The 72,089-nt window shown below is 36.5% G+C and overlaps 3 pseudogenes; all 3 read left to right on the top strand.

Moving 5' to 3' along the window:
• Positions 1 to 10,535: 10,535 nt before the first annotated feature.
• LOC149250371 (abscisic acid receptor PYL9 pseudogene) lies at positions 10,536 to 11,165 on the top strand (annotated as a pseudogene).
• Positions 11,166 to 30,042: 18,877 nt separating this feature from the next.
• LOC149250370 (abscisic acid receptor PYR1 pseudogene) lies at positions 30,043 to 30,651 on the top strand (annotated as a pseudogene).
• A 256-nt stretch (positions 30,652 to 30,907) lies between these two features.
• Positions 30,908 to 55,295, top strand: LOC149250369 (putative E3 ubiquitin ligase SUD1; annotated as a pseudogene).
• The last annotated feature ends 16,794 nt before the right edge of the window (positions 55,296 to 72,089 follow it).

Below are 72,089 nucleotides of genomic sequence, written 5' to 3'. Positions count from 1 at the left end.
TGTATCTCAGTGGAAGATGAGCAAACTGGCTAGGGGTAGGCCCTAGGTTCAATCCCCAACCTTTCCAGTATCAAAGATATGTGGCTAAGAGAGTCCTAACCCAAAGTGTGGTTTAAGGGTGACTCTTAGTGGTAGAATGAATTTCTAGCGGGGGGTAAGTCCTATGTGTATCTTAGTGGTAGAGAATTCTAATGTCCATGGGTAGGTCCTTAATTCAGATCCCAACTTGTCTAGTTTTCAACATTGTATCATAGGAATTTTGTGGGTTGGGGGAGAGTGTAGGATGTATCAATTTGAACTTATATAATGAATTTCTAAGTGTGTTTACCATGAAAGCGATAGAGAATCCCAATGGTAAGGGTCAAGTCATTGGTTTGATTTCTAGATGGCCTAGTTTTTAGCATCACATCAGAGCTAAATGGCTTAGATACATTAGCTATAGTGTCTTAAGAAAAGTGTTCGATATGGAAATTCACACTTCTATGATGAATTGTTAATTCTTCCCACTGTAAAATGGACACATAATTTAGTAGTAGAGTACCCTACTGGCTAGCAGAGCATCTCATTATTTCAAAATGTGTAACTACATTAAGTTTGAATCCTAGTTCGCCTAGTTTTGAACATGGCATGAGAGCTTGTTGGCTAGGGCTCTTTGGATTATGTTTTGCTTGAGGTGTAGTGTTGGAGTTGGAAAACCACACTTATAGAGAAACTCAGTAAGGGTGCTTAACATGAAAGTAGAATGGAGCTTAGCGGTGGAGAAACCTTGTAATATGGCGTAGCTTTGAGTCTGATGCCTCTATTTTCCAATTTTTAACTTAGTATTAGATCTGGGTGGCTAGGAAGCCTCATATATATGCTTTAAGGAGTGCTTGATGTAGCATGTCAAAAATGACTACATCAAACCATTAAAGGTGCCCTTCATGAAAGTGGTATGTAGCTTAGTGGTAGAGAGGCTCGTTGTCTTTGGGTAGGTACTTAGTTGAATTTGTAATGTTACCTTTTAACAAAATTTAGCTCTAATACATATAAAAAATGATAAATATTTGTAAATTATCTATGATTATTTTAAAACAAGAAACATAATATGGTGAGGTCCCATAGAATTAAAAAAGAAAAGGTTGCATAGAAAAAGTATGCAGCGAATACACTATGACCATGTGATAGAGTGGAAGGAAACAAGGTATAACTAAAAAAATATATGAAATGGAAATTCAAATTTCTATATTTGTTAATTTTGGTTCATTATAAATATGTTAGTTCAATGAGTCAGTAGTAATAGGCTAATAATTAACAACTCTATCATCTCTCTCCTTGAGAGACAAAACTTATGGTAGGAGAAAATTTGGAGTGCATTGGGATGTTAAAGGTTTTTAAAGTGTTCAAAGTGATCCTGATGTTGGATGCACAACATGCTCTTTTGCTAGGAATATGTAATTTAATTAAATAATATTCAGAGTTCAAAAAAAAAATTATAATGCGTGTGTTGAACCTTGGAACAATATTCCTTCAAGGATATAAATTAGAATTTTATCAATAAAGTTGAGGCCTAAGAATTTGTTTTTATTATTTTTCTTTTATTTTACAAGGGTAGGTTATAGTCAAGGTTGAGGTAGTTTGTTGATTTTCATTTCGTTTGATGAGGAAAATTATTCGTTTGGGTACTAGTAGTCTCTAGCTTCTCTTACAGTGTTTGTTACCAACCTTTTGACATTATCATGAGTTCATCCTTGATAACTGGCATATTTTGTTTAATTTTTTAGAAAGTTTTAGAGTCTTATTTGTATAGTACCTTTTGGAAAATAGGTCAATAGTGAAATAGGTTTTACATTCTCCTTTAATATTGCAGCTATATTTTAATGCTGAATTGAACCACTTTTTGTTGTTGGGTATTGGCATAAACGTTTGGTTGAGTGTAATACTTTTATGTTGTATTCTTGTATCATTATAATGTTATTTTGTTCTGATCTATTTTTTGGATATTTATGTGTAGGTTTGCAACCACCGGTTCCTTTGTTTCTCCTATTTATGCTGAAAATGTGCCAACAATATTACCTTTCAAAGAGGTTTTATTTCATACAACATCAAAAGCATGGCATGACTTGCACTTCATTTTGTGGCTTTCCTTTGTACTTTCTATATGGATCATTTGTATACCATTCATAAATATCTACATCTGGAAAATGTCATTTATGAGGATCCTTGGGGAGGCTGAGAAACTATTTCTAACTCATATCTCCAAGAAAGATATTTCTCCAGCTCTTTTGTTTATAGATTGTTTGCATGGATTCCCTATGTTAGCTTTAATTGTTTTTATATCTTTGTGTGCAACCTATCTACGTGAGTTCTTTAGACATCTTCATGAAATTGAGAGGAAAAACCCTGAGTGGGAAGATAATGGAATCAACTCGAAAAATGGGGAAAAAGTAGGAAGACGTCTACCTGTACCAGATGGAGCTCATATTCTTGGGGGAAATGGTGAGGGTGGTGGAGATGGCTAGGAAAACATTGGTTTTGGGAAATTGATTAGGAGAAATGCAAAAAATGTAGTGGCTCTTGTGGAAGTGCAAGTTTCATGGCTTGAGGAACATGCTGAGAAAATGTTTAATGCTGGAGATGTTGCATATGGTATTGAGGATGTGCTATTGGTTGAAATTGTTGGGATGCAAGGTATTGTGTTTCATTTGATTGAAAATGGAATAATAGTCAGTCCATTTCCCTTATCAGAAGGTTGTTAAATTTAATTCTTTTGGGAAAGTTTACATGTCCCATTAAATTTCATATATTTCCCTATATGATTTAGATCTTTTTTAAATGACAATTTTCTTTGCTTAGCATTTTTGGTTAAATAATTTTATTGAGATGTTTACCTTGCAACAGTTCGTTAGTAACATGATATTTCTTGGTGTTGTAATATTTCTACCTTTTCAACTAGGACGGAAAGTTATTGCCATTACATCTCAACTTGTCGTCACTACATCTAATGCATTACTTACACCAGGAATGTCTAGTGCTTTAGGGTTAGATTTGGCTCTTTTCAACATCAATTTTAAGAATATTCTTGATTTAGTTGAACATATGTCAACAAGTGTCTTCACCAAGGAGTTTCTTCAAAGTAATATGATCACTGGTGTCCTTCAATCTGACAGTGGTTCAAATTTTACTAAAATTGGGGGATCAGTGGAAGTATTGATAAAAGTCTTTCTTTCTTCTTTACAAGTTTCTTATCTGCAACTCTTTCTATTAATTACATGGTTATTTTTCTTTATGTTTTATGTTATCTTGGCATAAAAACCTTGATATGCTACAATAAAAGTGAGTCTTTGATAGTGAATAGGATCTATTGTATAGCTTTGGTGGCACAGGTTTCTACTCCTCTTACAAGGTTGTTGCTATATAGAGGAAAATACTTTTTCACTATGGTGAATGTTTCTTTTCTTTCATTAGTGGAGATTGGATTATTACCTTTATTATGTGGTTGTTGGTTGGATGTGTCCACCATTAGAATGCCTGGAACAACATTGTCTCATAGGGTGAGATTTTCCTGGGAGTCACATTTAGGAAGTTCATTCCTTCACTGGCTTGTTTGGATTTTGTATATGTTACAAATAAACATCTTTTTCAACCTTCTTTGAGAGGTTTTCTCATTCTCTCTAAGGAAATTGTGTTCTTCATGTTGTAATTTTGTAGCAAAAGTTAAATTTATTTACTTTTAATTTTTATGTAGATGTCTTTGCATCGTGCAAAAAGACTAATGCATTGTGATTAACACTATATTACATATTTCAAGTATCAAATAACATTCTTGTTTGATTTATTAATCAACAAGTACTTCATCCTAGTGTCATATACTTTCTCATAAATCCTACTGATCGAAACTATAATCCATTCCAAGATCTCATTAATGATATAATACATAAACATGCAGGAAGGATCTTGTTGTTTATGGAAGATTGATTGTCTTTTTCACATTCCTACCAATCAAACTTGCAATGTTTTTTTCTCCTTCCCTATACCATTTGGATACATCGTACGTTGATACGTAAATTTAAAATATGTTCTGTTAGTTAGTATTATTGATTGCTGGTTAATGTGAGTTTATTTCATTAAATAGCTTTGACTTGTTAATTTTGAATTTGTTTTATGATGTTAGATCCATTTACAAATATCCCAATAGACATGTTTTTTTTTTCATATCTATATTCCATTTTCCATTGATAACTTCAAGCCACAAGAAACTTTTAAGACTGTTCTTTTCCATTGGTTTTTTTAATTGGTTGGATGCTTGGATTGTCTGACTTCCTCTTGCCAAACCCTGAGGATGAGAATGGTAAAGATGGTTTGAATGGTTAATAAAGAATATGGGTAAGGTTACAAGATGTTCATCGTCATCATTTCCAAGAATAGAATCACCATAGATTAGACTTCCCGTTGCCACAAATGTTGGGAGGATGGTACATGAAATTGAGGGTGCGACTTTTGAAGAGAATGATGGAGATGAACAAGATGATTCAAAAGAGTAGGTTTTTCCCCTCTAAACATCCTTTTAAAAATTAGTTCATTTATTTTTTGTCTAAAATATTATGAGGATCCTATTTTGTAGCAATGGGAATCCATAGTTAAAGATCATATTTTTAAGAAACTAAATATGTAGGAATTATTTTCTGACAATAATGTATTTGTAAATTCAATTCTTTCGGTAAAAATTCACATGAAATTTTTTTATTCTACATGTTTCAAACCATCCAGTGTGGTTCATCATATTTTTCCTAATGATGAACCACACTAGATGGTTCAAAACACATAGACTCATTTCATGTGATATTTTACTGAAATAATTTCAATTTACAAGTGTTGATAGTGCTAGACCCACCAACATTCAAGGGATCTCCCTGATATGAAGTCCTAATTAGACCTCAAACCATTTAGTGTACGAGTCCCATCTGGAATACGTCCCGGTTGTTGATGCAGTGGGTTTTAATGATGTGCTTTGGATATAATAATGCATAGTGTGATGTATGATGACTTTCGTGACAATACGTGTGTGACGCTACACAGATTCAAGTGCGATGCATGAAGGTCCTACCACACAGAAGGGAAAGTAGGTGAGCCCCTTAAAATCCTCTAATAGTACGCAACTTGAAAGGAACACATGAGCGTAAATGACATCAAAAGCTAATAGGAGAAATAATTCACAAGTTAATAGTGATGAATTAAAACTACAACACACATTCAACAAGATTCATAACAATGAAAATGAAATAGTTCATAAGCATAAGCATCAGTTAAATAACATACATTTAAAACATAACAAGAATAGTCCTACTATATTTACAACATATGCATGAAAATGTGTCGGCTCTGAGATTTTTATTAAGTGAAAGTTCCAGTCATACATATTCCACTGGCAGGCCACTAGTTCCAATAGTGGAACGTGAAGTCAGCATCACTTGCTCCTCGAAATAAATATACTTCCTCTATGGTACAAAGAATCTAAAGCTCTCACAAACTCCCAAGCTCCTGATTTTAAGCCTAAGCCTAGCCAAAATCTTGGCTCCCAAGATCCCTTTACATGAGTTATGAGGTTATATTTATAACAAGAGGGGGTGACTCTTTAACTCCCCTTTGTGACTCTTGCACTTCCCTCATGACTCTTCAACTTCTTTACAAAATGACTCATTACATTACACCATGACTCTTCACATTCCAATATTGAAACTTTGAATTCCACTTACAAATTATTTACAAAACAATATTACAATTTACACTCATACCCATATAAGACCAAATTCAGTAGAGTCAACTAAATAGCCTAATAAGACAAAACACTATCATTCTTGAGTTTGGGGAAACTCTAGCTCAAAAACTTCCACTTGATGTCTTTCATTCATGTATCGGTGCCAAGCTTGGTACTATGTGATGACATCCCCAAACTGTCTGATGGTGTCTGGCTGGAAGCAGACACTAGCCTCCATGACATCTATGCGCAATGATTTGGAACCAGTTTGAACTTCCTTCTGGAACATGAGCAACATTATTCTCACTTGGATATGGACACTAATTTAGTTATACATATTCTGTCTATTCACATCCAAATATTCCTTAGTGGTGATCTGTCGAAGCTTTTCCAAGTTTTCTTATATCTCTTTCCTAACCTGATTCCCGTGATCGGCTTCAGTGAGTGAGCCAATTGATGGGATCATGTGGGACTTCACGAAGAAATCCATAGCACTCTATAACCATGAATATGAGGCATTAATGTTACCAATGAATGAGGTGAGTTGTTTATTTTTCTATATTAGCATTTGAACTCTTGCTTCATTTTCTTTCCCAAGTCAAGCAGTGCCCTTTTGTATCGCATTAACCATTCATGCATGATAACGATTGTAGCTTACACATTCCTGAGAGTTTTGACAATGTATTTACAATGTTGCTACAAGCCATGCAAGTGAACAATTTCCTTATGCATGGTAACAATATCCTCATAAAGATTCAGCATTGTCTCTACATGTGTTGATACTTCACCCAGTATCAATTCCCTCATTTCCTCTAGATGGACCTCTGCGGAAGTTTCAGTCTAAGTTGTTGTGCGGAGTTGTTCAGCCTCTTACCTAGCACCCTACAATTTATTTTCCAATTTCTTGTTCTTGGCCATCAAATATTTAGTGTTCCACTTTTCTGCACTTGCGAATGCCAAGTTGGTTGCGAAAATGGCATTGGGATTCTTCCCAGTGTCTGCCACAATCACCCTTTCTCTACTGAATCCAGGATATGTGAGGTCATCCAGAAAATGCTTCTTACGCGCTTGTACAATATTCTTTTGGAGTTCATAGTATGAAAGATTATACGTGTCTATAATTGGATCATCATCAAGAGGAATAACTTCCCCTTTCTCGCTTGGAGTTGAATCTGTTGTTGGAGGTGGTGGAGACTCAACAATGACCTATTGTGTTCTTAGAATTAGGTCAACATCTTGATTATGCGGCTCTAGTTCCTCCTCCATGTCTATGATCTCTATCCACTCAACATGTTGAGCAAACTTCACGTCCTGCATGTTTCTGCTCTCCTCCTCTGCTGGTTGTCGATTTTGTTCTTTCTCTTCAACATTTTTGTATGTTGTTTCTTCTGTTATTTCTCTTCACTTTTCTTCTTCTTCTTGCTTCCCATTTTCTTGTTTTTTTTTGCTTCTACTTTTCTTCCTCCAATCTCATTTTTTCTTCCCTCTTCCTTCATTCTTCTATCTGCATCCTATGTTTCCTCTTTGCCTCTGTTACTAAAGCTACTTTCATAATAGTTGGATCTGATTTCATATTTTGACTTCATTCTCCCCCTGGAATATAAGAAACCTTTCTCTTATCCTTATCCTATGCGGTGTTTCTCCCTTCTTCTGGAACTACTTCTTTAATAGATTTTTTCTATGCAGTCACCTGTAAAGTTCCTGCAAAAGTGACTGGCTCGTGGGACTTAGAGGCATTATAAAAATTCTTCCATAGATCCTGCTTCAGCTAGTGAAATGTCCTGCTAAGCCATTGGAAGTGACTTCTCACACAATGGTCTCCGCAAATACCACGGGGATCGTACGGATTAAAGTCCAAACTACCGAATGCAAAATTCTCTATTTCCTTTCCTTCGCTATCTATGACTTTCAGGTTCTTGATCTCGTACAATCCAACTTTCATTGGAAGAGTTGGCCAAGGTGCTTACTTCTTCCTGTATAAATCTTTTAACGACCCTATGGACAGATGATATCAAACTTCTTGCATGACAAACTTGTAGTAAATTATGATCACTAAACACTCTAACAAATGTGCCATCACGTGAGGCAAACCAATCTGCGATCTCTGATATTGCTTCCATTTCCCCATGTGACATCAATGGTGGTTCTTCCTCAAAGATCGTCTTGTATAGAGGAATGAGGAAGTGGTCAGTTTACTTCTCCATAATTCCTTTGTGGCTATAAGCTGAGAGAAATTTGAATTGAATGTGCATGATAGGGTATTTAGGTGTCCAAGTCCATTTCATGCCATGAAATGCATTATGTGCTCATATTGCATCCAGTAAATATGCAAACATGTAAAATCTCTCTTTCTCGCCCTTGGGAGGATTTAGGGTATTTGCTACATGAATACTTAACTATCGAGCCAACAAGTCTAACGAGTTGAATAACCTCCCCTCGTTCACAACCCGGTTCAATAAGATTTCCCACCCTTCAGGAAAGGTCTCCATGCTCCACTAACCATAGATTATGCAAGCTACGATGATAAACAATTGATAGGCCCTCCCGAGAGATTTTTTCTTGTATTTGTTGGTGGATGTTTGTCAAAAATTTGATGGCTATTTAAACCAAACTTTAACAATGTCTTTCATGCCCACATAATTTTTGGTGGCATAGAACAATGAATCCATGAGTGTTTCTGGCTGGGGAAGATGGTACATAAGTCCATAATTTTCTACCAAAAAAGTAGCAGATTTTATTTGTTGGCTTTTTTCAAAGTCATAGTTCTCACATCAATATGTGAAGCAATTTCGCTGATAACATATTCACATGGGAAGGTTGGATATCTGCATGAAACCCCATGTAGACCTGATTTCTGGATCTTAATGTATACCTAACAATCCTCTAGATCTACTTGGAGCTCTTTCCTAAAAAAGATTCATTCAATTTATTCCATGTAAGATCTGATTCCTTTACCACAAAGATTTGAGTGCCTGACTATACTGGCAAGTTTACTTGCATGCTCTCAAAATCTTCCTCGATATCTCTTTTTGTGGTACCTTTTGAAGCAGCTCTCTTGGGTTCCATGATAACATTGCTTGCTAGAGAGAAGTGCTCAACAATTGTGATACCTTTAGGAGGAAAAGGAACTCATTGCATGATTACATTAGGTTTTTCAAATCAACTTTCAAAGCAAGATCAAGTAGCAAACACACGGAATAATGAGAGAGATTACACAATTCTCATGAGGAAGGGAGGGAGATTGGCTGAGGGAACTATGAATTGCATAGTCTCAATAGCCAACGATGTAGCCCGAGGCTTGAAACTATGCAATGCACAGTTCATCCTGGGAAGTGAGAGGGAGAGATTGTGCATTGTGCAGTCTCAGTGGATAAGGTGGAAGGACTAAGCTCTGGGACTGCGGAATTCACAATTGGGATAGCCTATAATGGACATTTCACAGTCTTAGAGGCAAAGCTCTCAGCTTGAGCCTTGGACTTGTGCAATGACCAGTTGGGCAAGGCAGTGCGTGGCCAAGTGAAGTGCAGATCTGCCTGGTGAGGGTTTAGGAAATAAGAATATCTAAGTGATAATGAAATTTAAAGTGAATATATGACTAAGTATGTATAGATCAATGTGAATCAAGTGTATAAACTCAAAAAATAGAAGGAAAAAAAAAAATTCAAGGAGAGTCATCGAAATGGTGATCACTGGTGTGCAAAAAAAAGAAACCTGATGCAACACTTATGAAAGGTGAACGAAAAACTAAATCAACACTTCTAAAAGCTAATATAAGTTAAAATTATTAGAGAAATAATGAATAGAAACAAGAAAAACAACACTCATAGAAGCAAAAGACAAAAAGCGACAAAAAAAGGCAAAAGACATAAACTCCACTGAAGGCTCCTTGATCTCCTTGGGAATTCTAGAGCTCCAAGGTCAAATGTTCAAAAAATATCTAGAGGTTTCAATTAAATAGATTTGGGTGGATTAGGGTTTATGACGTGCATGTCTAAAATCAAGGAAAAAGTAACACTTGGTGGAAATTTTAATAATGATTGTGCCACCTTTAGGAAACTAATGATGAATCCCTATATTATTGATCTTATTAAGAATATTTGTTTGCAATGCTAAGATCTTCCTCATATTATAAACCAAATGCTTTCATTGTGCTTAAGGATTCATGATTTTTTGCAAGTAAAATAAATAGTTTTTTTGTTAATTTTATGAAACATTGAACATAAACCAGAAACTAAACAGTAGCATAAACGGGTATGAAACATCATAAAAAATGCATTACAACAAGAACATGATAAAGGATCTCACCACTCATGGGCTACGTCTCTTTGGTCCAACTTACAATGGCTTGGGCCTCTCTATTATGCTCAAAAGTGTAAAACTTTGTGCTTACAATGCTCAAATGCTTCTAAAACCTACTCCAATCAGTCTAGAATACTACAAAATGGCCATCTAGCCTCTTTTTGCATCCAATTTGGTGGAAAAATGAAGAATTTATGACTTCTCCTAGTTCTCCAACTATTCGTTCCACAAATTTTTCCACATCCGACAGGAAACCACCATTTTGCTCCAAAAATCCGTTAACCGAGCGATAACTTTGCCGCGCAGCGGACCATAATTTGTCGGCGCCGATTGTCCATCACAAATCAGAATCGACAAAGTCTAGTGCGTCTTATGGTCTGTGAACGCAGTGAGCAATGTGCAACTGTGATACAACAGTCCCGACAGAAAATTAAGTGCAGCCTATAAGCTTATCGCATCTAGGATATCTCAATCGGCGAAAAATTTGGGTCTTGGCGAGATGGTGGATATTCTTCCCGTTGGCGAGATTGAAATCAAAATTCTGGTTGCCCAACAAAACATATGCAGGCCCCTTAGTTTGATAAACAAGTACTACAACCACTAAGTTGGAAAGGAAGAAAAGCAGTGCTCGTTCGTAAATATTCAGAGAATCAACGCACCGACGAGTGCAGTGTGGTCGGTTATTCGAAGGTTCGATAAACCTGAAACGTACAAGCCCTTCGTCAGCAGCTGCTCCGTCAAGGGAGATGTCAAGGTGGGATGCTTTAGGGAAGTCAAACTCGTATCAGGGCTTCCAGCGAAGAACAACATTGAGCGCCTCGAGATTCTGGATGAGGAGAAGCACATTCTCAGTTTCAAGATGTTGGGAGAAGAGCACCGCCTTCGGAATTATCAATCGGTGACGACATTGAACGAGTTCGTGGAGGAGGGAGGTGTTTGGACTAATGTTGTGGAATGTTATGTGACAGATATTCCAGAGGGGAATTCTAGAGAAGATACATGCACCTTCATAGATACCATCATCAGATGCAACCTGCAGTCCTTGTCAAAGTTATTCCCACGGCCCACGTCTCAACAGTCCTTGTCAAAGTTATTCCCATGGCCCACGTCTCAACAAATTAATAAATAATTGTTTTTATATACGTCTCAACACATTAATAAATAATTGTTTTTATATTATGATTGGAAAGAACAAACTGCATTATTTTTTATTTGTTACCCGAAATCTGCACTCTCTGAAATATAATGGTTATGGTGAAAAATATTTTAGCTGAAATTAGCAAAATTTTAACTTTAATAACTGGGAGATATTTTCCACATTACACTGGGCTGTAAAATGAACCTCTAATCTCAATCTCAAAAATATATTAAGATATGACAAAAATATCTTTTTACTTTTTATCCAAATCTATTGCGTTTTAATTTCATAACTTTCAAATCTATCTCCATAGAAGTTTTTGTAAATTTTCAATTTATAATTCGATGGCAGTTTTAATTTCATAACTTTCAAATCTCTCTCCATAGAAGTTTTTGTAAATTTTCAATTTATAATTTCATAACTTTCAAATCTCTCTCCATAGAAGTTTTTGTAAATTTTCAATTTATAATTTCATAACTTTCAAATCTCTCTCCATAGAAGTTTTTGTAAATTTTCAATTTATAATTCAACCGCAGTGGCCTGCCACGATTGCCCAAGATCCTCCGTACAACTCCAAGTCTGCAAGCAACGCTTCCCTTCTTAATAAGCGTAGGCCCTCCTTTCTTTGGTGATTTCCAATTAAACTCACTCTTCCTGTTTCAACCCTTTTTCCCTCAACAATGGAGCTTCTATTCTCAATTCAATATGGCGCAATTCCAAAATTTGAACTGGCCCTTCTTGATTCCTTTGACATTTCATTTCACAAATTAAAACAACCTTTGGAGATTATTAGCGTAAGTCGGAGGTCGGCCATAACTTCCAAGACAGTAGTCACTAAAATCGAGAAGAGACCATGGTCATGAGACTGTTATATTTCACTATGATCATCACCGAAGATAGCAGAGGTATGTGAAGTTCTTTTTCCCACAAAAAATCCGAGAGAAACCTAAGATTATGTGTCACTGTGCTTGCCCGAGATTTCAGAGATCTTATGCAAAAATGTCACTATGCTTATCACTGAGATACTCTACCTTACTGTGCCATCGAAGTTTCAGAGTGATCCGAAGTTATGTCCTCTTGTGATTACTCCAACTGTGTATTTATGGATGCTAGTACATGTATGCAAGTTGACGTGAACTTCGTGAACCGTTGCATCCTTTTATTGAGCTGACGTGTCTCTATATATGCTTTGAAGCCGACTTGACTGTCTTTCACACTGTTTTGCTGAAAATCTTCTTCTTTGGAGGATGGTGGTTGTCTTGGAGGGCTACTTGACACTAGGTTGACGCATATTCATGCTCAAGAAGAGCTCTTTAACATGAATTTGATTCTTTGACTTTCCTAGAACTATGAAATGAGCAAGAAACTCATTCTTATAATTTACAAAAATAATATTGTTGGAAATAATACTGAGAGGGGGGGGTGAATCAGTATTATCTAGCAATTTAATAAATCTTCCTTATTTGATCTTTGAATTATTTTTGCATGTCAGTACCATAAAATAATGAGCATGAACTAAGAAAACAGATAGTCACACCAAAGAACACAAGATGTAAGGTGGAAACCCAATGTGGGTGAAAACCACCTGCTGCAATATGTCTCTATCTTCTTTCAAATTAGAAACTTCTTTTACAATTATTTTGTACTGGTGCAGTCCTTTACTAGTACGCAGGCTGCAACCTGCAGAGAGCTACAACTCTCTCTCTTTCTCGTTTTCCAGTCTACTCCTGGAAGGGAGCTACAACCCCCTACTTCTTTTCATAAAGCATCAGATGATCAACAAGTACATAACAGTTACAATCCACTACAGATATCAGATCGGCAATAACAGAACTAACCCAGAACACTTTATCAACAGAGAAATTCAATCAACAGAACATCTTAAGACAGAGACGCAGTTTTTCCCTCTGTGGTCTGCGACCAGACGCAGTTAACCTTCTGCTACCCTGCGTCCACACGCAGATATCCTTTTGCTGCGCTGTGTGCCCATGCACTATTCCTTTAACTGCTCAGCGTTCTGTTGCTTCAGGGACGCATCCAGAAACACTATCGCGCCGCGTCCTTTTGCTTCAGAGACACACCTGAACCTTGATCGCTCTACGTCCCCACGCAGATCTCTAGTCACTCAGCGGCGTCCCAGACGCACCTGAACTTCGTCTGCCCTGCGTCCCCACGCAGATCTCCAGTCACTCAGCGGCGTCCCAGACGCACCTGAACTTCGTCTGCCCTGCGTCCCCACGCAGATCTCCAGATTCTGCACTGCGTCCCAGCGCACTCTCCTTTCACTGTACCTGCGTCCCTTCGGGTATGAATGATTTCAAGACTTTAAGAGTAACCCAAACAGTCAGATCTACAGATCTGATCTTGCGCCAAAGAGATCTCAGTCCTTCAGTAGATTCGCCTTTTAGATCTAGACCAGATCTCACCCAATAAGATATTCAACCAAAGACATACCGAGCTAAATGATCTCCTTTACTTTATATAGGCAAGCTCCTCCTCAAATCATGGAACAATACCACGAGCCGACACCATAATAACACAATACCGTCGGCGGATACCAAGAATAAAACACAAGAAACCCCCACGTGGGATGTTCTCTGCCTAGAAATGTGTGCACTGGGTGGACGCACCTCCTGAATGGCTGGATTTTTCATAAATTGAGAGCCCTGTCATGGGAGTTGCCATCAAGTACAACATCTGTAACATATAGCCATACCAGAAATCATAATGCCAACAATCTCCCCCTTTGGACTTGATGGCAACCTTACAAACTTCAGCTTCATTCTCCCCCTTTGACATCAAGGGCAAAGGGTTATGCTCCCCCCGAACCAGATCTGTAACAAAGAACCATAATCCTCCATGAAAGAGATAGAGACATATTGCAGCTATTTCCAAGATCTCCTTCTGACCATCCTCCATAATGCCAACAATGCATTATATGCTCCCCCTGAACCTGTACCATCAATCAGAAAAGGTTCAACAATAAGATGATGCATCAACAACCCCCAGCTTTTTCCTGAGGTACTCAAAAGTGTCCCTGGGTAATGTTTTGGTGAGAATATCAGCAACTTGTTCCTTAGAAGGAACATACTCCAACTTGACCTTCTGTTCAAGCACTTGTTCCCGGAGAAAATGATACTTGATTGGTATGTGCTTGGTTTTTGAATGCATAACCGGATTCTTTGAGATGCTGATTGCACTTGTGTTATCACATAAGATGGGGATAGGTGGTGTACAAGTGATTTGAAAATCCTGCAAAGTCTGCATCATCCAAAGAAGTTGGGTGCAACAAGATGCAGTAGCAACATATTCCGCTTCAGCTGTAGACAAGGCAATCGAACTTTGTTTCTTGCTGAACCAAGATACCAGTCTGGAACCCATAAAGAACGCACCACCACTTGTGCTTTTCCTGTCATCCACACTTCCGGCCCAATCTGCATCTGTATAAGCATGAAGAGTAAGATCTGTATCTCTAGGATACCATAAGCCATAATTTTGAGTCCCTTGAAGATATTTGAAAATTCTCTTCACTGCCTGAAGATGAGTCTCCTTCGGATTTGCCTGAAATCTTCCAACTATTCCAACTGCATGCATGATGTCTGGTCGGGTACCTGTCAAATATAGTAAACTTCCAATCATAGATCTGTAGGTTGGTTGATGTACTGCTGCAGATTCATCATTTGCACTGAGACTACATCCTGTGACCATGGGTGTACATACTGGTTTTGCATCTTCCATGCCATATTTCTTCAAAATCTGTTTGAGATACTTGGTTTGAGATAAAAAGATTCCTCCTTCTTTTTGTTGGATTTGCAAACCAAGGAAATATGTCAGTTCTCCTAGCAAGGACATTTCAAATTCTTTCTGCATGACCGAGGCAAAGCTTTGACTCATAGCTTCTTCATTGCTGCCAAAAATAATGTCATCTACATACACAACAAGTATTAGCAATTTGTCATTTTCAACTTTTATATAAAGATTGCTATCTGCTGAACCTTTTGAAAAACCTTGTTGATGAAGATATTTGTCCAACCGGTAGTACCAAGCCCTTGGAGCTTGTTTGAGACCATAGAGAGCCTTTTTCAATCTGCATACAAGATTTGGATCATTTCCAAGAATGAACCCATCTGGCTGTTCAATGTACACTTCTTCTTCCAAGTCTCCATTCAGAAAGGCTGATTTCACGTCCATTTGAAATACTTTGAAGTTTTGAAAACTTGAGAGAGCAAGGAACATTCGGATGGCCTCAAGTCTTACAACAGGAGCAAAAGTTTCTTCAAAGTCTATTCCTTCTTGCTGCGCATACCCTTTACAAACAAGTCTGGCTTTGTTTCTAATTACTTCTCCATTTTCATTCAATTTATTTTTGAAGACCCATTTTGTTCCGATAACATTCTTATCCTTTGGTCTAGGAACCAGCTCCCAAGTGTTGTTCTTTTCGATTTGCTCAAGTTCTTCATCCATTGCTTTCACCCAACATTCATCTTTGCATGCTTCTTTCACATTTTGTGGTTCAGTAGAGGAGAGTAATGCCAAATAGCTTGAGGCTTCTGCAACTGTTCTTCTTGTTTGTACACCTGCTTCTTTCTGCCCCACAATCTGAGATTCTGGATGATTCTTCTGAACATATCTGGTTGGAGTCTTTTCTTCTATTCTTGTTTTCTCCTCTGGCTCTTCCTGAGGTTCTTCTTGAGGTTCTTCTTCTTCATCATTCTGTCTTTGAGGGTAGCCTTCATCTTCTTTGATGTCTTCATGATGGACTTGCCTAGGAATGTATCCCTTCTCATCAACCACTACATCAATGCTGTCAACAATTCTGCCAAGTCTTTTATTGTAGCACTTGTATGCTTTGCTATATGGAGAGTAACCAAGAAGAATGCCTTCATCTGCTCTAGGTTCAAGTTTGCCAAGCTGCTCATCAGTATTCTTGATATAGCATTTGCTCCCAAAGATTTTGAAGTGCTTTACCGAAGGAGTCCTGCCACTCCAAAGCTCATGAGGAGTTTGAGTGCTGTTCACCCGGACATTTGTTTTGTTGAGAATAACAACCGCAGCATGTGCAGCTTCACCCCAGAAAGTTGCGGGAGTTCCTGATTCATCAAGCATAGCACGAGCCATTTGTTGGATTGTTCTATTCATTCTTTCAACAACTCCATTTTGCTGAGGAGTTCTAGCTGTAGAGAATTCTCTCCTTATCCCATGTTCATCACAGAAATCGAAAAATTCATTTGAAGTAAATTCCCCACCTCTGTCGGATCTGAGGCACTTAATTTTGTGACCTGATTCATTTTCAACCAAGGCTTTGAAGGATTTGAATTTTTCGAATGCTTCATCTTTGTGCTTCATAAGTCCTAACCAGACAAACCTGGAGAAATCGTCAATAAATAATATCAAGTATTCCTCTCCTCTAGGTGTTCTTTTCCTGAATGGACCACATGTATCTGTATGTACTAGGTCAAGAGGCATGCTAGCTGATCCTTCTTTCTCTGGAAAGTTAGTTCTGGTTTGTTTTCCAAACTGACATGATCTGCATATGGTGTTGTCAGGAATTTTGATATCTGGAAGATCGCGAACTACCTGATATTTGCATGCTTTCCTTATTTGTGAGAAGCTTATATGTCCCAACCTTCGATGCCATAACCAGTGCTCTTCATCCTTGCTCAGATAGCATTGTTGTTGTCCTTCTTCAAATATGTACAGATTATTTGGAGTTCTTTTGCCTTTGAGTATTGTTTTACCTGTATCAAGATCACGAACAAGACATCCATTTGATCTGAAAATAACCTCGGTTCTTTGATCACACATCTGGCTGACACTTAGAAGATTATGCTTCAATCCATCAACATACAAAACATTTCCAGCTTTGACCTTTTCTTTTAACTGAGCAATGCCTTTTCCTTTTATAGTTGCAGGAGTATCATTTCCAAAAGAGACTTTCTTTCCCTTTTCTAGAGCAGAATAAGGTTCAAGTTTTTCTTTATCACCTGTCATATGCTTCGAACATCCACTGTCAATGTACCATAGATTTTCCTGTCCCTCTGCATAAAATGCTATTCCACATCTTTTTGTTTGAGGTTCCTTTATTCTCCATGTTTTGGTGCTTGAGGCTTGCTCCTTTTTCTGCTGAAACCTGCTCTTGCATTCAGATTCTTCATGACCAAAGTTATTGCAAATAGAACATTCGACTTCATTTTCAAGAACCGAAAAGTTGTTATAGGTCCTTTTTGTAATCCCTGTCATACTTCTTTGTTTTTGAGCTTCCCTAGTCATGATTGTTTTATATGCAACACATTGAGCTGCTTTGTGACCAAAGTTATGACAAGAAAAGTATTGTCCATTGAAGAAACTTCTGCGGTTATCGAATCTACCAGCCAACTGATTGTAATTTCTATTTTCATCTATTCTTGGACCAAATTGAGAAGATTTTACCTGTGGCTGGTTCACCCTTAAGATGGATTGCCCTTGATAGTTTTTGTTTGTAATTCGTCCCTGCTTTACCTGATGATCTTCATTGTTCTTTTGCTCATTTCTTCTTGCTGCATCAAGATAACTCTTTGAGGTGGATGCTTGAGAGGTTTCTCCATTGTAGCCCAGACCTGTCTTGTTTAGAGGAGACCGCTGCACATTGATAATCTTATCCAAAGTTTCAGATCCTTTGACAAACTTAAGATTAATAGCTTTTGTTTTCTCAATCTCTTTTCTAAGACCAACAATTTCTCCTTCTAGTTTTTCAAGATGTTTTTCCTTTTCATCAATTTGAAATTGTAGAGTATCAATGATCACATTCTTTTCTTCTATACATCTCTTGAGTCTAGTGATTTCATCATAAAGGTTATCCACATCTATAGCATCCATATAATCATCATCTTCAAATGCCATTAATAACTTATATTCATTACCTCGTTCATCTTCATCACTGTTTGATAGACCATCACTATCTTCATGGGTGTAGTAGCTTTTCTTATTTGCACTTTGTTTCTTGTTCCATCTAGCAGGTTCCTTTCCTTTATCCTTATAAGGACATTTTGCAGCATAATGACCTACTCTTCCACAAGCAAAGCATTTGAAAGGTAGCTTACCTTTGAACCTTCCAGAACCCCTTTGAAGATTTCTGACAAAATTTGATTCTTCTTCCTCTTCTTCTGGAACATGGCTTGCTTCATAGTAATCTTCTTTGCCTGATGCCTTGAAAGCAGCTTCCCTTCTGTCTGATGGACCTCCCTTTCTCATTTCATAAGCAGTTAGAATTCCATGTAGCTGAGACATAGTGAGAATTAAGAGATTTTCCTTTTCTTCTATTGCAGATACTTTAGATTCAAACTTGGGGGATAATGATCTTAGAATCTTTTCAACTACTATAGCCTCTTTTATTTCTTCACCCAAATTTTTCATACAATTAACAATCTCATCTACCCGAAGAAAATAATTAGCCACACTTTCATCATTATACATCTTGAGAGTCTCATACTGAATCCTGAGAGTTTGAAGTTTAGCTCGCTTTACCTGTTCATCTCCTTCATAGCTCGTGACCATTTTGTCCCATATCTCTTTTGCTGATTTGAAGTGCATTACCTTCATGAATTCCGTTTGGGATATACTTCCTAATAGAGTACTGACTGCTTTTGCATTTGTTTCATACTTCTTTTTCTCAGTTGGATCTGTAGGAGTAGCTGAAGGAAAAGCATAGCCTGTTTCTACAATGTCCCAAACTTCTGTACCAAGAGATTGAAGATATGCAGTAACTCTTACCTTCCAATAATTGAAGTTTGTCCCATCAAAAACCGGTGGCCTGATTGATGCTTCTCTCTCGTAGTTGCTCATGATGAACGATCTACCTTCAAGCGATCAAGCTTCTCTGAAGGACCTGCTCTGATACCAATTATTGGAAATAATACTGAGAGGGGGGGGGTGAATCAGTATTATCTAGCAATTTAATAAATCTTCCTTATTTGATCTTTCAATTATTTTTGCATGTCAGTACCATAAAATAATGAGCATGAACTAAGAAAACAGATAGTCACACCAAAGAACACAAGATGTAAGGTGGAAACCCAATGTGGGTGAAAACCACCTGCTGCAATATGTCTCTATCTTCTTTCAAATTAGAAACTTCTTTTACAATGATTTTGTACTGGTGCAGTCCTTTACCAGTACGCAGGCTGCAACCTGCAGAGAGCTACAACTCTCTCTCTTTCTCGTTTTCCAGTCTACTCCTGGAAGGGAGCTACAACCCCCTACTTCTTTTCATAAAGCATCAGATGATCAACAAGTACATAACAGTTACAGTTCACTACAGATATCAGATCAGCAATAACAGAACTAACCCAGAACACTTTATCAACAGAGAAATTCAATCAACAGAACATCTTAAGACAGAGACGCAGTTTTTCCCTCTGTGGTCTGCGACCAGACGCAATTAACCTTCTGCTACCCTGCGTCCACACGCAGATATCCTTCTGTTGCGCTGCGTGCCCACGCACTGTTCCTTTAACTGCCTAGCGTTCTGTTGCTTCAGGGACGCATCCAGAAACACTATCGCGCCGCGTCCTTTTGCTTCAGAGACGCACCTGAACCTTGATCGCTCTGCGTCCCCACGCAGATCTCTAGTCACTCAGCGGCGTCCCAGACGCACCTGAACTTCGTCTGCCCTGCGTCCCCACGCAGATCTCCAGTCACTCAGCGGCGTCACAGACGCACCTGAACTTCGTCTGCCCTGCGTCCCCACGCAGATCTCCAGATTCTGCACTGCGTCTCGGCGCGCTTTCCTTTCACTGTACCTGCGTCCCTTCGTGTATGAATGATTTCAAGACTTTAAGAGTAACCCAAACAGTCAGATCTACAGATCTGATCTTGCGCCAAAGAGATCTCAGTCCTTCAGTAGATTCGCCTTTTAGATCTAGACCAGATCTCACCCAATAAGATATTCAACCAAAGACATACCTAGCCAAATGATCTCCTTTGCTTTATATAGGCAAGCTCCTCCTCAAATCATGGAACAATACCGTCGGCGGATACCAAGAATAAAACACAAGAAACCCCCACGTGGGCTTTTCTCTGCCTAGAAATGTGTGCACTGGGTGGACGCACCTCCTGAAAGGCTGGCCTGCGACTCTGGACGCAGTCCCTGCATGGTGTACCTGTGGGTACGCACCTTCTGAACTGATATCCTGCGTCTTTCTTAATTTTTCATAAATTGAGAGCCCTGTCATGGGAGTTGCCATCAAGTACAACATCAGTAACATATAGCCATACCAGAAATCATAATGCCAACAAATATTTCTTTTTCTTAACAAGTACAAAGATCAAAATTACATTTGTAAATATTGAACCTAGTTACACTTTCTTCAACACTCCCTCTTAACTAGGGAGGTACTTATAATGGTACTTGGTCATTCTCAATCCAAAGAATTTCTCATAAGAAGAATTAGATTGGTAACCCATCTGTATAGCATCATACTAACCAACATTGTTTATAGCAAGGCCTTGACTAACAGCACTATCTCTCATAAGATTAGAGCACAATGCTGGCGAGTATAGACACCTTTATCATTGTCTCTCAAGGTACATACCCACCCGGGTGTTCATCGAGTATGAACTTCTAGCACTATTCTTATCTTGGGTTCCTAGCCCTCAAAGAATATCGGTCCTCTTGCCTACTGTTATCTTGGATGCCCTACATATCCTCAAAGAGCATCAGATGTCAGATCATTATCCAACCCTCCATTCTTTCTTCCAAAGTGATGAAAAGAATGTTGTGTCTATTATGTGTCTACATTTCCATTCACGCCCTTAACCTATAATTACGGTTGTTAGTCCTGGTCTAGTGCATGACACATGAAATCGAAAAACACAACCGTCACTCCTTTTTAATCAGGGGTGATCCAATGCAAGGTCCCTCTTGAGCAGGGACCTGTCAGATCTCCCTCTTAGCTTGGGCTCTTCTATATATCAGAAACTTCTTTCTTCGTGGGTCCTTCAGCTGCTTGATCAACTTCTCTCCTTGATTTCATGAAAATTAGTTGACCTTTTTCCTTGCAGGGATACAACCATTGATCACTTTCCTCCTTAGTTTATCATGTCATTCCTTTCTTCATGGAAAGTGCCCTTCTTTATATATGGAACCTTCGTTATATGACTACCTCTTTCTCATCATGCTTCTTCCATCCACCACGTGAATGCTAGTTGTACTTGTATTTACAACTCTTGTTCGAGTAGCCCTGCATTATCTAGATATTATTCAGGAAATCGAAACATCATATTAAATTAGATCATACCTTATGAGATGGATCTTCATCATGACATCATCTTGTAGGTATTATCACCCTACACAGATATTGACACATCTCCCAAAGATATCCATTTTCAAGTGTCTTCATTTTTAGACTTTCATCAGAATCTTCATATCCTTTCGGTAGGTTTCCTAGTCAAATCTTCTTGGTCTTTCGGATGTTGATTTCCTTCATCATGGCTACATATCTCATGATCTCTTCCTTCCTCACACATTTCATTCCCATTAGCTTTCAATCAGAGTTTCTTCATTGTAGTCAACCATCTCGTACTTCGTATGAGGACATATTATGTTGATTTCATTTAGTGTGACTTATGCCTTCCTGCATCCTTTCAGAGGAGGAAATCATTTTTCTTCTTGATCATGCTTCTTAAAATAGAAGGAATGATCCATGTTACCTGCAACCGTATGACATGACATTATAATATTAAACACAAGAATACATACCTTATTTTACCTTCAGGTCATCGAAGTTTCTTGCAGTAGCTTCCTTGATTGAACATATCTTCAATCCCTTGATCTACTTCATGTCAGCATATCATCATTTCATGGATTCCGTAAGTTGGATTTTTTGTTGAAACACTTACTTCTTCTCTAGATTAGTGAACCCTACAATGAGGATTCCATTAGAGAATTTTGAGGATCTTGTATATCCCCAACTGGCAAATGTTTCCCTTTTGTATGATGAGCCTTATATTACTCCTTTCCTTCCTTCAATGTCCATTGAGGTTCCCAAGAGCTATATACCCTACATGTTTGTTTTTCATGGATCTTTTCCTTCATGATTCCCATGGTGATGTCACGAGCTCTTGTTTATGATGCTTCCATGATGCCATGATGCATCTTATTATCATTTTCATATATTATAACACAAGATTTAAGAGCTTATGATAAGACCCTTTTGTAAGGGATACTATCTTACTCAAAGGAGAGATTTGTTACTCCCTCTATCATTGGTCCTTTTCTTCATCTTCCTCCATCTTTCATTGATATGAGCTTCCAAAATATTTCTATGGCATTGAAGCCAGCTATACTTATTCTGTCTTACTTGACGACCAACCTTGCCTTTCCTTTTTGTACATGGTTGAGTTATTTTAACCTTCAATATTTTTTTCATCAACTTGTCTTTCACTATCTATCATAGAGACCATAAGTTGTGGAATGAGGTAACTCATAGATATTTGTTACCTTGATTATCTGTTAGTGCCTTATAGATCAGTGATGGTTATCTTCCTTCCTCGATCTTATTGATGGGACCTTAAGAAGGTATCCTACATCCTTTGATACCTTTTCTTCCATGTAGATAAAATTTCATGTGACCTTCTTCATTGCACATTCAGAGAATGAGTCTATCTTATAGATTTTATTTTATGTCTCCAATATTTCTATATGAGGGGATCTTATAAGTATCCATTTCCATAAATTTAGAGTAGACCTTTTAGTGACTTCAGCTTCTTAGAGGACTATCACTAGCCTTCTTCTCCATGCAAGGGATCTTGATGACCCATCAACTTATAGATGTCCTTGCAATTCATGAAGTCATTTAACAAAATTTATAAATTGAAAAGATTCTTACTTGTCATGTGAAGATGAAATATTCACCTTGATCATGTTGGTGAAGGTTGAAGAATATGTGTGAGGGATTCTTCTCAGATGATCTTCTTTCAAGTGAAAAAGCCTTTCCTTAAATGGAAAAGGTTGCTCCCTTTTGATGAGGATGATTAGTTGGTTCGTCAGATGGTCTTATTCTATGGAAAGGATATGATCCTTGCTTGATTTTATATCCTTGGAGATGATAGTGCCATCAATATTATTTTCCTTATTTTGTAGATCACAATTGTTTCTAGGGTTTCAACTTTCTCCAAGTTGATGTCATCTTCATTTTCAAATCCTTTGGGTTGCCTTGTTTTGTAGACATATTCTTGGTGGCATTTTGATGAGGACTGTGGAGACACAATTTCTTCTTGTTGTAGACTGCCTCCTTGATTGTATAGACAAACTTGCTGATGTAGACTGTTGTTGTAGATTTCTAGGGTTTGATCAATATCAGGGTTTGTTTATTTAATGCAGACCTTGATGTCCTTTAGCTTGCTTTGATGCCCTGCTAGAAGATTGATCCTTGAAATGTCTCTTTCCTTCCCTTCCTTTGATTGTAACCATAGCTCTGAAACCATGTTGAAGAATCTAGGGAAAATGTAGTTTATATGATTCTTCTTCACATGATAACTATGTGTGAGTTATTTTAACATTTTTCTTATTAGAACAATCTTATCTTGATACCATTAGTATGTGTATTTATTATTTCATCAAACAATTATTGAAATACAAGAGACAAGAACACAAGATGTTGGCTTTCTGCTACGATCAAAACCTCTCCCTCTTCGAGAGGAAAACCTGTAAAAAATTATTCTTATAGCGATTCCAATTGACGAATACCAAGACATTAGAACATAAGATGGATCTAGGCTATTTATTATACCAATAATAATATATAATGAATAAACTCATAAACAAACAATCGTACATTAACTAATTTCTTCTAATCAAATAGGTAACTTTTACATTACATAGGATTAAAAATTAAGAAAAATGAAATGCTAAAGTACATAATTAATTTTAAATATAAATTATTTATTTTGTATCAAATATCATGAAAAAAATGTTAGAGGTGAGAAAAACCCTCACACAATCCATGAAAAATAAATATATAAAGAAGAAAACATTTTAATATCACTATAACAAAAGAAATGAAAATGTTTTAATATCACTATAAATGTTTATTCAATTAGTATAAATCAAGTCCACCCGGTATCAAATTTCCAAATGCACTAAGTGGTAGAAAATTTAGCATAAAAACATATTTATTTGTAACTTTCTAGTAGAGTAGTTCCAATGCAAAATTTTCAAAGGAGGCACTCCCTGCCAAGTCCTACATTGAGATCCTCACAACACTATCATATTTTGATCAACCACTGACCCCCTTGGGTTATGGGAAACTTGGGGGTGAGAGTCAATAGGCACAAAAATTAAACATCAATGTATATGGTCTATTATCCATAAATATAATATCTTGCTTTGATGTTATACATACTAATATGATTTAATTGATTCCTACTAAGAGCTACTTTTAGGCGCCTAGTGTGTATTGCTATTGTTGTGTCTAGTAGTCCCATGTTTGGCCTATTCATGGTTACTAATTGGTTTGACATTACTAAAAGTATTTTTATACTATCGTATCTTAAGTTAATACGGTGATTTTACCTAAAGGCACTATACAACCCAATATCGTAGGACTCCATGTAAACATTGATGCCCATAAATGTCATTTTTTACTAGGATATGGAGAGGTTTGCATTGAATTTTTAGGTAATAAAGTAGTTAAGATAAGTTTGAGGCAATCATTTTATGGGTTTATCGATGATGGTTTATAAGTCCATGGTATTCCATAGACCATGATATTTTCCAGTGGTGTTCGATATGATAAACCCTATTTAAAGGATTGGGGAAATATATTATAGAATGCAAGACTACCAGCTTAGATACATCTTAATTTTGGACTTGATCATTCTTGGAACTTGGTAGATTTGGATTTAAGATGGATCTAGGTTGGTTTACAAAATAATTAATGTTTATGACGTCCTTGTAATATAAATTTTCCAAATTGAATGTTTGTATAATTTCTATCTTATAATTGGTTTTCATTGTTAAAAGAAAAAAGTTAAACATAATATGAGTCTTATATAATATTTTCTCTTGTCAATTATAAAATGTTATTGACCTCCTAATATAATAAGATATGATACTCAATGCAAACAAAATTTTCGATAATACCTAGAATTAAAGTTGTTACGGTAACAGACATATTGGTATAATTCTATTATTAAATATGTTTTATTGACACTTCCAAATTGTGCCAACCTTATTATAGAATATTAAATCAACACAGACAATATGGTATTTTCTATATCAAATTATTACCAAACTAGTTCATAATACTAATATACATAATTATTATCCTTTTCACATTAAAAGATTAACAAAATTTTTAATAGGAACCGTAAATAATATTAGAAGAAATAATGTAAGGAGTCCTAGATTAAGATGCCAAAGATTTGTTTATGCTAGTTTATATAAATTTGTTTTATATAATCTATGATGAGAATTTTATTGAAAAAAATGATGAATAGATATATTCAAAGTAGCAAACTAAACATAGTCTAGTTAAAGTTTTAAATTCTATATCCACTATATAATTCCAAATTTAATGAAATATGTTTATTGTTGAAGTCGTTGTAATATAATTTTTCCAATTTTAATGAAACATGTGTTATAGGATAAAATAGGGGAGTTTCTATAATTGGCAAGAAATTGGAAAACTTTGATTTTTCTTCCTCAGACAATGACAGTGAACCGAACCCAATGAACTCGATGGACTCTGTAATAGAGTAATGACCAAGTGAACCTGATGTTTCAAGGCAAGTTACCTTTATGGCACTTCCATCTTCATGTCTATTATCTTGTGTTTTTTTTTTGGTACTTTGTATAGTCTAAAAGACAATCTAGTAGCCTATGAGATATGCAACTATAAAATTTTGATCTTATGCGACTATTATGGTATCCCAAGCTGTATAATAGTAGCTTGCACTACTTTTGTCTATAATTTTTTTTATAGTAATATCAAATACCTAATATTAAAAAAAATGCAAACAATTTTAAAACCAAAAAAATAAAAATAAAATCTTGCTAAGTTATCATTGAATTAGGCACACATAAATTCATTTAAATACTTGTGTAGGAGGGGTGCCACAGTGTCAAATATTACATCGATGGTGACATCAAGTTTAAAGGAACTGACATATTCTCACCTAGGTCATAGCGTATTGATGCAGGAGCATCTAGACCGGGCCAGCAGTGTGACAGGGTGGTCACATGTTGTGGCTAAATGCAAGACTTGAGGAAGACGTAGTTGTTGAATTTGTGTTAATTTCAATAAGGGCAAGTAGTTAAAGTGGTCTAGTTTAGTTAAATGTTGAAGTTATAACTAAATAGCTAATTCTTTCTTGTGTGGAAAGAAGTAGTTAGGTATCACTGATGTATAACTTCATTTTGGAGGTAGAGTAGAATAGGGAGAGGAGAAGGGAGGCTGGAACAGCCAAAAAGAAAAAGAGCTTGTAAGCCTCCAGGCAATTAAAAAGGCCAAGAATTTTGAATGTCTGGCCAAGACAAATTTTGTAAGCATTTTTTCATTGTTAATATGAAGCCTGTGTTTTAGAACTGCATTGGTTGATTCAGAATTTGTGTATTTAACTACTGTAACTGGGGCTTGAATGACAAATTCATGTGAATCGAATGAGGGATCAAGGAGTGATGGGTAATTGTTAATTTAAACCCCTGTTTGCATTAAAAGGGCGCATAGTTGTTTAAGCTCTGTCTATTTTAAATAGGATCGATTCATGTTTCATATTACTGAGCAGCAATATAGTTCTGGTTTGAAAGAATTCTGGGTTTTATGGTCGAGAGTTCTGGAAGTAGAGAAAAGTCTTCCACAGTGGTCAAAGGTGAAACCAGACACCGAAAATCGATGAATAACGTTGCGCTGAGATCCTGCATTATTGTTGGAAGAGAGGTGAGTAAATTGAATGGCCAGACCATTGTTTACATTGGGCTTTGGTCCTTAATTAAGTTGAACCTAGTCGAAGATTTAGATTGATAACTGAGCGATGGTTATTACGACGTTGAATGGGTTAGCTATTTAACCAATGTCAAGTTCATGTTAAAAAGGCAAGGGCACACTTAAACAATGGAAACAGAGTCGATTTCAAGGATTGGCGCAGTTCAATCGAAATGCAGAAGAACTCATTTAAAGTTCGATGCAGATTGGCATTAACCAACTGGAGAATCGAGAGCAGTTTAGTGGATTCACAAATTAAGGCAAAATGAGAGAATTTGAACCAGAGAAAATGATGAGCAGACCTTCGATGATGAAGTTGAATCGAATGAAATTGTGAAGATGAATGATGACAAAGGATGGACGCAGAGGTTGTTAATCCTCGGTGAGAACTATAGTAAAAGCGTACCAGAGATGAGGGTCGTCCAAGGAAGAGATATGTACTGGTAAGTCATACAAGTATGAGCCAAAATGGAGCTGGGCGTATTTAATTTGGAATTGGTAATTAATAGTCCACAGTTTGATTATTAACTCAAAGGCGTCGTGGTAGCAATCATTTGCAGACCCTCTGTGTATTTGTTCTGCGTGTAAGAAATTGGTACAGAATGATTACCCTAATGAAGATGCTTAAGTTTATGACTTTTAATTGAGAAGCTTCCGCAGTTGAGTGTGTACAAATTGCCAGAAGGAGTCTTATCTGGGCAAATGTTTGGAGATGCATGTTTATTTTTATGCATGATAAGAATGAAGATTCTGGGTTTGCAGGGTAGACCTGCATCATGTATTCTCTCATAACATCTGTATATGCTAAAAAAATAATAGTGAAAAGAAGTATTTTAAGGTTACATTTATTGAATATTTGTCAATTGTACAATTAAATATATAACCAATGACTTAACATCAAATAAGAACTTTACGAAGATGATTCATAAGACTTCCATGGATAGGATCCTCCATCGATCCATTACAATTATGCCTACAATGAGAGCATAAATACCGTGCTACTCGACTTGAATCATAGTCATTAGCCTACCAATGTGGAGTTGATGGTCTATAATCGATGTGTCCTAAAGAGTTGACACCTACAACTTTAAGATAATCCTTTAATGTATCTCATTTAGAGGCTACACAAGTGAACTATATTACACTATACTACATGTGAGACATGTTATCATAGTGCTTGTGTCGTCAAGAAAATCCAAATTATTAAGTGCCTATGGGGGGTTGGGAATACACCTAGGAGTAGGCGGCCCTATGAATGGATTATCCCTAACATTTGGGTGATTCTAAGGGGAGCCAAGACAAACCCATTGTAAATCACTAATGTTAAAATAGTGCAATGGAGGTTAATTGTAAACATGGCCTATTGTTTGCAAAGATAATACAATGGTACCTTTGTATTATAACAAATTGATTTAGAAAAAACATAAATGATTGACTCATTTAGTTCTCTTTCCATGTATCAAATGCGCACCAACCATTGCAATTACATCTTTTCCTAGGATCATAGGGTTGGTTGAATCTTGGTTAAACAAATAACCCCACGACTTTTTGTTTGGTGATATTCAAATTTTTAACTTATCGTTCAATGATACCAGTGAGTGTAATTCTCTCATCTTACACCTATATTCAATAATAATTTTCAATTGATGATGGGCATGGTCAACATAGGTAATAATGAGGTTAAGGGATGTAGCTAATAAAACTAGTGATGGTTCCCTCTTGTTATAAAGCTCTTCAATCAATAGTTTTAATTCATTTAAATATTCTATAATTTGTGTTTGTTGTTTGGTATTTTTCTCCAAGTTAATGTTTTCTTGTGACTATTATTGGGTTGGCTTTTTATTTGTCTTTATGTTTTCAGCTAGTACAATGATATAAATTATATTTGCAATTAAAAAAACCCTTTAAAATTTTGATTTTTTTAATAAAACAAAAAATATGACTTACCTCTAAAGCTAAATGGCCATAGAATATTTGAAGCCTTTAGAGTTGGAAACCTTTACCAGATGAGTTGATAACCTTTACGATCGACATGCTTGCATTACATCTATATTGGAAACTGGTTTTCCAATGGAAATCCTGGTCCATGAAATAATGAGACGTCATATATATTTTTTTACGTATAGAAAAGTGCCTACATGTTATTTTTAGAACCAAGTGTGCATGAGTTTAAAATAAGTGTGTTAATTTTTAAGCCACTTGGGACCTTGCATTCTCATAAATATCCTAGTGGGTCAAGAATAGTAATATTTTTAGACCATGGGAAATCCTTGTAGAGGTCACTACAAAACTATTTAAGAAATTGTGTCAAGAATATATGGTTGAACCAAAATCTCAAAAGTGCCGAAGTAGTAATAGCAAAAATACATATAAATTAAAATAATTATCTATAAATATTTTTAAAATTTTAAATTTAATTAATAAACACATAAAAAAATTTAATAATCACGACAAACTTACCATATGGCCGGCCGTTCTTTTAGGCTGCTCCCTCCCGAGGAACAAACATATAGCAGATAGCGTGATTAAAGGAACAAACATATTCTCAAGATGAGAAGCATATCCAAATGAACTGCAGATACCTAATTATATTGATGTGCAGAGTGAAAAACGGGGTGCGGATGATTGGGAGCGTACGGGAGGGGAAAGCGGGATGCAATCACCCAAATTAATGGGCACATGGGAGGGGGACTGCGGGATGCGGTTAACGACTTTGGAGCATCATGGAACATTGGTTGAGAAGCCACCATTCCTCATGTGTATATATATATGTCTGTACAGCCAACCCAATTAGAGAAGCCGCCATTCCTCATGTGTATGCATAAATGTCTCTGTGTCTGTACAGCCTAACCACAGATAAATTGGTAACTGTGAGAATATAAATCAGAGATATTATTTGTACTGTGAGAATGGAGATTGAAATCAAAATTCCGGATGGCAGCCCCTTCAGTTTGAAAAACCACGAATGCTACAACATGAAAGGTGGTGTTTTGGCGTCTCACCACATGGACCAGGAAGATAAGCAGTGCTCGTCCGTTAATATTCAGAGAATCAACGCCCCCGCGAGAGCAGTGTGGTCTGTTGTTCGAAGGTTCGATAAACCTGAAACGTACAAGCCCTTCATCAGCAGCTGCTCCGTTAACGGAGATGTCAAGGTGGGATGCGTCAGGGAAGTCAAAGTCGTATCGGGGCTTCCAGCGAACAACAGCATTGAGCGCCTCGAGATTCTGGACGAGGAGAAGCGCATTCTGAGTTTCAGGGTGTTGGGAGGAGAGCACCGCCTTCGGAATTATCAATCCGTGACGACATTGAATGAGTTCGTGGAGGAGGGAAGTGTTTGGACTAATGTTGTGGAATGTTATGTGACAGATATTCCAGAGGGGAATAGTAGAGAAGATACGTGCATCTTCATAGATACCATCGTCGGATGCAACCTGCACTCCTTGTCAACGTTATTCCCACGGCCCACGTCTCAACAGAAGCGGAGTAAACTGCCTCTGCAATTAGAATCCCTGTAATTAGCGCTCTAATTAGAATCTTCCCGGGGCTGTGTTAGAATCTCTGTAATTAGCGCTCTGCAGCCACGGATTGGTTGTGATCGCAACTAAGACGCCGAATAGCATGAAAAAGAGGGCTTCTAAGGGAAAATAGTTATTTTATTTTGTATTAATTTTTGTCGTTAAACGAACTACAGTAACTTTTACGGCAAATCTGCGCTCTCTGAGATATAATTGTTGTTGCAGAAACCTGCACCTTCATAGATACCATCGTTAGATGCAACCTGCAGTCCTTGTCAAAGTTAATCCCACGGCCCACGTCTCAACAGTACTTGTCAAAGTTATTCCCACGGCAGAAGCCATGCTTATTTGTATTCATTTGTGAAGTGGCCGAGGATTCACACATGTAAACTTGGCATTATATTTTGTTTTATAAAAGTCACTGTTTCCGGGACGATTATAACAATAGATTTGTTTGCATAACTCTTCTTCCATCAAATTGAAAGTGGGAGGCAAAGTAGAGATATAGATGCCTCCACGGAGCCTGCGAAATCTTTCGTATTGTATTTATGCTACTTTGATTTTCAATAATTCTGCTCTGTTCAGATTTTGATAAGAGCCCATTGCTTTTTGGTATCAAAGCCTGCAGGATCACTGTGTAATAATCCTATAACTTTTAAATCTTTCTCCCTCGAAGTTTCTGTAAATTCTCGATTCCTATAATATATTAGTTTTTTCTCCCCTTTCCTCGTACAAGTTTCTTAAATTCTCCCCTTTCCTCGCTCGCATGATGTTCGTTCCGCCGTTTAATTTACAGGTTATGATATATCAGTTTCTGTTCTCTCTTTGCATGCAAATTTTATTTTTGTTATTTTAGAAAGAAGTTTTTATTTATTTATAATATATTAGATTTTTCGGTTTCCTTGTTATTTTTTTTTTTACTAATTTTTTGGTTTACTATTATATTAAGATTTACAGCAACAGCAAAATATGAGTCTCAAAACTTTTTTTTATGAGTTTTACGTTTTATAAAAGAAATAATTTATACTAAGAAAGATATGGGTGTTTTTGCAATAGATTTTACATTTTATTAAAAAAATGACTCTATTAATATTGAGATAAGTTTTTGGGATTAATCACATTGTTAGTATTTTGTGGACTTTTAGAACAACTAATGTGGTTCATCCTCACCTTGTCCTGAGGATGAACCACATTAGTTGGTTTGAAACCTCCACCAAATCCTAACAATGTGTTTAATCCCAAATACTTATCTCTACATTATGGATCACAAAAGTCTTAGACCTAATATATTAATATCTTAGAATTTTCGGGTGTTCTAAAGTGTTATAGATATTTCATTCATTAGAATAATCCTTACAATATTTTGAAATTTTTTATTATTTAGTTTATTCTCTTACATTGCAAATTTATCATTAGTAACCTCAATGCTCAATGAAAATGAAATAACAACCAAAAGAACATGTGATCCCAGGAGAAAAGCTAGGGAGAAGGTGAGGCATATGCTTTTCTCTCTTTTATTTACTTATGAAAATGCAAACACAAAGTAAGAGGCACTCACTATAAAGTTTAAGACTATGGCTTAGTTTCCTACTACAAAATCTGCATCTTCTTGTGTTATGCATGATAGATATATAGGAATTAGTGATTTTGCATCTCTCAACCCTAAATTAGTGCTAGGCTTTGGAATTTCTACAATCCTTTTGAAAGACCACATGCAAGTACTCTGCATGAGTGAGTGATGGGCGCTAACAGGGCATCTACACGGTACCATGGTTATCAAATAGTTAGTTCAACTTGTTGGAGGCATAGCACATGAATATAGATTTCTACTAAAGTTGATACCACACTATTTAAAAAATTTGAGTGTGTAGAATGCTGTTAAGGGGCTAAGAGCTATGTTGAGAAAGCTTTGACCCCATAAGTGTTGTTTGATGGCTCAAAATGCCTCTAGAGGGCTTCTAACATAAACTTCTAATTGAATTACCACAAAAATGCGGCATGCAAGAAAATTCCACCAAAACTTTTCGTGACAAAGCACAAATATAGATGAAAAATTATACAACAACCCTTTTTGGATTGTTCGGAGATGGTGGACACTCTTTTACACATCAAAATTTCTAATTTTTTATTATCATAAATCATTAAAATTAGTCAAAAGATAACCTTAAAAAGAATAATAACAAGTCTCCATTTGCTATAAAATCTATCTTGGATGTGTTAATATTTTGCTATATTCCTGGTGCCACAATGGATGCTTGGGACACTTTACAAGCTATCTACCAAGTATTAGACATGCTCAAATAGTAAAGCTTTTTTGTAGCCCCTACCACAACCCTCTTCAATTCCTCTCATTGCCTTAGGTCTAGATGGAAATTAGGGGCCAACCGTTTCAAATAATTTCAGAGGACACCTGGAAAAACCTATCCAACATTTTTGTATTATGGTCATCTCTACAATGACATAAGATAACATAGGAAAACTTATGAGTTTGAATGAGGCTTTTTTAATGATCCAGTGGCACAAAGGAACTTTCCAACTCTTAGCATATTGAGGTAATCTAGCGAAAATCTTTATTTTAGCTTCCTTGCAAGTTTTAAGTGCTTTTAAACCTTTTGTAGCACAACATTGATCCTCTTCCTAGTGTTGTAGCACATCACTAACCCTTAATGTAGAGTTAAATTTTGTAATCCTAGCCAAAATTTGATGTTTTCCCTCAAATTTTACCATTTTTAGCCTCTATAGTGCTATATTGACCCTCTATGTAGTCCTATATCATAGAATGCAACCTCAAGGATGTGATATAACACTTCCCTAATCTCTTACTCAGCTCCATATCATTATCTTGGCCTTCTTCGCAACATTATGAGGTAAAAATTGCACTCAAGGCTTAACTTTAGCCTCTTCAAATCTTTGTAGTGTAGTTTCATGTAGAAATTATGATGTAAACTTGCAACTGCTCAATAATTTTTAATCAAAATCACAAGACACAAACCTAATCTACTACTTTGTGGAAATTAATTCAAAATTTAGAACATCAGTCACAAACATGCAATGAGAAATAACACACATGCACACAATAATTTTCTCGGGGAAAGTAATCTGCTAAAAATCCCAATACATGTTCGCAATAATATGATGAGTAGAGATGTATTACAATTAATTTTCTCAACTTAGCACACCCTGCAAGTGAATAACCTATCTCTCTGCTCAGTGAGAACTAGTTTAACTACACATAACTTAATATAACTTAATTAAATTGCTACAAATTAAGAATCACTCATGCTTAATTGAACTCAAGCTCTCGAACTCAAATTAACTGAGTTAACTGAGTGGCAAGTGGCATGTTACCTCAGTTAACTACATCAATGATTTCTCCTGATGTGGAAATTTTAATTTTCTCTAGTTTGACTAAGCTAATGTCAAACTGAGATTTTTTTTCTTGCACAACACTCCCTCTCACCAAGAAAGGGATTATCAACCACCCTTATCCTGCACCCGTGGAATGTAATGCATGCAACACTTCACATCGTTGTTGTTGCTAATGCAACACCAACAACTGAGAAGCATAAAAATAAACATAACCAAAAAAAATTGAATCAACTGTGTCTGCAACTATCTACTAAGAAACTTGTGCTGCCACTAACTCTGCTACTCAGCCTCCTTCTCTACTATCAACACTCCTCTGCACTCCTTAGTATCTGACTGAAATTGATCATCCTACTACCGAATATTGTGGCCCACTTTTAGAGAGGTAATGATCCATGAGGAGAATGCCTCAATGGACCCTGCCCAAATTTATGTAACTCTTGGACTGAGGATCAACATCATTCCACCTCTCTCTTGGAGTTATGGCTGCATGTTCTCCCTCTTCCCACTTGGATCAAACTCAACCCCTACCGGAGGTATTTTCTTCAGTGGATGTCTCCAGTCTGCATCCTCCCTAGCTCTCCATTTTTGGATGCTCTGCAACTCCAATAGGCTCCTTCTGAGGCTCCATTTTTAGAGATCTAACATGCTCTCTCTCAACCATCATGTCTAGTCTCTACCTTGCTCCTCAATGTTGTGCATGCATCTTCTACCTCAAGGACATACAAGTTTTTGACTTGAACCCCAATCTGCTTCACCTGTCCCGTGGCTATGTGTCTGAGGAATGCCTTTCCTTTGCTCAATATCACATCATAACCAAGGTATTCCAAAACTACTACTGAGGTGATATTTTTCACTAGGCCTGGAATAAACATGATATTATTGAGTCAAAGAGGGGATACTGACTCCCTCTGAAAGGTGACAATACCAATCTCGGTCATGTTGTATCTTCTGTTGTCCCCAGAATCAATAATCATATGGAGATCTTTCTCCTCCAGGTCACTGAAATTTTTTTACAACATGTCATGTGGAATGAGGCACCTGAATCCAAGTACCACACACTCCCCATTACATTTTTGGCCATGAATACAATAAGGCTGAAATCTAGCTCAAACTGTGAAGCCAAAGCTTCAATTGATGTTGCTACTGTAGACTCCTTCTTGCTAGAATCTTTGTGTGGACACTTTGTAGCATAGTGCCTGAATTCATGACAATTGAAGCCCTTTATTTTGGACAAGACTTTCTTCTTACCCTCTTGGATGGATTCAACCTCACATTGGGACTTCTTGTTGAAAAAGTGTAATTAGGTTTAGTCTTCATAATGACATATATTTGTGTTTTTATGTAAAGACCTGAAAAGAAGAAAAATAAAATTATTGTAATGCTTCCATCGTGGGTTTCATGAGAAAGATATTTATTTTTGAATCAAGACTCCCATTGAGAACCTTTAGGAATTTTGTGATCTAGTCATAAAATAATAAAAGAGTCATTGCCATGTTACACATTGTAAAGAGTCACACTTGTCTATGTAAAGTCATCCTTCAAGACCTTGTCAGTAGCCCTCATGATGTCGACCTACAAGAAAGAGATGTATCTAGAGGAAGAAGTCGACTTCCCTCTTAGAAGCCCTAATTTTATTTAGTGGATGTATCCGCTCTGCATCCTCTCTAGCTCTCCATTTTTGGATTCTCCACAACTTCAAGAGGCTCCTTCTGAGGCTCCAATTTTAGAGATATAACATGCTCTCTCTCAACCATCCTATCTATAGTCTCTACCTTTCTCCTCAATGTTATGCATTCATCTTCTACCTCAAGGAAATATAGGTTTTTGACTTGAACCCCAATCTGCTTCACCTATCCCGTGGCTATGTGTCTCAGGAATGCCTTTCCTTTGCTCAAGATCACATCATAACCAAGGTATTCCAAAACTACTACTGAGGTGATATTTTTCATTAGGCCCGGAACAAACATGACATTCTTGAGTCAAAGAGGGGATCTTGACTCCTTATGAAAGGTGACTATACCAATCTCGGTCGTGTTGTATCTTCCGTCGTCTCGAAACTCAATAATCATATGGAGAGATTTGTTACCCCCTCTTTCCTTGGTCCTTTTCTTCATCTTCCTCCATCTTTCATTGATATGAGCTTCCAAAATCTTTCTATGGTGTTGAATCTTAGCTATACTTATTCTATCTTGCTTGACGACCAACCTTGCCTTTCCTTTCTGTACATGGTTGAGTTATTTTAACCTTCAATATTTTTGTCATCAACTTGTCTTTCACTATCTATCATAGAGACCATAAGTTGTTGAATGAGGTAACTCATAGATATTTGTTACCTTGATTATCTGTTAGTGCATTATAGATCAGTGATGGTTATCTTCCTTCCTCGATCTTATTGATGGGACCTTATGAAGGTATCCTACATCCTTTGATACATTTGCTTCCATGTAGATAACATTTCATGTGACCTTCTTCATTGCACATTCAGAGAATGAGTCTATCTTAGAGATTTTCTTTGATGTCTCCAATATTTCTATATGAGGGGATCTTATAAGTATCCATTTCCATAAATTTAGAGCAGACCTTTTAGTGACTTCAGCTTCTTAGAGGACTATCACTATCCTTCTTCTCCATGCAAGGGATCTTGATGACCCATCAACTTATAGATGTCCTTGCAATTCATGAAGTCATTTAACAAAATTTATAAATTGAAAAGATTCTTACATGTCATGTGAAGATGAAATATTCACCTTGATCATGTTGGTGAAGGTTGAAGAATATGTATGAGGGATTCTTCTTGGATGATCTTCTTTCAAGTGAGAAAGCCTTTCCTTAAATGGAAAAGGTTGCTCCCTTTTGATGAGGATGATTAGTTGCTTCTTCAGATGGTCTTCTTCTAGGGAAAGGATACGATCCTTGCTTGATTTTATAACCTTGGAGATGATAGTGCCTTCAATATGATTTTCCTTATTTTGTAGATCACGATTGTTGCTAAGGTTTCAACTTTCTCCAAGTTGATGTGATCTTCATTTTCAAATCCTTCGAGTTGGCTTTTTTTGTAGACATATTGATGAGGGTCTTGGTGGCCTTTTGATGAGGAATATGGAGACACAAGTTCTTGTTGTTGTAGACTGCCTCCTTGATTGTATAGACAAACTTGCTGATGTAGACTGTTGTTGTAAATTTCTAGGGTTTGATCAATATCAGGGTTTGTTTCTTTAATGCAAATCTTGATGTCCTTTAGCTTGCTTTGATGTCCTGCTAGAAGATTGATCCTTGAAATGTCCCTTTTCTTCCCTTCCTTTGATTGTAACCATAGCTTTGAAACCATGTTGAAGAACCTAGCGAAATGTAGTTTATATGATTCTTATTCACATGATAGCTATGTGTGAGTTATTTTAACGTTTTTTTTATTAGCACAATCTTATCTTGATACCATTAGTATGTGTATTTCTTATTTCATCAAACAATTATCCAAATACAGGAGACAAGAACACAAGATGTTGGCTTTCTGCTACGACCAAAACCTCTCCCTCTTGGAGAGGAAAACCTGTAAAAAATTATTCTTATAGCGATTCCAATTGACGAATACCAAGACCTTACAACATAAGATGGATCTAGGCTATTTATTATACCAATAATTATATATAATGAATAAACTCATAAACAAACAATGGTATATTAACTAATTTCTTCTAATCAAATAGGTAACTTTTACATTACATAGGATTAAAAATTAAGAAAAATGAAATGCTAAAGTACATAATTAATTTCAAATATAAATTATTTATTTTGTATCAAATGTCATGAAAAAAATGTTAGAGCTGAGAAAAACCCTCACACAATCCATGAAAAATAAATATATAAATAAGAAAACATTTTAATATCACTATAACAAAAGAAATGAAAATGCTTTAATATCACTATAAATGTCTATTAAATTTGTATAAATCGAGTTCACCCGGTATCAAATTTCCAAATGCACTAAGTGGTAGAAAATCTAGCATAAAAACATATTTTACTGTAACTTTCTAGTAGAGTAGTTTCAATGCAAAATTTTCAAGGGAGGCACTCCTTGCCAAGTCGTACATTGAGATCCTCGCAACACCATCATATTTTGATCAACCATTGACCCCCTTGGATTATGGGAAACTTGGGGGTGAGAGTCAATAGGCACAAAAATCAAACATCAATGGATATGGTCTATTATCCATAAATATAATATCTTGCTTTGATGTTAGACATACTAATATGATTTAATTGATTCCTACTAAGAGCTACTTTCAGGCGCCTAGTGTGTATTGCTATTGTTGTGCCTAGTAGTCCCATGTTTGGCCTATTCATGGTTACTAATTGGTTTGACATTACTAAAAATATTTTTATACTATCGTATCTTAAGTTAATATGGTGATTTCACCCAAAGGCACTATACAACCCAATATGGTAGGATGCCATGTAAACATTGATGCCCATAAATGTCAACTTTTACTAGGATATGGAGAGGTTTGCATTGAATTTTTAGGTCATAAAATAGTTAAGATAAATTTGAGGCAATCATTTTATGGGTTTATCAATGATGGTTTACAATTCCATGGTATTCCATAGACCATGATATTTTACAGTGGCGTTCGTTATGATAAACCCTATTTAAAGGATCGGGGAAATATATTATAGAATGCAAAAGTACCAGCTTAGATACATCTTAACTTTGGACTTGATCATTCTTGGAACTTGGTAGATTTGGATTTAATATGGATCTAGGTTGGTTTACAAAATAATTAATGTTTATGAAGTCCTTGTAATATACTTTTTCCAAATTGAATGTTTCTATAATTTCTATCTTATAATTGGTTTTCATTGTTAAAAGAAAAAAGTTAAACATAATATGAGTCTTATATAATATTTTCTCTTGTCAATAATAAAATGTTATCGACCTCGTAATATAATAAGATATGATACTCAATGCAAACAAAATTTTCGATATTACCTAGAATTAAAGTTGTTACGATAACACACATATTGGTATAATTCTCTTATTAAATACGTTTTATTGACACTTCAAAATTGTGCCAACCTTATACTAGAATATTAAATCAACACAGACAATATGGTAGTTTCTATATCAAATTATAACCAAACTAGTTCATAATACTAATATACATAATTATTATCCTTTTCACATAAAAAGATTAACGAAATTTTTAATAGGAACGGTAAATAACATTAGAAGAAACAATGTAAGGTGTCCTAGATTAATATTCCAAAGATTTGTTTATGCAAGTTTATAAAAATTTGTTTTAAATAATCTATGATGAAAATTTTATTGAAAAAAATGATGAATAGATATATTCAAAGTAGCGAACTAAATGTAGTCTAGCTAAAGTTCTAAATTCTATATCCACTATATAATTCCAAATTTAATGAAATATGTTTATTGTTGAAGTCGTTGTAATATAATTTTTCCAATTTTAGTGAAACATGTGTTATAGGATAAAATACGAGAGTTTCTATAATTGGCAAAGAAATTGGAAAACTTTGATTTTTCTTCCTCAGACAATGACAGTGAACCGAACCCAATGAACTCGATGGACTCTGTATTAGAGTAATGACCAAGTGAACCTGATGTTTCAAGATAAGTTACTTTTATGGCACTTCCATCGTCATGTCTATTATCTTGTGTTTTTTTTTGGTACTTTGTATAGTCTAAAAGACAATCTAGTAGCCTATGAGATATGCAACTATAAAATTTTGAGCTTATGCGACTGGTATGGTATCCCAAGCGGTATAATAGTAGCTTGCACTACTTTTGTCTATAATTTTTTTATAGTAATATAAAAGACCTAATATTAAAAAAAACGCGAACAATTTTAAAACCAAAAAAAAAAATTAAAATCTTGCTAAGTTATCGTTGAATTAGGCACACATAAATTCATTTAAATACTTGTGTAGGAGGTGCCACAATGTCAAATATTGCATCCATGGCGACATCAAGTTTAAAGGAACTGACATATTCTCACCTAGGTCATAGTGTATTCTCTCATAACATCTGTATATGCTAAAAAAATAATAGTGAAAAGAAGTATTTTAAGGTTACATTTATTGAATATTTGTCAATTGTACAATTAAATATATAACCAATGACTTAACATCAAATAAAAACTTTGCGAAGATGATTCATAAGACTTCCATGGATAGGATCCTACATGACCCTACATGACCCTATTTTTTGGAGTTAATGGCTTCGCGGCCATTTTAATGCACCTACGTTTTTCACTGAATTTTGGCTAAATTGACGCTCTGTTAACATAATTTGGGTTGAAATTGTATGACTCGTGCTGAATTTTTTGGAATTTGTAGAGCGAATAACAACCAAGCTAGGGAAACTTAGAACTTGTTGAGTATTTGTCCAATTTGGGAGCAAGAAGAGGTTAGACAACCATTTTTGGGTCTTCTGAAGCCATTGGAATAGGTTTCAGAGGCATCTGAGCACTTAAATGTACGTATTCACACTTTTCAGCATAATTGGACAGGGTCAAGCCATTGGAAGATGGACCAAGGAGACATAGCCTAGGACGGGTGAACTCCTTGATCATGTGTTTTTGTGTTACTTTTTATGCTGATGTTTATGCTTGATATATGTTGTTGTTCATTGTTTCAATTATGTTAATTTTCTCATGAAATTTACATAAAAACACAAATATATGTCATTATGAAGACCAAACCTAGTTACACTTTTTCAACAGGAAGTCCCAAGGTGAGGTTGAATCCATACAAGAAGGGAAGAAGAAAGACTTGACCAAAATAAAACACTTCAATTGTCATGAATTCAGGCACTTGCTGCAAAGTGTCCACACAAAAAGTCTATCAAGAAGGAGTTTGCAGTAGTAGCATCAAGCGAAGCTTTGGCTTCACAGTCTGAGCTAGATTTCACCCTTATTGTATGCATGGCAAAAACTGTGATGGGGAGTGTGTGGTACTTGGATTCGGGTGCCTCATTACACATGACAGGCTATATGGATTTTTTCAGTGACTTGGAGGAGAAATATCTCCATATGATTCTTGAGTTTCGAGACGACGAAAGATACAACACCACTAAGATTAGTATAGTCACCTTTCATAGGGAGTTAGGATCCCCTCTTCGACTCAAGAATGTCATGTTTGTTCCAGGCCTAATGAAAAATATCACCTCAGTAGTAGTTCTGGAATACCTTGGTTATGATGTGATCTTGAGCAAAGGAAAGGCATTCCTGAGACACATAGCCACGGGATAGGTGAAGCAGATTGGGGTTCGAGTCAAAAACCTGTATTTCCTTGAGGTAGAAGATGCATGCACAACATTGAGGAGCAAGGTAGAGACTAGAGACATGGTGGTTGAGAGATAGCATGTTAGATCTCTAAAAATGGAGCCTCGGAAGGAGCCTCTTGAAGTTGTGGAGAATCTGAAAATGGAGAGCTAGAGAGGATGTGGAGTGGAGACATCCACTAAAGAAAATGAGGGTTTCTAAGAGGGAAGCCAACCTCTTCTTCTAGATACATCTCTTTCTTGTAGGTCGACATCATGAGGGCTACTGACAAGGTCTTGGAGGATGACTTTACATAGACAAGTGTGACTCTTTATAATGTGTAACATGACAATGACACTTTTATTATTTTATGACTAGATCACAAAATTCCTAAAGGCTCTCAATGGGAGCCTTGACTCAAAAATAAAATATCTTTCTCATGAAACCCACGACAGAAGCATTACAATAATTTTATTTTTCTTATTTTCAGCTCTTTACATAAAAACACAAATATATGTCATTATGAAGAATAAACCTAATTATTATTTTTCAACAAGAAGTCCCAATGTGAGGTTGAATCCATCCAAGAGGGTAAGAAGAATGTCTTGTCCAAAATAAAAGGCTTCAATTGTCATGAATTCAAGCACTATGCTACAAAGTGTCCACACAAAAACTATAGCAAGAAGGAGTCTGCAGTAGCAACATCAATTGAAGCTTTGGCTTCATAGTTTAAGCTAGATTTCACCCTTATTGTATGCATGGCCAAAACTGTGATGGGGAGTGTGTGGTACTTGGATTCGGGTGCCTCATTCCACATGACATGCTGTAGAGATTTTTTCAGTGACCTGGAGGAGAAATATCTCCATATGATTACTGAGTTTGGGGACGACAGAAGATACAACACGACCGAGATTGGTATAGTCACCTTTCAGAGGGAGTCAGTATCCCCTCTTTGACTCAATAATGTGATGTTTTTTCTAGGCCTAGTGAAAAATATCACCTCACTAGTAGTTTTGGAATACCTTGTTTATGATGTGATCTTGAGCAAAGGAAAGGCATTCCTGAGACACATATGCATGGGATAGGTGAAGAAAATTTGGGTTCGAGTCAAAAAACTATATGTCCTTGAGGTAGAAGATGCATCCATAGCATTGAGGAGGAAGGTAGAGACTAGAGACATGTTTGTTGAGAGAGAGCATGTTAGATCTCTACCAATGGAGCCTCAGAAGGAGCCTCTTAAAGTTGCAGAGCATCCAAAAATGGAGAGCTAGAGAGGATGCATACTGGAGACATCCATTAAAGAAAATACCTTTGGTAGGGGTGGAGTTCAATTCAAGTGGGAAGAGGGAGAACATGCAGCTATAACTCCAGGAGTGAGGTGGAATGATGTAGATCCTTACTCCAAGAGTTGCAGAAATTTGGGCAGGGTCCATTGAGGCATTGTCCTCATGTATCATTACCTCTCTACAAGGGGGGCACAATATTCAGTAGTAGGAGGATCAATTTCAGTCAGATACTAACGAGTGGAGAGGAGTGTTGACATCAGAGTTAGTAGCAGCACAAGTTTCCTAGTAGATAGTTGCAGACACAGTTGATTCAATTTTTTTTTGTTATGCTTATTTTTATGCTTCTCAATTGTTGGTGTTGCATTAGTAGCAACAATGGTGTGAAGTGTTGCATGCATTACATTCCACAGGTGCAGGATCAGGGTGGTTGATAATCCCTTTCTTGGTGAGAGGGAGTGTTTAAAACGCAGCAAGAAAATCTCAGTTTGACTTTGGCTTAGTCAAACTAGAGAAAATTAAAATTTCCACATCAGCAGAAATCATGGATATAGTTAACCGAGGTAACATGCCACTTGCCACTTAGTTAACTCAGTTAATTTGAGTTGGAGGGCTTGAGTTCAATTAAGCATGAGTGATTCCTAACTTGTAGCAATTTAATTAGGTTATATTAAGTTATGTGTAGTTAAACTAGTTCTCAGTGAGCAAAGAGATAGGTTATTCACTTGCAGGGTGTGCTCAGTTGAGAAAATTAATTGCAATACATCTCTATTCATCATATTATTGCAAACATGTATTGGGATTTTTAGCAAATTACTTTCCCCAAGAAAAATATTGTGTGCATGTGTGTTATTTCTCATTGCATGTTTGTGATTTATCTAAATTTTGAATTAATTTCCACAAATTAGTAGAGTAGGTTTGTGTCTTGTGATTTTGATTAAAAATTATTGAGCAGTTGCAAGTTTTCATCATAATTTCTACATGAAACTACACTACAAATATTTGAAGAGACTAAAATTAAGCCTTGAGTGCAATTTTGACCTCGTAATGTTGTGAAGAAGGCCATGATAGTGATATGGAGCTGAGTAAGAGATTAGGGAAGTGTTATATCACATCCTTGAGGTTGAGTTCTCTGATATAGGACTACATAGAGGGTCAATATAGCACTATAGACGCTGAAAATGGTAAAATTTGAGGGAAAACATCAAATTCTGCCTAGGATTACATATGCAACTCTACATTAAGGGTTAGTGATGTGCTACAACACTAGGAAGAGGATCAATGTTGTGTTACAAAAGGTTTAAAAGCACTTAAAACTTGCAAGGAAGCTGAAATAAAGATTTTCGCTAAGGATTACCTCAATATGCTAAGCGCTGGAAGGTTCCTTTGTGCCACTGGATCGTTCAAAAAGCCTCATTCAAACTCATAAGTTTTCCTATGTTACCTTAAGTCATTGTAGGGATGATCATGATACACAAATGTTGGATAGGCTTTTCCAAGTGTCCTATGAAATTATTTGAAACAGTTGGCCCCTAAGTTCCGTCTAGACCGGCGGCAATGAGAGGAATTGAAGAGGGTTGTGGTAGGGGCTACAAAAAATCTTTACTATTTGAGCATGTCTAATACTTGGTAGATAGCTTGCAAAGTGTCCCAAGCATCCATTGCGGCACCAGGAATACAGGAAAATATTAACACATCCAAGATAGATTTTATAGCAAATGGAGACTTGTTATTATTCTTTTTAAGGTTATCTTTTGACTAATTTCAGTGATTTATGATAATAAAAAATTAGAAATTTTGATGTGTAAAAGAGTGTCCACCATCTCCGAACAATCCAAAGAGGGTTGTTGTATAATTTTTCATCTATATTTGTGCTTTGTCACGGAAAATTTTGGTGGAATTTTCTTGCATGTCCCATATTTGTGGTAATTCAAGTAGAAGTTTATGTTAGAAGCCCTCTAGAGGCATTTTGAGCCATCAAACAACACTTATGGGGTCAAAACTTTCTCAACATAGGTCTTAGCCCCTTAACAACATTCTACACACTCAGATTTTTTAAATAGTGTGGTATCAACTTTAGTAAAAATCTATATTCATGTGCTATGCCTCCAACAAGTTGAACTAACTGTTTGATCACCATGGTACCTAGTAGATGCCCTGTTAGCACCCATCGCTCACTCATGCAGAGTACTTGCATGTGGTCTTTCAAAAGGATTGTAGAAATTCCAAAGCCTAGCACTAATTTAGGGTTGAGAGATGCAAAATCACTAATTCCTATATATCTATCATGCTATGTTAATACTAGGCTCCTAGAAGGAGAGGAGGTTCGATTATTTAGTATCATACTTGTTCCATGGTTGAACAAAGCTTTTAGGAGTTAAATTTGAGAGCATAACACAAGAAGATGAAGATTTTGTAGTAGGAAACTAAGCCATAGTCTTAAACTTTATAGTGGGTGCCTCTTACTTTGTGTTTGCATTTTCATAAGTAAATAAAAGAGAGAAAAGCATATGCCTCACCTTCTCCTTAGCTTTTCTCCTGGGATCACATGTTCTTTTGGTTGTTATTTCATTTTCATTGAGCATTGAGGTTACTAATGATAAATTTGCAATGTAAGAGAATAAACTAAATAATAAAAAAATTCAAAATATTGTAAGGATTATTCTAATAAATGAAATATCTATAACACTTTATAACACCCCAAAATTCTAACATATTAATATATTAAATCTAAGACTTTTCTGATCCATAATGTAGAGATAAGTATATGGGATTAAACACATTGTTAGAATTCGGTCGAATAACTTTGACAAGCACCGCAGGTTGCATCTGACGATGGTATCTATAAAGGTGCACGTATCTTCTCTACTATTCCCCTCTGGATTATCTGTCACATAACATTCCACAACATTAGTCCGGACACTTCCCTCCTCCACGAACTCATTCAATGTCGTCATGGATTGATAATTCCGAAGGCGGTGCTCTCCTCCCAGCACCCTGAAACTCAGAAGGCGCTCAATGCTGTTCTTCGCTGGAAGTCCCGATACGACTTTGACTTCCCTGAGGCATCCCTCCTTGACATCTCCCTTCATGGAGCAGCTGCTGAGTGAGACGCCAAAACGCCACGCTTCATGCTGTAGCATTCGTGGTTTTTCAAACTGAAGGGGCTGCCATCCGAAATTTTGATTTCAATCTCAATTCTCACAGTACAAATAATATCTCTGATTTATATTCTCACAGTTACCAATTTATCTGTGGTTAGGCTGTACAGACAGACATATATACATACACATAAGGAATGGTGGCTTCTCTAATTGGGTTGGCTGTACAGACATATATATATACACATGAGGAATGGTGGCTTCTCAACCAATGTTCCATGATGCTCCAAAGTCGTTAACCGCATCCCGCAGTCCCCCTCCCATGCGCCCATTAATTTGGGTGATTGCATCCCGCTTTCCCCTCCCGTACGCTCCCAATCATCCGCACCCCGTTTTTCACTCTGCTTCTCATCTTAGGGAGCAATTACATAGGTTCCTTTAATCGCGCTATCTGCTATATGTTTGTTCCTCGGGAGGGACCAGCCCAACATGGTTAAAAGTCGGGTCATAATATAATTAGGATACGCTTCTCATCTTGAGGGAGCAATTACATAGGTTCCCTTAATCACGCTATCTGCTATATGTTCGTTGCTCCGGAGGGACCAGCCCAACATGGTTAAAAGTCGGGTTACGCTATCTGCTATATGTTTGTTGCTCCGGAGGGACCAGCCCAACATGGTTAAAAGTCGGGTTAAACTAATGCACACTTGGTTCTAAAAATAACATGTACCCACTTTTCTATGCATAAAAAAAAATATATGACGTCTCATTATTTCACGAACCAGGATTTCCATTGGAAAACCAGTTTCCAATATAGATGTAATGCAATGCAAGCATGTCCTTAGTAATCTGGTAAAGGTTTCCAACCCTAAAGGCTTCAAATATTCTATGGCCATTTAGCTTTAGAGGTAAGTCATATTTTTTGTTCTATTAAAAAAATCAAAATTTTAAAGCGTTTTTCTTAATTGCAATTATAATTTATATAATTGTACTAGCTGAAAACATAAAGACAAATAAAAAACCAACCCAATGATAAAGTCACAAGAAAACATTAACTTGGAGAAAAATACCAAACAACAAACACAAATTATAGAATATTTAAATGAATTAAAACTATTGATTGAATAGCTTTATAACAAGAGGAAACCATCACTAGTTTTATTAGCTACATCCCTTAACCTCATTATTACCTCTATTGACCATGCCCATCATCAATTGAAAATTATTATTCAATATAGGAGTAAGATGAGAGAATTACACTCACTGGTATCACTAAACGATAAGTTAAAGATTTGAATATCACCAAACAAAAAATCGTGGGGTTATTTATTGAACCAAGATTCAACCAACCCTATGATCCTAGGAAAAGATGTATTTGCAATGGTTGGTGCACATTTGATACATGGAAAGAGAAGTAAATGAGTCAATCGTTTATGTTTTTTTAAGCCAATTTGTTATAATACAAAGGTACCATTTTATTATCTTTGCAAATAATAGGCCATGTTTACAATTAACCTCCATGTGCACTATTTTAACATTAGTGATTTACAATGGGTTTGTCTTGGCTCCCCTTAGAATCAACCAAATGTTAGGCATAATCCATTCATAGGGCCGCCTACTCCTAGGTGTATTCCCATCCCCCCATAGGCACTTAAGCATTTGGATTTTTTTTATGACACAAGCACTACGATAACATGTCTCACATGTAGTATAGTGTAATATAGTTCACTTGTGTAGCCTCCAAATGAGATACATCAAAGGATTATCTTAAAATTGTAGGTGTTGACTCTTTAAGACACATCGATTATAGACCATCAACTCCACATTGGTAGGCTAATGATTATGATTCAAGTTGAGTAGCACTGTATTTATGCTCTCATTGTAGGCATAATTGTAATGGATAAATGGAGGATCCTATCCATGGAAGTCTTATGAATCATATTCGTAAAGTTTTTATTTGATGTTAAGTCATTGGTTATATATTTAATTGTACAATTGACAGATATTCAATAAATGTAACCTTAAAATATTTCTTTTCACTATTATTTTTTTAGCATATACAAATGTTATGAGAGAATACACTATGACCTAGGTGAGAATATGTCAGTTCCTTTAAACTTGATGTCGCCATGGATGCAATATTTGACATTGTGGCACCTCTTACACAAGTATTTAAATGAATTTATGTGTGCCTAACTCAATGATAACTTAGCAAGATTTTAATTTTATTTTTTTTTGTTTTAAAATTGTTCGCGTTTTTTTTAATATTAGGTCTTTTATATTACTATAAAAAAATTATAAACAGAAGTAGTGCAAGCTACTATTATACCACTTGGGATACCATATCAGTCGCATAGGCTCAAAATTTTATAGTTGCATATCTCATAGGCTATTAGATTGTCTTTTAGACTATACAAAGCACCAAAAAAAAACACAAGATAATAGACATGATGATGGAGGTGCCATAAAAGTAACTTGTCTTGAAACATCAGGTTCACTTGGTCATTACTCTATTACAAAGTCTGTCAAGTTCATTGGGTTCGTTTCACTGTCATTGTCTGAGGAAGAAAAATCAAAGTTTCCCAATTTCTTGCCAATTAAAGAAACTCTCCTATTTTTATCCTATAACACATGTTTCATTAAAATTGGAAAAATTATATTACAACGACTTCAACAATAAACATATTTCATTAAATTTGGAATTATATAGTGGATATAGAATTTAGAACTTTAACTAGACTATGTTTAGTTTGCTACTTTGAATATATCTATTCATCATTTTTTTCAATAAAATTCTCATCATAGATTATATAAAACAAATTTATATAAACTTACAAAAACAAATCTTTGGCATCTTAATCTAGGACTCCTTACATTATTTCTTCTAATATTATTTACGGTTCCTATTAAAAATTTTGTTAATCTTTTTATATGAAAAGGATAATAATTATGTATATTAGTATTATGAACTAGTTTGGTTACAATTTGATATAGAAAATACCATATAGTCAGTGTCGATTTAATATTCTAGTATAAGGTTGGCACAATTTTGAAGTGTCAATAAAACTTATTTATTAATAGAATTATACCAATATGTCTGTTACCGTAACAACTTTAATTCTAGGAATTATCGGAAATTTTGTTTGCATTGAGTATCATATCTTATTATATTAGGAGGTCGATAACATTTTATAATTGACAAGAGAAAGTATTATATAAGACTCATATTATGTTTAACTTTTTTATTTTAACAATGAAAACCAATTATAAGATAGAAATTATAGAAACATTCAATTTGGAAAAATTATATTACAAGGACTTCATAAACATTAATTATTTTGTAAACCAACCTAGATCCATCTTAAATCCAAATCTACTAAGTTCCAAGAATGATCAAGTCCAGAGTTAAGATGTATTTAAGCTGGTACTCTTGCATTCTATAATGTATTTCCCCAATCCTTTAAATATGATTTATCATAACGAACACCACTGGAAAATATCATGGTCTATGGAATACCATGGACTTGTAAACCATCATCGATAAACCCATCAAATGATTGCCTCAAACTTATCTTAACTATTTTATTACCTGAAAATTTAATGCAAACCTCCCCATACCCTAGTAAAAATTGACATTTATGTGCATCAATGTTTACATGGGGTCCTACGATATTGGGTTGCATAGCGCCTTTGGGTGAAATCACCATAGTAACTTAAGATACGATAGTATAAAAATATTTTTAGTAATGTCAAACCAATTAGTAACCATGAATAGGCCAAACATGGGACTACTAGGCACAACAATAGCAATACACACTAGGTGCCTAAAAGTAGCTCTTAGTAGGAATCAATTAAATCATATTAGTATGTCTAACATCAAAGAAAGGTATTATATTTATGGATAATAGAACGTATACATTGATGTTCAATTTTTGTGCCTATTTACTCTCACCCCCAAGTTTCCCATAACCCAAGGGGGTTAGTGGTTGATCGAAATATGATGGTGTTACGAGGATCTCAATGTAAGAGTTGGCGGGGAGTGCCTCCCTCAAAAGTTTTGCATTGAAACTACTCTACTAGAAAGTTATAGTAAAATATGTTTTTATGCTAAATTTTCTACCACTTAGTGCATTTGGAAATTTGCTACCCCGTGGACTTTATTTATACAAATTTAATAAATATTTATAGTGATATTAAAATGTTTTCATTTCTTTTGTTATAGTGATATTAAAATGTTTTCTTATTTATATATTTATTTTTCATGGATTGTGTGAGGGTTTTCCTTAGCTCTAACATTTTTTTCATGACATTTGATACAAAATAAATAATTTATATTCAAAAATAATTATGTATTTTAGCATTTCATTTTTCAATATAATTTCTCATCGTTTTTAATAGGTTTATTTTAAATCCTATGTAATGTAAAAGCTACCAATTTGATTAGAAGAAATTAGTTAATATACTATTATTTGTTTACCAGTTTATTCATTATATATTATTATGGGTATAATAACTAGCCTAGATCCATCTTATGTTCAGATATACTAAGCACTGAGAGGGATCAAATATTATTTCACGCAAAAAGAGGTTTCCATCTTGAGATATATGATCCCTCTGAGTGCTTAGTATTTCTAGAGATAAGATGGATCTAGGATGCTCCTAGATCATGCCCAAGAAATATTGAAATAGAAAAAGGTATCAATATACTTGAAGGGAAAATAATCATATGGAATATGGCATAGAAGTTTAGGAAAACTTATGGAACTTTAAAGACCAACATGGAGATGGCATGTACTTCTCTAAAATATCTCTGAGAAAACATAATCCGTTGGTTATTTGAGCTTTGGTCAAAAGGGATGACTTACCTTATGAACTAGGAGAACAATAAAATTAAGGTTTATGCTCTACTTTCATATATTTGTGAAATTTCATTGAATATGGTCATATATACTTTTGTGTTCAAGTTGTAAGGCCATTTATCATGAAATGGGAATTTACCTCAATTGTAGATTTGTACACTAGCTGGAAGCATGACATATGTAGCTTAGTGGTAGAGAAGCTTATAGGCTTAAGGCAGATCCATGTTTTGATTCATAGCCTTTGTAGTTTCAATATGGTATTAGAGCTAGGTGAATAGGAAGTATTACCTTGACATGGAGTGTTGAATGTGGCAATCCACACTTGTACAACAAATTATTACTTATTATGAAATGTGTATGTGGCTTAGTGGCAAAATAATTTCTACATGGGGGTTGTGTGTATCTCAGTGGAAGATGAGCAAACTGGCTAGGGGTAGGCCCTAGGTTCAATCCCCAACCTTTCCAGTATCAAAGATATGTGGCTAAGAGAGTCCTAACCCAAAGTGTGGTTTAAGGGTGACTCTTAGTGGTAGAATGAATTTCTAGCGGGGGGTAAGTCCTATGTGTATCTTAGTGGTAGAGAATTCTAATGTCCACGGGTAGGTCCTTAGTTCAAATCCAAACTTGTCTAGTTTTCAACATTGTATCATAGGAATTTTGTGGGTTGGGGGAGAGTGTAGGATGTATCAATTTGAACTTATATAATTAATTTCTAAGTGTGTTTACCATGAAAGCGGTAGAGAATCCCAATGGTAAGAGTCAAGTCACTGGTTTGATTTCTAGATGGCCTAGTTTTTAGCATCACATCAAAGCTAAGTGGCTTAGATACATTAGCTATAGTGTCTTAAGAAAAGTGTTTGATATGGAAATTCACACTTCTATGATGAATTGTTAATTCTTCCCACTGTAAAATGGACATGTAATTTAGTAGTAGAGTACCCTATTGGCTAGCAGAGCATCTCATTATTTCGAAATGTGTAACTACATTAAGTTTGAATCCTAGTTCGCCTAGTTTTGAACATGGCATGAGAGCTTGTTGGCTAGGGCTCTTTGGATTATGTTTTGCTTGAGGTGTAGTGTTGGATTTGGAAAACCGCACTTATAGAGAAACTCAGTAAGGGTGCTTAACATGAAAGTAGAATGGAGCTTAGTGGTGGAGAAACCTTGTAATATGGCGTAGCTTTGAGTCTGATGCCTCTATTTTCCAATTTTTAACTTAGTATTAGATCTAGGTGGCTAGGAAGCCTCATCTATATGCTTTAAGGAGTGCTTGATGTAGCATGTCAAAAATGACTACATCAAACCATTAAAGGTGCCCTTCATGAAAGTGGTATGTAGCTTAGTGGTAGAGAGGCTCGTTGTCTTTGGGTAGGTACTTAGTTGAATTTGTAATCTTACCTTTTAACAAAATTTAGCTCTAATACATATAAAAAATGATAAATATTTGTAAATTATCTATGATTATTTTAAAACAAGAAACATAATATGGTGAGGTCCCATAGAATTAAAAAAGAAAAGGTTCTATAGAAAAAAGTGTGCAGCGAATACACTATGACCATGTGATAGAGTGGAAGGAAACAAGGTATAACTAAAAAAATATATGAAATGGAAATTCAAATTTCTATATTTGTTAATTTTGGTTCATTATAAATATGTTAGTTCAATGAGTCAGTAGCAATAGGCTAATAATTAACAACTCTATCATCTCTCGCCTTGAGAGACCAAACTTATGGTAGGAGAAAATTTGGAGTGTATTCGGATGTTAAAGGTTTTTAAAGTGTTCAAAGTGATCCTGATGTTGGATGCACAACATGCTCTTTTGCTAGGAATTTGTAATTTAATTAGATAATATTGAGAGTTCAAAAAAAAAATTATAATGTGTGTGTTGAACCTTGGAACAATATTCCTTCAAGGATATAAATTAGAATTTTATCAATAAAGTTGAGGCCTAAGAATTTGTTTTTATTATTTTTCTTTTATTTTGCAAGGGTAGGTTATAGTCAAGGTTGAGGTAGTTTGTTGAGTTTCATTTCGTTTGATGAGGAAAATTATTCGTTTGGGTACTAGTAGTCTCTAGCTTCTCTTACAGTGTTTGTTACCATCCTTTTGACATTATCATGAGTTCATCCTTGATAACTGGCATATTTTGTTTAATTTTCTAGAAAATTTTAGAGTCTTATTTGTGTAGTACCTTTTGGAAAATAGGTCAATAGTGAAATAGGTTTTACCTTCTCCGTTAATATTGCAGCTATATTTTAATGCAGAATTGAACCACTTTTTGTTGTTGGGTATTGGCATAAACGTTTGGTTGAGTGTAATACTTTTATGTTGTATTCTTATATCATTATAATGTTATTTTGTTCCGATCTATTTTTTGGATATTTATGTGTAGGTTTGCAACCACCGGTTCCTTTGTTTCTCCTATTTATGCTGAAAATGTGCCAACAATATTACCTTTCAAAGAGGTTTTATTTCATACAACATCAAAAGCATGGCATTACTTGCACTTCATTTTGTGGCTTTCCTTTGTACTTTCTATATGGATCATTTGTATACCATTCATAAATTTCTATATTTGGCAAATGTCATTTATGAGGAGCCTTGGGGAGGCTGAGAAACTATTTCTAACTCATATCTCCAAGAAAGATATTTCTCCAGCTCTTTTTTTTATAGATTGTTTGCATGGATTCCCTATGTTAGCTTTAATTGTTTTTATATCTTTGTGTGCAACCTATCTACGTGAGTTCTTTAGACATCTTCATGAAATTGAAAGGAAAAACCCTGAGTGGGAAGATAATGGAATCAACTGGAAAAATGGGGAAAAAGTAGGAAGACGTCTACCTATACCAGATGGAGCTCATATTCTTGGGGGAAATGGTGAGGGTGGTGGAGATGGCTAGGAAAACATTCGTTTTGGGAAATTGATTAGGAGAAATGCAAAAAATGTAGTGGCTCTTGTGGAAGTGCAAGTTTCATGGCTTGAGGAACATGCTGAGAAAATGTCTAATGTTGGAGATGTTGCATATGGTATTGAGGATGTGCTATTTGTTGAAATTGTTGGGATGCAAGGTATTGTGTTTCATTTGATTGAAAATGGAATAATAGACAGTCCATTTCCCTTGTGAGAAGGTTGTTAAATTTAATTCTTTTGGGAAAGTTTACATGTCCCATTAAATTTCATATATTTCCCTATATGATTTAGATCTTTTTTAAATGACAATTTCCTTTGCTTAGCATTTTTGGTTAAATAATTTTGTTGAGATGTTTACCTTGCAACAGTTGGTTAGTAACACGATATTTCTTGGTGTTGTAATATTTCTACCTTTTCAACTAGGACGGAAAGTTCTTGCTATTACATCTCAACTTGTCGTCACTACATCTAATGCATTACTTACACCAGGAATGTCTAGTGCTTCAGGGTTAGATTTGGCTCTCTTCAACATCAATTTTAAGAATATTCTCGATTCAGTTGAAAATATGTCAACAAGTGCCTTCACCAAGGAGTTTCTTCAAAGGAATATGAGCATTGGTGTCCTTCAATCTGACAGTGGTTCAAATTTTACTAAAATTGGGGGATCAGTGGAAGTATTGATAAAAGTCTTTCTTTCTTCTTTATAAGTTTCTTATTTGCAACTCTTTCTATTAATTACATGGTTATTTTTCTTTATGTTTTATGTTATCTTGGCATAATAACCTTGATATGCTACAATAAAGGTGAGCCTTTGACAGTGAATAGGATCTATTGTATCGCTTCGGTGGCACAGGTTTCTACTCCTCTTACAAGGTTGTTGCTATATAGAGGAAAATACTTTTCCACTATGGTGAATGTTTCTTTTCTTTCATTAGTGGAGATTGGATTTTTACCTTTATTATGTGGTTGTTGGTTGGATGTGTCGACCATTAGAATGCCTGGAACAACATTGTCTCATAGGGTGAGATTTTCCTGGGAGTCACATTTAGGAAGTTCATTCCTTCACTGGCTTGTTTGGATTTTGTATATGTTACAAATAAACATCTTTGTCAACCTTCTTTGAGAGGTTTTCTCATTCTCTCTAAGGAAATTGTGTTCTTCATGCTGTAATTTTGTAGCAGAAGTTAAATTTATTTACTTTTAATTTTTATGTAGATGTCTTTGCATCGTGCAAAAAGACTAATGCATTGTGATTAACACTATATTACATATTTCAAGTATCAAATAACATTCTTGTTTGATTTATTAATCAACAAGTACTTCATCCTAGTGTTGTATACTTTCTCATAAATCCTACTGATCGAAACTATAATCCATTCCAAGATCTCATTAATGATATAATACATAAACATGCAGGAAGGATCTTGTTGTTTATGGAAGATTGATTGTCTTTTTCACATTCCTACCAATCAAACTTGCAATGTTTTTTTCTCCTTCCCTATACCATTTGGATACATCGTACGTTGATAAGTAAATTTAAAATATGTTTTGTTAGTTAATATTATTGGTTGCTGGTTAATGTGAGTTTATTTCATTAAATAGCTTTGACTTGTTAGTTTTGAATTTGTTTTATGATGTCAGATCCATTTACAAATATCCCAATAGACATGTTTTTTTTTTCATATCTATATTCCATTTTCCATTGATAACTTCAAGCCACAAGAAACTTTTAAGACTGTTCTTTTCCACTGGTTTTTTTAATTGTTTGGATGCTTGGATTGTCTGACTTCCTCTTGCCAAACCCCGAGGATGAGAATGGTAGAGATGGTTTGAATGATTAATAAAGAATATGGGTAAGGTTACAAGATGTTCATCGTCATCACTTCCAAGAATAGAATCACCATAGATTAGACTTCCTGTTGCCACAAATGTTGGGAGGATGGTACATGAAATTGAGGGTGCGACTTTTGAATAGATTGATGGAGATGAACAAGATGATTCAAAAGAGTAGGTTTTTCCCCTCTAAACATCCTTTTAAAAATTAGTTCATTTATTTTTTGTCTAAAATATTATGAGGATCCTATTTTGTAGAAATTGGCATCCATAGTTAATGATCATATTTTTAAGAAACTAAATATGTAGGAATTATTTTTTGACAATAATGTATTTGTAAATTCAATTCTTTTGGTAAAAATTCACATGAAATTTTTTTATTCTACATGTTTCAAACCATCCAGTGTGGTTCATCATATTTTTCCTAATGATGAACCACACTAGATGGTTCAAAACGCATAGACTCATTTCATGTGATATTTTACTGAAATAATTTCAATTTACAAGTGTTGATAGTGCTAGACCCACCAACATTCAAGCGATCTCCCTGATATGAAGTCCCAATTAGACCTCAAACCATTTAGTGTACGAGTCCCATCTGGAATACGTCCCGGTTGTTGATGCAGTGGGTTTTAATGATGTGCTTTGGATATAATAATGCATAGTGTGATGTATGATGACTTTCGTGACAATACGTGTGTGACCCTACACAGATTCAAGTGCGATGCATGAAGGTCCTACCACACAGAAGGGAAAGTAGGTGAGCCCCTTAAAATCCTCTAATAGTACGCAACTTGAAAGGAACACATGAGTGTAAATGACATCAAAAGCTAATACGAGAAATAATTCACAAGTTAATAGTGATGAATTAAAACTACAACACACATTCAACAAGATTCATAACAATGAAAATGAAATAGTTCATAAGCATAAGCATCAGTTAAATAACATACATTTAAAACATAACAAGAATATTCCTACTATATTTACAACATATGCATGAAAATGTGTCGGCTCTGAGCTTTTTATTAAGTGAAAGTTGCAGTCATACATATTCCACTGGCAGGCCACTAGTTCCAATAGTGGAACGTGAAGTCAGCATCACTTGCTCCTCGAAATAAATATACTTCCTCTATGCTACAGAGAATCTAAAGCTCTCACAAACTCCCAAGCTCCTGATTTTAAGCCTAAGCCTAGCCAAAATCTTGGCTCCCAAAATCCCTTTACATGAGTTATGAGGTTATATTTATAACAAGAGGGGGTGACTCTTTAACTCCCCTTTGTGACGCTTGCACTTCCCTAATGACTCTTCAACTTCTTTACAAAATGACACATTACATTACATCATGACTCTTCACATTCCAATATTGAAACTTTGAATTCCACTTACAAATTATTGACAAAAGAATATTACAATTTGCACTCATACCCATATAAGACCAAATTCAGTAGAGTCAACTAAATAGCCTAATAAGACAAAACACTATCATGCTTGAGTTTGGGGAAACTCTAGCTCAAAAACTTCCACTTGATGTCTTTCATTCATGTATCGGTGCCAAGCTTGGTACTATGTGATGACATCCCCAAACTGTCTGATGGTGTCTGGCTGGAAGCAGACACTAGCCTCCATGACATCTATGCGCAATGATTTGGAACCAGTTTGAACTTCCTTCTGGAACATGAGCAACATTATTCTCACTTGGATATGGACACTAATTTAGTTATACATATTCTGTCTATTCACATCCAAATATTCCTTAGTGGTGATATGTCTAAGCTTTTCCAAGTATTCTTCTATCTCGTTCCTAACCTGATTCCCGGGGTCGGCTTCAGTGAGTGAGCCAATTGATGGGATCATGTGGGACTTCACGAAGAAATCGATAGCATTGTATAACCATGCATATGAGGCATGAATGTTACCAATGAATGAGGTGAGTTGTTTATTTTTCTATATTAGCATTTGAACTCTTGCTTTCTGTAGCTCCAACTCTTGCTTCATTTTCTTTCCCAAGTCAAGAAGTGCCTTTTTATATTTCATTAACCATTCATGCATGATAACGATTGTAGCTTACACATTCCTGAGAGCTTTGACAATGTATTTACAATGTTGCTACAAGCCATGCAAGTGAACAATTTCCTTATGCATGGTAACAATATCCTCATAAAGATTCAGCATTGTGTCTACATGTGTTGATACTTCACCCAGTATCAATTCCCTCATTTCCTCTAGATGGACCTCTGCGGAAGTTTCAGTCTAAGTTGTTGTGCAGAGTTTTTCCTCCTCTTACCTAGCACCCTACAATTTATTTTCCAATTTCTTGTTCTTGGCCATCAAATATTTAGTGTTCCACTTTTCTGCACTTGCGAATGCCAAGTTGGTTGCAAAAATGGCATTCGGATTCTTCCCAGTGTCTGCCACAATCACCCTTTCTCTACTGAATCCAGGATATGTGAGGTCATCTAGAAAATGCTTCTTACGCACTTGTACAATATTCTTTTGGAGTTCATAGTACGAAAGATTATACGTGTCTATAATTGGATCATCATCAAGAGGAATAACTTACCCTTTCTCGCTTGGAGTTGACTCTATTGTTGGAGGTGGTGGAGACTCAACAATGACCTATTGTGTTCTTAGAATTAGGTCAACATCTTGATTATGCGGCTCTAGTCCATGTCTATGATCTCTATCCACTCAACATGTTGAGCAAACTTCACGTCCTGCATTTTCTGCTCTCCTCCTCTGCTAGTTGTCGGTTTTGTTCTTTCTCTTCAACATTTTTTTATGTTGTTTCTTCTGTTATTTCTCTTCACTTTTCTTCTTCTTCTTGCTTCCCATTTTATTGTTTTTTTTTGCTTCTACTTTTCTTCCTCCACTCTCATTTTTTCTTCCCTCTTCCTTCGTTCTTCTATCTGCATCCTATGTTTCCTCTTTGCCTCTGTTACTAAAGCTACTTTCATAATAGTTGGATCCGCTTTCATATTTTGACTTCATTCTCCCCCTGGAATATAAGAAACCTTTCTCTTATCCTTATCCTATGCGGTGTTTCTCCCTTCTTCTGGAACTGCTTCTTCAATAGATTTTTTCTACGCAGTCACCTGTAAAGTTCTTGCAAAAGTGACTGGCTCGTGGGACTTAGAGGCATTATAAAAATTCTTCCATATATCCTTCTTCAGCTAGTGAAATGTCCTGCTAAGCCATTGGAAGTGACTTCTCACACAATGGTCTCTGCAAATACCACAGGGATCGTACGGATTAAAGTCCAAAGTACCGAATGCAAAATTCTCTATTTCCTTTCCTTCGCTATCTATGACTTTTAGGTTCTTGATCTCGTACAATCCAACTTTCATTGGAAGAGTTGGCCAAGGTGCTTTCTTCTTCCTGTATAAATCTTCTAACGACCCTATGGACAGATGATATCAAACTTCTTGCATGACAAACTTGTAGTAAATTATGATCACTAAACACTCTAACGAATGTGCCATCACGTGAGGCAAACCAATCTGCGATCTCTGATATTGCTTCCATTTCCCCATGTGACATCAATGGTGGTTCTTCCTCAAAGATCGTCTTGTATAAAGGAATGAGGAAGTGGTCAGTTTACTTCTCCATAATTCCTCTGTGGCTATAAGCTGAGAGCAATTTTAATTGAATGTGCATGATAGGGTCTCTAGGTGTCCAAGTCCATTTCATGCCATGAAATGCATTATGTGCTCATATTGCATCCAGTAAATATGCAAACATGTAAAATCTCTCTTTCTCGCCCTTGGGAGGATTTAGGGCATTTGCTACATGAATACTTAACTATCGAGCCAACAAGTCTAACCAGTTGAATAACCTCCCCTCGTTCACAACCCGGTTCAATAAGATTTCCCACCCTTCAGGAAAGGTCTCCATGCTCCACTAACCATAGATTATGCAAGCTACGATGATAAACAATTGATAGGCCCTCCCGAGAGATTTTGTCTTGTATTTGTTGGTGGATGTTTCTCAAAACTTTGATGGCTCTTTAAACCAAACTTTAACAATGTCTTTCATGCCCACATAATTGTTGGTGGCATAGAACAATGAATCCATGAGTGTTTCTGGCTGGGGAAAATGGTACATAAGTCCATAATTTTCTACCAAAAAAGTAGCAGATTTTATTTGTTGGCTTTTTTCAAAGTCATAGTTCTCACATCAATATGTGAAGCAATTTAGCTGATAACATATTCACATGGGAATGTTGGATATCTGCATGAAACCCCATGCAGACCTGATTTCTGGACGTTAATGTATACCTAACAATCCTCTAGATCTACTTGGAGCTCTTTCCTGAAAAAGATTCATTCAATTTATTCCATGTAATATCTGATTCCTTTACCACAAAGATTTGAGTGTCTGACTATACTGGCAAGTTTACTTGCATGCTCTCAAAATCTTCCTCGATATCTCTTTTTGTGGTACCTTTTGAAGCAGCTCTCTTGGGTTCCATGATAACAGTGCTTGCTAGAGAGAAGTGCTCAACAATTGTGATACCTTTAGGAGGAAAAGGAACTCATTGCATGATTACATTAGGTTTTTCAAATCAACTTTCAAAGCAAGATCAAGTAGCAAACACACGGAATAATGAGAGAGATTACACAATTCTCATGAGGAAGGGAGGGAGATTGGCCGAGGGAACTATGAATTGCATAGTCTCAATAGCCAACGATGCAACCTGAGGCTTGAAACTATGCAATGCACAGTTCATCCTGGGAAGTGAGAGGGAGAGATTGTGCATTGTGCAGTCTCAGTGGATAAGGTGGAAGGACTAAGCTCTGGGACTATGCAATGCACAATTGGGATAGCCTATAATGGACATTTCACAGTCTTAGAGGCCAAGCTGTCAGCTTGAGCCTTGGACTTGTGCAATGACCAATTGGGCAAGGCAGTGCATGGCCAAGTGAAGTGCAGATCTGCCTGGTGAGGGTGTAGGAAATAAGAATATCTAAGTGATAATGAAATTTAAAGTGAATATATGACTAAGTATGTATAGATCAATGTGAATCAAGTGTATAAACTCAAAAAATAGAAGGAAAAAAAATAAATTCAAGGAGAGTCATCGAAATGGTGATCACTGGTGTGCAAAAAAAAAGAAACCTGATGCAACACTTATGAAATGTGAACGAAAAACTAAATCAACACTTCTAAAAGCTAATATAAGTTAAAATTATTAGAGAAATAATGAATAGAAACAATAAAAACAACACTCATAGAAGCGAAAGACAAAAAGCGACAAAAAAAGGCAAAAGACATAAACTCCACTCAAGGCTCCTTGATCTCCTTGGGAATTCTAGAGCTCCAAGGTCAACTGTTCAAAAAATATCTAGAGGTTTCAATTAAATAGATTTGGGTGGATTGGGGTTTATGACGTGCATGTCTAAAATCAAGGAAAAAGTAACACTTGGTGGAAATTTTATTAATGATTGTGCCACCTTTAGGAAACTAAGGATGAATCCCTATATTCTTGATCTGATTAAGAATATTTGTTTGCAATGCTAAGATCTTCCTCATATTATAAACCAAATGCTTTCATTGTGCTTAAGGATTCATGAATTTTTGCAAGTAAAATAAAGAGTTTTTTTGTTAATTTTATGAAACATTGAACATAAACCAGAAACTGAACAGTAGCATAAACGGGTATGAAACATCATAAAAAATGCATTACAACAAGAACATGATAAAGGAGCTCACCCCTCATGGGCTACGTCTCCTTGTTCCAACTTACAATGGCTTGGGCCTCTCTATTATGCTCAAATGCTTCTAAAACCTACTCCAATCAGTCCAGAATACTAAAAAATGGCCATCTAGCCTCTTTTTGCATCCAATTTGGTGGAAAAATGAAGAATTTATGACTTCTCCTAGTTCTCCAACTATTCGTTCCACAAATTTTTCCACATCCGACAGGAACCCACCATTTTGCTCCAAAAATCCGTTAACCGAGCGATAACTTTGCCGCGCAGCGGACCATAATTTGTCGGCATCGATTGTCCATCACAAATTGCAATCGACAAAGTCTAGTGGGTCTTATGGTCTGTGAACGCAGTGAGCAATGTGCAACTGTGATAGAATAGTCCCGACAGAACATTAAGTGCATCCTATAAGCTTATCGCATCTAGGATATCTCAATCGGCGGAAAATTTGGGTCTTGGATATGCAGGTCTTTCGGCGTGCTGCGATTTGCGATTGCAAGATCGCATCATAACCTAGACCTGCTGGGGGCCAATTCTGTAATGCTAACCCTTCTCTGATCTACAATTGCGATCCATCACATTATGCCTTCAATAGATTCTTGAAAACCTGTCTGCCTTCCTAATCGCATCACACCCTTCCCTGCTCGAGGGCTGATTTTTAACACCAACCTACTTGCAATTTTGATTTGTGACATGCAGCGGCCTAGGGTGGCTTACCACTTGGCACCTCCTCATTCACTGAAGGACCTTTCCACATCATCCAATCCTGCCATGTGAGAAAGTCAAACTTGAACTTTGACTTACGATAACTTCTGTGTACGAGCTCGGATTTGAGTGTTGCTCACACCGTTGGAATTAGAATGCTGAGCTCTTTGAACTGAAGCTAAGTTTAACAAGATTGTGGAACTTTTATTTTTGAGCCTAATCTTGAGCACCTGATTACTCCTCCCCACTGGAAGCCTTTTGGACCCCAAAAGGATCACTTTTAATTGTTCACCTGGTGAGGGTAGAGTTCCCTCACCTTTCCAACCTCTATCCATTTTTCTTTTGAAGGAATTGTACCCTTTAGCCCCATTCAAAGATAATCAATAATTCCCCTTTTTGATGTCCTTGTTCTTATGTCAAGTATAGTGTCTTAATGAAGCACATCAAGGAATTATGGAGAAAAGTCTTCAATAGATGGAATTTGAATATTCTCTCCTTGATATTCAATCAGAGGAAGCTCATAAAACCTTATACTCTCAACATTAACAATAGCATAAATTTGCATATATGAAGGCAAATCCATCCTAAAGGCATTGTTAACATTATTTTCCAAATTTCTGAATGAACCATATCTAATTGGTTTGAGATTTTTACCTTCTCCTGGGAGCCTCTCTTTGTTAATGTGAATCTAAAATTCATCACCAACATGGAACTTGTGATCTTGATGATGCTTGTCGTGCCTTGCTTTGAAATTTCCTTGTCTTTTCTCAAGCTGTTCTTGAACCTTTTGGTGTACTAATTGTATTTTTTCAATGAACTTTCTTTCTTTGTCTATGTCTCTATGGCCTTCAATAGCAGAACCTTTTCCAAAAATAAAATTGAAATGAGATTTAGGAAAGTATCCCATGCATGCCTCAAATGGTGAAGTTTGAGTGGAAGAGTGCTTGGATCGGTTGTAAGTGTGTTGAATGTAGTGCAACTGTTCATCCCACAACTTACTAGGATGCTTGTTGCAATACCCACGCAAAAGATGTATCACTATTCTATTCACTACCTTTGTTTGACCATCTGTTTTTGGATCAAAGGTTATACTCTTTATTAATTTGGTGTCCACGAATCCCCACAAGTTTGACCAAAAATTTCCCACAAAGTGAGAATCTTGATCACTAACAATGGATGTGGGCAATCCAAAATGTACCCAAACATTCTAAAATAATAACTAAGCAATTTGTTTAGGAGTAACTCGCTTTTTACATGGCATCAAAATACACATTTTTCTGAACCTATCCACAACTTCATACAAATAATCATGACCTCTTTTTTACAATGGAAGACCTCCTACAAAATCCATAGAAACACTCTCCCACAGCCGTGAAGGAACCAGAAGTGGTATGTACAATCCTAACTTCCTATTCTAGGCTTATTGATTGCACATAATGAACATCATTTAATAAAACGAGACAAACCTTTGAGCATATGTGGCCAATAAACATACCTTTGTAGATGTGCCACCTTCTTACTTACACTGAAATGACCAACAATAAGAGAAGTATGTGCCTCTCTTTTGATGTTAAGTTTTTCTCCCTAAGGAATAAAAAGCTTGCCAAGATGGTATAATAAATTATAATGCAAATGATAATCCAATTCCTCTACTTGGCTACCTTGACTTAAGCTTGCATAAACATCTTGAAAGTCGTTATCTAATGCATATTGCTCAATATAACTTTAATGTAGAACAGAATTATGCTTGGGTAAAGTAGCTACACTAACAATCGGTCTAGAAAGAATATCAACAACTTTATTGTAGATACCTTTCTTATACCTGATTAACAAGTGGTATTTTTGAAGGAAACCCATCTATCGGAAGTGCCAACTTTGATTGAGATTGTATTGCAATGGTTGATGATCAGTGTGAATGACTATTTCCTTACCCATCAGGTAGCATTTTCATTTTTTCACAATTTGCACCAATGCATACAATTCCTTGTCATATGTAGGATAGTTAATCACTTCACCATTAAAAGTTTCTGAATGAAAAAAAATAGGCTTACCATGTTGCATGAGGACTACAGCCATAGCCTAGTCACTAACATCTGTTTGAATCTCAAATGATTGTCTCAAGTCATGAAATGCGAGTACGGTAGATGTACTGGTATTTTCCTTCAATGCATCAAAGGCCTTTTTCTGTTTTCCTCCCCACTGAAAATTCTTTTTTCACATTGGTCAACACATACAAAGGAGCTACTATAAGAGAGAAATTAGCAACGAATTTCCTCCAATATTGGTTTTCTTCGATAAAACTTCTTAACTCTATAATTGTCTTGGGCCTTGGCCAATTCACAATGACATCAACCTTGAGGGATCTATTTTCAACTCACCTCCTCCAACAATATGACACAAGTAAACTAAATAAGTCTTTCCAAACTCACATTTTGACATCTTCATATACAACTTTTATTTTTTCAAGACATCAAGTACTTTTCTGACATGCATGACATGTTCAACACAAGATTTACTGAAAATTAAGATGTCATCTAGGTAGACTATGACAAATTCATGAATAAATGGCCTCAACACATCATTCATCACACGCATGAATGTAGCAGGAACATTACATAAACCAAACGACATAACTAGCCATTCAAACAAACCCTATTTTATTTTGAATGTTCTCTTGAAAATGTCTCCTTCAGCTAATATAATTTGATGGTAGCCACTTCTTAATTCCATCTTAGTAAAATACTTTGCATCTTTCAATTGATCTTGTAAATCATTTATTCAAGGTAGTGGGTAACGGTTCTTTACTGTAATTTTGTTTAATCCACAAAAGTCCACACACATGTGCCATGTTCCATCCTTCTTTGACACCAAGACAATAGGTGAACCACAAAGTGAGGAATATGGTCTGATGATCCCTTTACTCAACAAATCTTGGATTTGTGTCTTAATTTCTATGCTTTCCATCACTGACATCTTGTACATGCCTATCTTAGGAAGAGGAAAATCTTTTTGTAATTGTATCTCATGTTGGATTCCTCTCTTGGGAGGTAATCCCTTTGGTTCATGCATCATTTCATCATATTGGTTAACTACGTCAACCAATTCATTCTAGAATTCGAATCAAAAACTTTAAAACCTTCATTATCAACATCATTTTTGGGTTTGATCATGAAAAGAAAAAAATTCTTGCTTGAAATCACCAGTCTTTTCATCTGCCCTGCATTAACAAGCAAAATATTTGTTTTCTTGTTGTGAGCTCTCACAATATATTCTAGTCCATTTTTTAATAAATTATATTTTTTTTCATGTCGATGGAAGATAGTGTTTCTTTCATATAGCTACGGGCTGCCCAAAACGATGCGACAGATATCTAACGACACAACGTCAAGCTCCACCTCATCTATGAATTTTGCAGTGATAGTGAATTTCAGTTTACACTTTCTCGTAACTTGCAATTGCGCATAGTCACATACTCATGCAATTTGATATGGTTTATGATGTGGAACAGTTTCCATATTTAAACTCTTGACAATTTTTTCATAGATAAGATTGGCTTGCGAGCTGCTATCGGACAATGTATCAATCGTGCTATGTTTTGAGATCGCCCTTATGTGAAATAGTTCTATTCTCCTCTTTTCATTTGGAGTTTCATTTTGCGAGTTTGAAGAACTAGTGCTGGCAATGGATTCTTTCCCGTTTAACCTCATGACTGTGATTTTAGTTTCATCACCTATAGTGGATCCCAAATCTCGCTAAGTGGTTGCATTTGTCTTTTGTTTTCCGTTGTTGTTTCTTTTTGGCTTCATTTCGGGATGAAGCTTCCAATAGTGAGCTTCATTTTGACCCTCTCTTGAATAGTGTTTGCATGTAACTTTCTCTACTTCTTTTTTGATAGACGCATTTATCTTGGCCTTTCCTTTGAAAGCCTTTTCTTTTCCCTTACTCTTAAATGGCTTTTTACTACCTTCTTCTAAGGTGTTTTTCCCTCTTGCCTCAAGATGAGTGGCTTACGCACAGTGCACACACATCATCTATATTAATGGGATTAAACATTAAGATAATATTCCTAAGGTAATTGTGTAAACCCCTATGTACTTCAGCAAAGTGTCTTGTGACTACAATTCTACACCTAACATGAGATACATTTTTCTGAATTCTTGGGTGTGATGCACAGTTTGACCTTTAAGTTGTCTAAAGTTTTCCCAACTCATAACGGCTTTCTGCATATAAGCTATAGGGTAGACTTCTATTTTAATTGCAGCAATGAAATCATTACAAGAATTTGAGATCTTACCATGTTTTTTAATCTCCTCTTAGGTCTTTGATTCACAAAATACTAGTGTTGCACCCTTCATTCTCAAGGAAACTAACTGGATCTTTATGTCATCCTCTTGAAGGTTTTGAATCCTGCAATAGACCTCTAACTGAAGAATCCAATTATCAAGCTTCTCTATATTCACTTCATCATTATACACACGCAACTCGAATTTAACATCAAGTTTTAAAAAAGGTGATTTACCAGTTCCTTTTGAAAAACGATGATGAGTATGTGTAAGGGTTGTATTAGTGGAAGAGTGTGAATATGCTTGTAAAGAAGAAGATGACGAATATGGTGGAGAGGGTGGAGGTTTTTCTCCATTTCCTTTACCTCCTCTTGCATTACCTCCTCCTAAAGAGCCTTCTCCGTTGAGAGGTTTGGAACTTTCTCCTTGCAACCTATTATTCCTCTCTTCATAGAGGACATTCACCATCTATGTCACATAAAAGAAAGCCTTTATGAAGGTCTTCTCATCTTCTGTCATGTTTGTAGGTTCTCCTTCATGAGACACGATCTTTGGAGTCTCAACTACAACTTGAGGCTGAACTGGTGTTGGAGATTGTGGCAACCTTGCTCTTCTTCCCCTTGACCCAACTTCAGGGCTTCCAACCAGCTTTCCTTCACCTCTTTTGAGTTTTAACCTTGTAAGCATGACATAAACTTGCAAACAATTAAATCCTTCTTTCACAAAGAAAACCTAGTGCTCTAATACCAAATTGATATGATTTAGAATATTAGTTTGCAGTGCTAAGATCTTCCTCAGATTATAAACAAAATGCTTTCATTGTGCTTAAGGATTCATGAATTTTTGCAAGTAAAATGAAGAGTTCACCCGTCATGGGCTATGTCTCCCTGGTCTAGCTTCCAATGGGTTGGGCCTCTCTATTATGCTCAAAAGTGTAAAAGTATGTGTTTACAATCCTCAAATGCTTCTGAAACCTGCTCCAATCAGTCCAACATACTAAAAAGTGGCCATCTAGGCTCTTTTTGCATTCAATTTGGTGGAAAACTGATGAAGTTATGACTTCTCCTAGTTCTCCCACTATTCATTCCACAAATTGCTCCACATCAGACACGAACCCATGATTTCACTAAAAAAATCTGCTAACTGAGTGAGAATTCTACTGCGCGGTGGGCCATAAATTTTTGGCAATGATTATCCATCGCAAATCGCAATCAGCAAAGTCTCGTGGTCCTTATGGTCTACGAACGCGGTGAGCGATGTGCGATTTTGATACGACAAACCTGATGGAACATTAATTGCAGCCTATAACCTTATCACGTCCAAGATTATCGCAATTGGCGGAAAACTGGGCTCTTAGATATGCGGGGCTTTGCAGCGTGCTGCAATTTGCGATTGTGAGATCGCATCGGAACCCAATACCTATCGGGGGCCGATTCTATAACATGGACCCTTTGCTGATATGCAATTGCAATCCATCACATCGTGCCTTTGGTCGATTCTTGAAAACCTTCCTTCTTGCCTTATCGCATCACACCCTTCCCTTGCTTTGGGGCTGATTTTTAACACCAACATCCATGTGATTGCGATTTTTGACATGTTGTGGCTAATGGTGGCTTGCCACTTGGTGCCTCCTCATTCACTGAAGCACCTTCCCACATCATCCAATCCTGCCATGTGAGCAAGTCAAACCTCAACTTTGACTTACTCTAACTTCTACATATGATCTCAGATTTGAGTGTCATTCACACCATTGGAATCAGAATGATGAGCTCTTTAATCTGAAGCTAAGTTTAACAATATTATGAGACCTTTATTTTTAAGCCTAAGTTTGAACACCTAATCATTTATAGAGATTACCTGTTTCACTTTTTTTTTTTATTATGGGAAACTTTCCATGCACACTACCAATGAATAGTGCACAATTCCGTGGAACTTGGCAACTTCTCGGCTTAGTGCATTGCACAATTTCTGAGCACAGGGGATGGATTGCACAATTTTTGAGCTTAGTGTTGGGTTTCCATCCATGACTACACAATTCTCAAGCTCAAGCCTGAGCTACCATTCTGATTGCACAGTTTCCATCATCAAGGCTGGCTTTCCTTGCAAGATTGTGCAGTTTCTAGAGGCAAGCCCAGTACTGTTGCAAGGTCAAGTCATAAGGTTAGCTTGTGACATGAAAAATTTAGATAGGTATGAAAACAAGCAAACATAAGCACCGATGAAAAGAATAAGTCTTGATAAAATCATGAATACTTGATGACAATAAAAGACAAAATCCTATGAACAAAAGGAGAGGCTTTAAAATCAAAGCATAGGAAATATTTTGGAGGGTGGTTGTAGTATGTACAACACTTGGCACAACATTGGCAGAACCCCAACTCTGTGTATGGCCCTTGTCTCATGGAGAACATGTCTAACGCTTCTGGAAGTATTTTTCAGTTTATTAAATACCATAACTTCTTCAATTATCTTGCGTTAAAGATATAGTCCTTACCATTCTCTTCATCGATGACACACTTAACTAAGCCAAGTAAAACTAAGTTGTTTCAATTGGGGATGAGGATTATATAAATACATAAGTGAATTTTTTTTTCTAAGTCTTAGTTTTCATCTTTGGTGTTGCTCTGCTACTAGTAGGCCTTGGCAATACCCCGACGGAGTCACTGTAGGAACACAAACATTTCTTTGATGCCAGTGACCTTGGACAATACCACGATAGATTTTCTTGCTTTTCCTCTCTGTGCAAGAAGAATTTCTCGTCTTTTGCCCTTATTTTATTTCTTTTCATTTTTTCATTTTTTTCAAAGAACTGTGCATCGGCACCTATTTATTTAATGAGGCGAAAGATGGATCCTAACTTATTGATAGAAAAATAGGTTGTCCCTCTAGAGAAGGATATTTATGTATACCTCTAACACACTTGTTAAATTTTTCCTCCCCTCCTTACTCTACTTGTATATATTTAGGTGAAAAGGAATTGAAAATAAAAGATCGACAAGAGTAGGCGGTACCAGTTATCGGTTCAAGCATCATGATTCCACTATGGTTTTTTCCCAGAAAGAATCCATTCCACTATTGTGATTCCATCGGAGTATCATCGACTAAAATAATGCAAGATTCACTGATCCAAGTGGATGTTGGTGGCCACCCACCTATCCCATTTGGACCCCCAAAACTGTCTCTTTCAGCTTTTTCAGTTTCCTAAATTGTAGCACAGTTTACTATTTTTAGCAGTTTTTCGGGTCCTGAACTTCCGGAGCCGTTTTGAGGCCCTAAACGATGTTTTTTTGGGAATCTGGGGCAACATGGGTCCATGGACCGATGTTACCTCCCAAAGTGGTAGCACTCGGATAGATCTTTCTAACGAGCTATCGTACGCGTCAAACAGAGATCGTATTACAAAGTTACGACCCCGGGAAATTGATGTACCAATTTACCCAAACGGGGCCCACAATTTGGCGTTTCATCTTCTAGGGTTAGATTTCGAAATGTTAAGGGTTTTCCATTGTTTCTCAACAATAAATAGGCCTTCGAGCCTCATTGTAACACAGTTCGGAACAGTTCAGAGGCATGTAGCCGCCACATCTCTTCTCAGAGATAAGCTACCATCGCCCTAGCTGGTTTATTTCCATTTCTGTTTGTAAGCATATTTCAGTATTTTACAGTAATGAAATGAAGTATTATTTCCACTGCATCTCTGTATTTATGGTTATCACATCTCTGTATTTATGATTATCTCTGTAATCTATTGTGTTCCTGTTTAAATCCGGATCAGTGGTATCAGAGCGGTCTGCTTTTTCTCTGTTTTTCTTTGCATGTCCCCAACGAGGTCGGGATATAAGGAGTTAGGGCTTGAACTGGTCGAACCTTTACAAGACCAGCCTCGCAAATCCCAACGGCCTCCCATGGCGGATGAGAAGAAAGACGAGGGGGCAGGAGATCCTATCAAAATCTTGCTCGAAAAAGCGCTCGAGCGGCAAAGGAACGCGATGATGGATAGGTTTGTGCAGATCCTTCAGCGGCTACCCAGAGGCGACGCATCGGCTTCCAACATCGACTCTGGAAACGCCACACCGTTTAAGGTACAAGTTAATTTTGAAATCCCCATCTTCGAGGGTCAAATAGACGCAGATGTCGTAGATAAATGGTTAAGTCTGCTAGAGGGGTATTTTTCTGTTCACGAATTTTCAAGTCGGGAAAAGATTGTTTTTGCTCTTCTCAAAGCAGCCCCCCACGTCAAGGACTGGTGGGAAACCTACTGCGAGCAGAAGGATGAAAGTACAGGCTCACTATTTTTAGCCGCACCCACTTAGAATGACTTCCGGGATGCCATCAAAGAGCAGTACTACCCTGTCGGAAGCTATGAGGACAAATACATCAAATGGACCACACTGCGGCAGGGACGAGACCAAGATGTGCCGGAGTTCACAAACATTTTTCATACCCTTCGCACACAGTTGGGTATCAAAGATTCTAAGCTGCATCTGGTACTCAAATACCGTGGCTGCTTGCACAAGTACATCCAGGAAGAGATGGTGTTCTTGAACATCTCCTCACTTGGCACAGCATACCGATATGCTGTCAAAATCGAGCAAAAGTTCAAACAGAAGAAGCGAGACGTTGGATCTGCAAATCCAAAACCCAAAGGACAAAGCCAAGGCGGGGTGACCCAAGACAACCCATCGAAGCCGCAAGAAAAGAACAACACCACGAAGCTGAAGAAGGACACAGGAAAGTGGTGTGAGTTCCACAAGAGTCCCACTCATAACACAAGTGAGTGTCGGACCAAGCAGTCGCTTGTGGCCGAGTTGAAGGCTTCCAAATCAGATGCATGTTCTGACCCTGAGCCAGAACCCGACAAGGGGAATGGCAAAGGGAAGCAAATCATTGATGCAGATCCCAGCGCCACTGTTGCCACCGCCAAGATCCAGAAAGATGAGCCCGAAAATCCAGAGGAAGGGGAGCGTCTTTTCCACTCACAGATGTGGGTGAAGGGTTCGCTGCTACAATTCATTGTCGACAGTGGCAGCCAAAAGAACCTCATTTCAGCAGAGGTCGTGAAGCGGTTGGGCCTACCGACTACACCACACCCACAGCTGTACAGTATCGGGTGGCTTCATGAAGGACGAGATCTCAAAGTTCGCCAGCAGTGCCACCTTCCCTACAGCATCAAGCGCTTCACAGACGAGGTATTGTGTGATGTTACACCTCTGGATGTTTGTGATGTATTATTAGGCCAACCATACTTGTGGAGGCTGTGTATGATTCCAGGCCTCGTGCTGTCATTATTTCTTTGAATAATTCATTATACAGGATACCGGAGGTAGCCCCACCTACCGCCACATCTTTGATCACCGCTAAGAAAGGCAGCAAGCTCATATCACAGACCAGGAAATTCATCTGTCTGGTTCACTCCCAGAGTAAGGGGAAGATCGTTGCTACCTCCATGACCCCTGCAAAGGGTTCCTCCATGCAGCAGCGGCAGCAAAGGGATACAGTCATGACAGAACACAGGGACAACTTCTCCTCACCCATAGAGATACCACACAAGTTTCAGGTGGGCAACAAAGTCTGGTTGCATCTGCAGAGAGAACGCCTTACCAGAACCCATCAGAAGCTCAAACCACTCCGACATGGTCCTTACAATAGTACCAAGGCTGTGGGGAATAATGCTTTGGAGCACATCATTCCTCCATTCCTTTGCCTGCACCAAGTGTTCAATATGGACCATTGTCAACCATGCTTCCTACCATTATCGGACACATCAGAGATTGCAGGACAAGTTCAGCGGATGGAGGAACTCAACGCAATGGGGACCATTACTTCCTAAGGGGGGAGGAATGATCCAAGTGGATGTTGGTGGCCACCCACCTATCCCATTTGGACCCCCACAACTATCTCTTTTAGCTTTCTCAGTTTCCTAAATTGTAGCACAGTTTACTATTTTTAGCAGTTTTTCGGGTCCTGAACTTCCGGAGCCGTTTTGAGGCCCTAAACGATGTTTTTTTGGGAATCTGGGGCAACAAGGGTCTATGGACCAATGTTGACTGCGAAAGTGGTAGTACTCAGATAGATCTTTCTAACGAGCTATCGTACGTGTCA

Source organism: Pinus tabuliformis, chromosome 7, assembly GCF_031772625.1.
Source record: "Pinus tabuliformis cultivar Carrire ecotype Pingquan chromosome 7, CPIR1, whole genome shotgun sequence".
Taxonomy (NCBI): domain Eukaryota; kingdom Viridiplantae; phylum Streptophyta; class Pinopsida; order Pinales; family Pinaceae; genus Pinus; species Pinus tabuliformis.
The sequence above is the reverse complement of the archived record's forward strand: the minus strand, read 5'-3'. Positions and strand labels throughout refer to the sequence as shown.